The 72,089-nt window shown below is 44.2% G+C and overlaps 3 protein-coding genes across 3 annotated transcripts in view; 2 read left to right on the top strand and 1 right to left on the bottom strand.

The window, feature by feature from the left end:
• The window catches only part of LOC310797200 (hypoxanthine-guanine phosphoribosyltransferase-like), a 9,724-nt gene extending 2,155 nt beyond the window's left edge, over positions 1-7,569 (top strand). The window contains exons 4-9 of the mRNA XM_083659550.1: positions 988-1,053; positions 4,400-4,417; positions 5,555-5,637; positions 5,838-5,884; positions 6,026-6,102; positions 6,282-7,569. Of these exons, the coding sequence (XP_083515676.1) occupies positions 988-1,053; positions 4,400-4,417; positions 5,555-5,637; positions 5,838-5,884; positions 6,026-6,102; positions 6,282-6,329 (339 nt within the window). The 3' untranslated portion in view covers positions 6,330-7,569. The remainder of the gene's footprint in view (positions 1-987; positions 1,054-4,399; positions 4,418-5,554; positions 5,638-5,837; positions 5,885-6,025; positions 6,103-6,281) is intronic.
• Positions 7,570-11,623: 4,054 nt separating this feature from the next.
• Positions 11,624-60,608, top strand: arhgap21b (Rho GTPase activating protein 21b). The gene is made up of 23 exons (XM_083658917.1): positions 11,624-11,774; positions 23,323-23,511; positions 23,716-23,737; positions 31,754-31,846; positions 34,302-34,380; positions 34,467-34,521; positions 40,525-42,235; positions 45,959-46,105; positions 47,114-47,216; positions 47,341-47,386; positions 48,298-48,423; positions 48,524-48,811; positions 50,556-50,620; positions 50,761-50,876; positions 50,986-51,128; positions 52,103-52,261; positions 52,483-52,561; positions 53,000-53,073; positions 53,457-53,546; positions 53,699-53,866; positions 54,117-54,222; positions 57,632-57,663; positions 58,130-60,608. Exons 1-23 carry the CDS (start codon positions 11,700-11,702, stop codon positions 59,687-59,689), a joined length of 5,526 nt encoding a protein of 1,841 aa, XP_083515043.1. The 5' UTR covers positions 11,624-11,699; the 3' UTR covers positions 59,690-60,608.
• Positions 60,609-69,848: 9,240 nt separating this feature from the next.
• The window catches only part of LOC310796555 (A-type potassium channel modulatory protein DPP6-like), a gene marked incomplete at its 5' end in the record, with an annotated part of 77,760 nt that continues 75,519 nt past the window's right edge, over positions 69,849-72,089 (bottom strand). The window contains 3 exons of the mRNA XM_083658760.1: positions 69,849-70,070; positions 71,279-71,352; positions 71,550-71,622. Coding sequence (XP_083514886.1) covers positions 69,921-70,070; positions 71,279-71,352; positions 71,550-71,622 — 297 coding nt within the window. The 3' untranslated portion in view covers positions 69,849-69,920. The remainder of the gene's footprint in view (positions 70,071-71,278; positions 71,353-71,549; positions 71,623-72,089) is intronic.

Below are 72,089 nucleotides of genomic sequence, written 5' to 3'. Positions count from 1 at the left end.
AGACACTGACTGGCACTAGGACCTGGTGAGCGCCGCTGCCCGCCTTAACCCATTGATACCTGATGCAGCATTTGCATGTATATCCCTCATTTGTGTGCGTATCCCTTTAAGAATGCTGCATCAGGTATCAATGGGTTAACACACAGAAAAGCACACAGACACTGACACTAGCATAATAAGTGGCATGTGAAAAAATGTATACTTTATGCTTAAAGTGTAACTTACATTGATATAACTTTTAACCATTTCGAGTAACGCTGTTTCCATATGGATCACCAGCGTTAGTTTGTTGTTTATAACATGGCTGTATTTATCATTTATCGTTCTCTATCTCTGATACACTGAAAATACTGGGAGGCGGGCCATAGCGTCTCTGTCGATGATTTGATTTGACAGTTCTGGGCGTTGGTGTTGGCCAATCCTGGCGTGTTCCACCCCCAAATCGATTGTGTTCTGGTGCAAAGCGAGTGGGTTTCAGGACGAAACAGTCTCGAGCCACTTACGTTATCTTTAGAGCAGCGCAGTAAATACAATATTCCTGGAATGCGAGTTTAACTAAATAGTTACATGTCCTCTGCATGCATTCTACAACAAATAAAGACATTACAATTTGTTTTATTTTGTCTCTTACATACTTATTGGCCAAGTTATGATAGTTTATTCTGCCAGGGTAAAGAAGGGAGTATAGGTGGCCATCTTGCCTGCAGAGTTTTCAAATCAAGTAGAATACCGTTTTGCAAGAAATCTGGGGGGGGGGGGGGGGGGGTCAGTCCCTCTTTAAGATAGCCAAGATGGTCGAGTCTCATGACTGTCAGAAGATGTGAGTTATGTTTTAGATATTGTTATCACAATTTGTGTAACTTGGCCTTTTTTATTAAATGGTGAATGTCTTGATATTTGTTTAATAGGTTATAGCGGGGCAATTTCGAAGACATCTGACCAACAGTAAGAGCTAAGTTATGTCGCTCTCGTTTCTGTTTCTTGTAGAATGACCAGTCGACAGAAGATCTCCACATTCTGGGAGCTGAGGACCTGTCTTTTTTAGCCGGAAAGGTAATTATTATCAACATCACGCAAAGTAGTAAGTAACCTGACGCTGCCTGATGGTTTGTTTTCACATAGCCATCTGGGAACGAGTCGCTCGGGAAACGGTTTCAAAGGGAAGGCACTTTGTTAAGTGCTTTGATTGGTTGGTAGACTAGAGAGGTGGTATTTAAATGCAGTCCATCATATTGTTATGAATGCCACCACAGTGAAATGAACTGGGATGGCAGGTAATGTTTGACGGCGGCCTCAAGAGGGCAGCCTGTCCATCTGCTATCTCCCCCCATCACTGAGGAAACGGGTCAGTGCGTCCGCAAAGGAGATCAAAGATGGCAGTTAACTGACAAACCAACGATGACCAAAAGGCATCAGTTTTCCACACGATGGTTTAAAGCACCCTATAATTTAATGCTATCAGAACCCAAATATAAAATCCTCTCCCAGTGGTGCGCATGTGTATCTGTAGTTTAATTCTAAAAGCCAGCAGACTTAAATACTATAACTATTTACTTTAGTGTTGGCTTCTAATACATATCCTAATTAAATACTTCTAATTTAAATACCAAAACAATTGTTGCAAGGTGTCTTGCCAGCTCCTGCTTTGTCTTTACCAAGCCCTGAAAGACTGTATGCTATTTACTATAGGGTCTTATCAAGACAATATACTGTAGTGTAAGCAATGCATAGTATACCTCTATATTGTCTTCTACCGCAGTTAATAATCACCTTGACCTCTGGAAGTGTCAAAACAAAAGTCTCCGTTTTCAGGAGCTTATACTAAATATGATTATAAATAATATGATATGGTTTATCTGGGCGAGGTCTGACAAAGACAATGGACCAAGCAGCTGGCAAGATACTGTTCAGTGTTGGCTGCTACTGGTAGAAAAACAATGTAGATAAGACGTTGCATTTTGTATCGTTGTTTTGAATGAACACTGGCTCCAAATCGAGCAATACATGAAAGTACTGCCATGGCAGCATGCACAAATATCTCTGCTATCTTTGTTGATTTTGTTGATTCCGTTCCTGTAATATTGATTGAATTGAGGTAGGTATGAACACACACGTGAAGGGCTCGTTTGTGTGCTCACCCACTTATAATGGGCTCATAGTCATAGGTCAACAAGAGTGCTAGTTTTTTATGTAATATAAATCAGCTGATCTGAAACTCACGTCACACACACACACACACACACACACACAGATATAGACTGTGTAGTCAGCAGTGTTGCGAAAGTTACTTTCAAAATGTAATATACTACATATTACTAGTTACTTTCATTTGAAAGTAATACGTTACTTTACAATATTACTTTCTGTGTAGAGTAACTCATTACTTATTGCTACACTACTTTTGCATTACTTTTCACCAAAATGACAGCAGTAGTAGAATGACATCGCCGCCACTGAACCATCCCGAAAAATAATTTCAACTGTCTTGAAGTCAGTGTAAACCGGCCAAAATTCTAAATGTTATCATTTTCCTTTGTTACTGTCATCTATAGTGGTTATTTGCTTAAAAAAGACACAATTTGATTAGGACATGATTGTATCTTTATTTAATTGTGCTTTGATAATAAATAAATAAAAGTAACTCAATTTGTAACTTGTTACTTGACGAAGTAACTGGTATAATATTACTGAAATCCCATTGGTAATAAGTTATATTACTGAGTTACTGCTAAAAGTAATATATTACATGTAATGTGTTACTTTTGTAATGAGTTACCCCCAACACTGGTGGTCAGGTGTGGACTGGCTGCCTGAGACATGGATGAGAGATGAGGTGGTGAGTTTGAATCATTGCCTGTTGCTTTGCTCATGCAGTATTTTAAGGCTGCTTGTGAAATCCCTGAGCTCTCCGCAATAGAGAGGCAAAGTGACCGCCTACTTCCTGCTTCAGCACTGTACCAGAGATTTTGATCCACCATTTATTTTCCCATAGACATTTCGTAAAATGCGTATACAAATAGTTTTACTTGGTCAAACTAAACGGTTCAACTATATTTAGAATCGGGAGAGACCACAAAACATTTCACTCGGACCAAAACTTAAAACAATCTACATTGAAAAAATATTTTCTTTAAGTCCGCAGTTTTTTATTACGCTTTGGTCCGAGTGAAATGTTATGTGGTCTCTCCTGTTTCTAAATATATCTGAACCGTTTGGTTTGAACAAGTAAAACTTATAAGCATTTTACAAAATGTCTATGGGAAAATAAATGGCGGATGAAAATCTCTGGTACAGTGCTGCTGAAGCAGGAAGTAGGCGGTCACTTTGCCTCTCTATTTACAACTCAATTTAGTCACCCCATCCCCGAACTGAATGCTGCTGTGTTTTGCTGGAAGAAGTGATCTAACTGCTATGTGACGCAGAGCACATTGCACAGTTTGTTAGGCCTACGCCCATCCATACAACTTTCTGTAGTTTGTGCCCTTTTTCTGTGTGGACTTTAATATAGAGTTTATTCTTTCATATTTCTGCCAGGCAACTGTTCTCTAATGCAATCTCAGTATGGATAATGAGACAGAGACAAAGCATGAATACACGCTTGGATGAATCCTTTGTTTGAAAAGAAGTGGCAGCTTACGGCTACGTCTATTTGGCCGTTTACGAGTTTGTCGACTTGACCGAGATAAGTTTGTGAAACTTGTCCAATCTAAAAAAAACAAACCAAATTGTCTCCAATTGAGTAGACAAACATTTGCAGAATCTCAGCTATTTCAGTGTGACATGGGGAAAAAAAAGCAATGTGCATAGATTTCCTATCTGGATGAGGTCGGCTTTTTTTTAGGTGCTCAAGGAAATGAGGGCCTGTTTCCTCCACTGTCATTATGTCATGCAATAAAACTTGATTGCTAGAGCATTGTGATTGGCTATGCCATGTAATAAAACTTGATTGCTAGGGCATTGTGATTGGCTATGACGCAGCTGACAGACAAGTCGCAACACTTTGGCCTCCACATGTCTAAATTAAGATGTATAGAGATTGTAATTTCCCCTTTCTGTGGCTTTCTGTTGCTGTGGGACAAAACACTGAGAGAGGAGGAAGCAGCTCTCATAGACGAGTCTTCAAAAATCATTTGTCAAATTGCTTTGAGAGTTATACTGTTTGACTGGATAATGTGTTGCTATATATATATATATATATTTCCAGATCATAAGAATGCACATGTTTGGTGTAGCTATGATGAAAGCGCTGTAGTTGTAGCGTTTGCACACCAGCCTTTGTGAGCGTTATCTCGGAATGTCTGTGTGGTTGATCTGAGATGGCTTGTTGCCCGTTCCTCCGAACCAAATGTAATTGTTTTCTCTCCTCCTCCCTCTCTTCTCTCTCTTTTTCCGACGTAAGAACGTACTGATTGTGGAGGTGAGTCCATGTTTATGCTTCTCTATTTTTTCCTTGACTTCACGAAGCGGGTCCATTGTGTGCCTCCTTGCTCCAGATGTTTATCCAGGTCAAGAGAAGACTTGTTTTTCTTCTTCGTCTCTTTACAGGAAACTTTTTAATTGGCTGCCCTACATCTATCTATATCTTATCTATATCTGGGAAATTCGAGAGCTGTGTTTCCAGGATGACCCAAGAAGCGTTCTTGTTAGGACAATAATTGGGTTCTGCGAGGGGGAACTTTTGGCACCGGGAAGGAACGTCATTTACAAGAAAGGAATGACTTCTTGTCAGACAGTGGGGCGTTACTTGAGTAGACATCCCATGAAAGGGCATATTGATACTGCAATCAGTATAGGCCCTTACCAATAGTGCTTTCAATAACTGCTATTTCAGAGGGATATATTGCAAAGTATAAGAATTCATATATATTTTTTTCACCCTCTCTAAAGGTTATTCTGTGATTCTTTATTCAGTGTTGCATTGTGTTCTTTATATATTGCAACGGTATATGCTCTTACATGAACAACAAAATATATGTTATGTGTAATAGTCTATGGATAAGTTGTGTATTAAGTTAAGTTGTGTTGACGTTTACACATTTTGAACAATGAAAAAGGATGATGGGTAGCTCCGTGTTACGTATTGATGAGGGGCTGAGAAACACACACACACACACACACACACACACACACACACACACACACACACACACACAAACAGACTCAAACACACAATCGATGCAGAATCAGCCAGCAGAAGAACTGAGGCAGCAAAACATAGGGATATGGCTTAAATTCCATCGTTCCTTCTCCCTCTTCCTGAGGCCCATGACACTAATGTCAGTTTGCAGAGTCAGATGGGTTTCTGCATGAAGGACCACACGCTGGTCAGACCTTCCCTTCCACACGCTGGTCAGACCTTCCCTTCCACACGCTGGTCAGAGCCAAGTCATTTCAGAGAAGAGAGTTTGCAGAACTAGAGTACAGTGTGACCAAGTTCTCCCAAAGTTTCACTTTCTCCCAGCCCCCATTTGAGTTTATTTTTAGCTCGTCTTACATTCGGGGTGTGTTTGGCAGTTTCCTCCTGTCTCAACTTCATCTTTCTGTCACCTCGCAGGCTATTGTAGACACGGGGAAGACGATGACGACTCTCCTGAAGCATGTCGGAACCTTCAGGCCCAAAATGATCAAAGTAGCAGGGTGAGTCTCTGCTGAAAAGACTTCCAAACACAAACCAGCTTACTGACCCCCCGCTCCCTGGGACACTCAATTTCCTTCTCACTAGTCTAGACAGACAGAGAGAGACAATGAGGGACACAGGTTTCAGATGCTACTACACCTGTTACCATGACGTCCTGTAACAGGTATGACATGATACCTTCTGCTTTGATCTTTCTCAGGTTGCTGGTGAAGAGAGGGCCGCGCAGCTCAACATGTGTTCCTGACTGTATGTACCTGACCAACCCTGTTCATGGGTTGAATGACTCATTCTTCCATTGCTGTTGAAACAATGGCCGCCGCTCCTCGGTGAGTCAGTGGACTCTGGAACTGCTTCCAACTCACTTTTCCTTCTCGTCTTTGATTTCAGATGTTGGCTTTGAGATACCCAATCGCTTTGTGGTCGGATATGCCTTAGACTACAATGAGTATTTTAGAGACCTCAATGTAAGTCACTTTAATTTTGTCTTGTCTGGTTTCACAATGACAAGACTTTGTTTTGTCTTGTCTTGTCTGACTTCACAATGATTCTGCTTCAGAGGCTCCTGATGTTAGTAAGACTGAATGACTTGGCAGGTATCATAATCACAAAGATACACTGACTTTTTTCTCTTTTTCTTTTGTAGCATATCTGTGTGATCAGCGAAAGCGGGAAGATGAAATATAAGATCTGAATGGAGGACTGCGACAGAGGTTATTGTCTTAGATGACTGAACATTTTCCATGAGAGCGCATTTCCTTCCAACTGCTATCAAGACATTTAATCTCAAGCATCCCTGTTACTTCTTCATGACATTCCTTCTGTGAAACGTCTCTCCTTTAGAATCAGAATCACTTTTATTGCCACAGTATGCAAGATTACATAGGAGGAATGTGTCTTAGTGTCAGTATGCAGCGTAGCCGTCATGTGTCTTAGTGTCATTATGCAGCCGACTAGCCGTCATGTCAATATTCAGATAAAGAAATATGAAAAAGAACAAAAAGACAATCACAACATTGCAAGTGCAGTCCAATATATACAATATATACATGAGTGGAGGAGTGTTCAGTAGGCATAAAATATGAATTTACATGAATTTACAGTCTGAGTTGAATAGGCGTTAAATAGGCAATGAATTCACATGAATTTACAGTCCAAGTTAAATAGGCATTAAATGAAAATTACCGTCTAAGCGGTGCACGATGTAGTTAGCAAGAGTAATCTAATGGTACAGAAGAAGCAGCTGTACTGTAAGTGATGAGTGAAGCGATAACCAGACACTTTAGAGCTGGTTTTTAGCAAAGCATTAATACATATTTGACCATGTTTTAATATTCCAACACTCCATTCTTTATGTTTACAAAGTTGAATTAGCGGAAGGTTCGCTGATAGGGTGGTTTTGTCTTGCTTTAGTAATTTACTGTTTTACGTATTGCTATTACTCTAATGCAAAAGTCATCTCACTTTCACTGCTTATTGTAGCCTACAGTAGAACTTGATAATCATGACCTGTATGAATGTGATTTTGTCAGATTGGTGAATGTTACAATAACAGAGTCAGCTGCTTGTAACACAAAAAGGGACTTGCTTTAGGAAATCATGACTGTGTTTTTGCTATAGAATGATATATCTTCTTCAACTCTACTTTGTCTTTTTGATCTTCCATTACTCAGTTACTTGCTGTCACCTCTTTGCTGCTCAGGGGGAAAACAAGTCAAGTCAAAGCGTTTATTGTCATTGGCACAGTTAAAAAACAAGTTTCCCATGTACAATGAAATGCCTCCTTTGCCAAAAGGGGTTCATAAAAAATGGGAGGAAAGCAGTAAGTAGCCTACACTAACTACCTCTTTTTGATCTTTATTTGGGATGTAGCGGGGTACTTTTGTAATCCATGTATTTTCCTTTTTTAACAAAGTAAAGTATTTGATTTTGAACATGTCTGAGTGAGTCTATTATGCGTGACTTGTCTGCACTATAATACCCAGTGATATCAGAAGCACATTTTCCAATGTTGATCATATTTACTGTAGTTTAAACTGCTATCCTGGTGGAGCTCACATAATAGAGCAACCCAGTGTGTCTCGGCCTATGGTCTCAGCTCATGGTATGAAGGTTGTTTTTGACGCATCCAAACAATAGTTTAGTTTTGATCATGTTATTATATAATCCTTACCTGTTTCATGGTATTACGTTGCTGGGATCTGGTGTATTTGTGATTGTCCTGTACAAAGAGGAAAGTTATCCGAAATCAAAGACTGCTTCATTCATTAATTTCCCCCTCCAAACACCTGATCTGTCTTTTTGTTCGCATCTTTTCAAGTGAGATTGGCCAAAGTGGCATACGGTTGGAAACCCGAAACACTTTAACCCAGTAAACATTCTCTTGTGGGGAGAAAATAGGTTAGCTGCAGATGAACTACAGATGAGATAGTAAATGGAACAAAAGAGCGTCCGTTGTGAGAGCTGGGATCTTTGTGTACACCTGACATATGACTCCTATAGTGTTTGAGCAGGGGGACAAGACGTGCTATAACAACAAAACCGTTTTTCCATAGCCGTGCAGGTCTGTGGGGGATTACAGTGAATTGACATTGGGGACCTTTAACAGAAAGTAGCACTGGATAAAGTCTTGTGACCCAAGAAATCCAACAGTATTTAGTAAGCAATCCTCATATTCCAGGTTAATTTGTGGGGGGTAGTTCACTAGTATGTGTTGCCTCTGAAGAAGTAGCCTACTGAAATTGGTTTAACTCTGAAAGGTTATTGTCAAGGCTTACTTAACTTACTACACCCAATAGCCACTTAGCAGATCCACTGGAAGTAGAACTGGCTGGACAGGACAGCTCTGTGTGAAAGTGCTCCCTCCTCCTAGACTGACCTCTGCGACAAAAGCTGTCAATCCCAGGAACAGGTGGTCCCTTATGTTGGAGGGGAATAAAAGGGACATTTGTCAAGGATCCCTGAGGATCAGAGCACTGAACTTTTCTAGTCTCCAATATTCCAAACTCACATTTTGTGAGTGGGATGGATCAGTGTTGTTTAAAATTGCATTTGAAATCGGTATGGTGATGATGATATAACGGGCCCGGCTGCAGGATGAGACCGATTTGGAACTTGTGCTCTCTCTCTGAACGCCCAGTGGGAATTCACATTCCACATCCACTGCCATCATGCTCTCCAGGCAGGCACATGCCAGCCCTCCTCGACCCCACTCTGAACCACGACATGTGACTCTTGTTGCCTTGTTTTTGTGTATAAGAAACGAAAGCGGACAGACTGACATTTGTAAAACTTTGATTGAATAGTTCAAACTGAGACGATGCACAAGTTCTCGCTGGGATCGTTTATTAATCCCCCCCACACACACGGATTGAGGTGAACTACTCCATTTGAAATAGTAATAAACACCACCTTTGAGCCAGGGCTAGCGGCCAGCTTTTGTAAAGTCGCGTCGGATAGGTCGAAGTAAATACAACGCCTGTTGTGATTGGCCAAGAGTGTCCTGTGGACAGAAGGTGGGCTCGAGCGTCGACGGGAACGCCTGCAAGCAAATTCCAGTTTCCAGCTACAAACGGCACCATGCACGCGCCTCCCCGGAGTGGGTTTGGAATATAAAACCATTGAGAGAAAACATGAAATTATGACAACGTTTGACCATTTTGGAACTTTCGAGCTGGGATTCTATTCGCTTTTATGGACAACTGCTGCCGCTGCACCCTGCCTGTACCGACACTTGTGAACGAGACAGGTAACTTTGTTTAAACTCCAGTCATTAGCTTCGATGCTAACACCAGCTAACAGCAGCCTGTTGCTGCTACTACTGTGTGTGTGTGTGTGTGTGTGGTTGTTGCTCTTTTACTAGAAAGCCTCAAAGCTAGCGTTAACTAGCGTGGGGAATAGCTACAGTGTTATTGTCCACAATGCGTCTACTTTATCGTATTCATATTTTTTAATATCGCCCCGAAAGTATACAAAGGAAAAGGTGGTATACTGCCATACTACTTTTAGACCATTGTCGGTCGGCTGGTTAGTCTCACTGGTCGGCTGAGAACAACAGGTCGACACGCTCTCTTCTTCGTGGTTCGAAAATGCAACGAAAACATATAGTTTCATCACCTCTCGATATCAGCCACGAAGTCGGGGGGTTCATTGATCAGGTACTAATATAATGGGAAAAGTTACTTATAATTTATAACCGCTTTCATAGATTTGATGTGATTTCATTTCCCAGTCCGACGGACTTTTATTATGCCCTGCCTCCTCCCCAGTACTCACTCCACTTGTTGCAGCCAGGCCATTCATTAAACGCTGTTGACCGTTCACGTTGTTGTGTTTAAACTCGATGACAGACATCCGATCTGTCTGCTGCTGCTTGCTTGAATAATCTGGTGGTGATGATGAGGTCTGAGCCCTGTACTACGAAACTAGTTTAACAGATCCGCGATAAGTCCCTTTGATCTGGTTTGACTGAACAGGATCAAAGCTATCTAGTTAACTGATACTACGACGCTGGTTTTTTACTAGGTAAGTGGACCTGGGATCTGCCTGTGCACGCGCACGTTTTTCGCTCGTGCACAGGCGCGCGTCCACGCGAAAGAGGTGCGCCAGCCAATCACATTATGAACAGCTGAGTTTATCCACGCCCACACTCATTTCCACACCCATTTCCTCGTTCAATGAAGCGCAGTGCATGATCAGAGTTTTAGCGGATATTTAATGTATCCGCGATTTAATGTCAGAATGAAAATCCGCGTTGGATAGTCTGCTGAAGGGCTGTCTAAAGCAGCAGCTTGTATTCACATCAGTCATTTGATTTACTTTGATCAGCGATTGATACAGCTGCATTGATACAGGCAGCAGCAACAAATCTAAATGTGTAATCTCAGTCTATACATTTCCACAATCTGTAAGCCTATTTAGACCATAGATTTAGAAACGCATGCTCAATGAATAATGATCTCTATCACTCATGTGTGTGGTTGCACTGATCGAATAATTCATATATAAAATAGCCTAGTATAAAGCCTAATAGCCTACTATAAAAGAGAAAACTGCTCAACTGAATTGAGACGACACCCTCACTCCATTTGAGGGTCCATTCATGATATGCGCTGCGGTGATTAATAGTGATCATATTTCTCCACGCATCGTTGAGCTGTTAAGACATAAAGTGGTAAGTAGGCTTAATTTAATTATGTAGCCTACAGAGCCACAAATGTTTTTCTTGTTATATTCTCAGTTGACTGCAATCTATTTTTCATATGGCGATCTTATATGAACGGTGAGTGACTCCAGAGAGCCGATTATATGGGTCTGTCATGGATTTTGATCTTATCCTCTGAAGCTAACCTGGTCGCGACCAGGTTAGCTTTGCAGCGTCAGTTGCCATGGTGATTGAAAGTTAACTTGCTTTGTAGTACGGCTAAACCAGGTTTAAACTCAAACTTACTCGGATAAGGCATTAAACTAGTTTCGTAGTACAGGCTACTGATGTGGGATACCACCACCTACCACCACACATCATCGCCCTCAGTTTCAGTTTCGCCCACAGCTATTCATGTGCTATTCCTGGATGTTTTTCTCTTACTGCTTTGTAAATTGTAGTCACATTTGTATTTAGTGTTCCATCCATATCACTGATTCTGTTTCACAATATTTATACCAGAAGTTAAGGCACACAAAAACAACCACTGCACAGGTTAGACATGCGACACAAAACTGATGGCTCAAAAAAGTAACAAAGCATTGTCTACTACAATCATTTTTGCACAACACAATTGAGTTAGGTTTGTGTTATTTTGACAGACCCTCAACAGGTGGGACCCACATTTGTTCAGGTTACTCAAAAAGCGGTCATGATTTCAATAATTTATTGAAAATATTAGGCTAAATCATAACATAACGTAATTCTCTCTCTCTCTCTCTCTCTCTCTCTCTCTCAAACAGCTGGACAAAGAACACAAGCAAGAATGGAGTGGTGAAGTGGATAGATAACTTGGAAGTGTTTTCTAGCTAACTTTTCGATGTGGGCGTTCACGGATAACAGCATTTTAAGTCAAGTTGAATGATGGCATCACGTTGGGTTCATTCTTCTGGCGACGATGATGAGAGACAACCAACAAGATCTTCTTTCTGTGAGGTAAACACCACTCAGACCTCAGACTCTGTATCCCAGGCTGCTGTGCTATTTATGAAGTGGCGATTATCCCTAGATTGTGATTTTGGGCCGTCACAACTAGTGTCATGGTTTCACCTCTTCCAGTATGGTGGTGGGGGAAGTTTTGACACTTTGGCCCAGCTGTTAGTGCATGTAACAACCGCCCTCTGTTTGTTTTGCTCTGCTTCTCCCACCAGTGCTTCGCTGTTATTTTGTTTTTGATAATTACAGGTTGGTGTCAAAAGCTTTTTTTTTGTCTTGTAGCAGCTAGAGTTGATCATTGTAGATGAAAAGAGCCAAAGAAAAGTTTGAGTTACTCAACAGTGCTTTAATTGCATTTGACATTTTTATTAAAACTTATCGTTGATGTCAGAAGTGGGAGGAGTCAATGGGATGGATGCCAGGCATTATTCAAACTGCGTCTTTAAGATTTTTACGCTGTAACCCCTGTAATACCAGGCAGGACACCATCTGCTCCTCTGGAGGCTTGGCGTCTGAAAGAAGACCTTTGTGCTAAACTAACTAAACTAGGTAGCCCAATAAAGCCCATACTCCCTTTGAAAGGAAGGTCACCTATTTATAGAATCTGAATCCCCCATTTCTTCACCCTGTTTAATCTAATATTCAGCTCTTCACTGCTTCTGTGTGAGGAGAACCTGAATGAGGGATGTGAAGCTCCTTGTGTTTTCACTGCTGACAGTCTAGACAGGCTGAACAAATATAATTTTAAATCATTGAGCACAACACAGGCAAAACAAGTATCACTTGACATTAAGATAAACTAGAAATATTGTGCGCTAAGCACGCTCATCTCTAGCGTGCCTCGCACACCTGTAGCTCGCGAGCCTGCTCGACTGGCATGCACAAGCAATAGAGCGCCAAAGTGAACGTCACTTCCTGCTTCAGCACTGTACCAGAGATTTTCAGCCGCCATTTATTTTCCAATAGACATTTTGTAAAATGCTTTGGTCGGAGTGAAATGTTCTATGGTCTCTCACGATTCTAAATATATCTGAACCGTTTGGTTTGACCAAGTACAACTATTTTTATAGGCATTTTACGGAATGTCTATGGGAAAATAAATGGCGGATGAAAATCTCTGGTACAGTGCTGAAGCAGGAAGTGACGTTCCACTTTGGCTCTATTGTGAGCACTGCGCCAAAGCCCTCACTTTATTCTAGTAGTGAGATTTGTCAGTGGTAGGCCCATTGTTTTGATAGTTTGTCCAATTAAGTACTGATTATTATATCTCATGGATTGATGGCAATGGGTTTCTTTTCCAGGGCCCTGAGAATGATATTTTGAGATGACTATTTAAGAGCGTAAAACACCTTCTTAAAACAAGCACAATAATATTTGAACACTGCAGTTAACGCTGTGCAAACAACACACACTACTAGAGGTTATTCAGAAGCCATACGCAAGGAAAGTCTATATTGTAATGCATCCCAGTTTAACTCACTGCTACTGCCAAAAACAACTCAAAATCACAGAGGAAGCACGTATCTATGTTGTTATCAAGCTAAACTATGTGGCAATTCCCCATTGGCAATCTTTGCTCATGGAAACGGACATATCTGGAGTCATATTGTGTTTGAACGTCTAGGCCTAATAAATGAGTTCATGTAACTAGGGAAGGGGAATCAAGAACCGCTCCCAAATTGTCCACTCACTCTGAATCGTACTATGCCTCTGAGGTTATCATCTCCTTTTATCAACGCTGGCATGTTTTTATGACGGTTGGTGCGTGCACATTGCAAAAACTCATGGCGTCAAACAGCAGTGACGCTGCTGGAAACTTGCAAGGAGTCATGGCAGAGAGGAAGAAATGGTCCAAAGCTTGGCTTCAGTTCACAAAGAAAGATGACAGTGATACTCGGTGATGCTACTATAGGTGTGTAAATGATCGTCTGAAGTTGGATGCTCTCACAGTACACAAGTGTTTTAAGTTGGATGCTCTCACAGTACATGAGTGTTTTAAGTTGGATGCTCTCACAGTACATGAGTGTTTTAAGTTGGATGCTCTCACAGTACATGAGTGTTTTAAGTTGGATGCTCTCACAGTACATAACACGAGTGTTTTTTGATGTGGAAAAAACACTGCCGGGAGCGCTTTTTGTGAGGAGAAATAAAAAGCGGATCACGGCAATGTCACCTGATGTTAGCTTAGCAGCTGCTAGCTCAGTAATCAGCTGGTTAGCTCTTCTAGCAGAAAAAAAAACAGTGTAACAGCGGCAGCTTCCCGTTACGTTTGAGGAGAAAATGGAGCTGGAGGTTTGGGGAAAACGCTATGATGAACGCAGCTCTAAGGGTGGAAACCCCAGCAATATGTTCCTTTTAATGACGGCAAGCATTTTAAGTGCAGATGTTATGAGGTAGACATTCTACACTGTGATCAGACTCAAGGAGAGATAATAAAACAACTGCATTGATTCTGTAAAGGGAATCGATAAAGAATCAGATTGATAAGTAAAATCGATAATGCGTTGGTATCAACAAAATCTGATCAGTTCCCATCCCTAAATGTCAGACTCCCACAAAGTTCCCAGTATTGCCTCTATCTTTAGTACAGTGTGAGGCCAACATCTGCTTCAACCCCTCTCCTCTTCTAACCAGTTTGTATCCTGCTTCTAATCAGCCTGCCACACAGTCACACAGTCACTAGTTCAGCCTGCCACACAGTCACACAGTCACTAGTTCAGCCTGCCACACAGTCACACAGTCACTAGTTCAGCCTGCCACACAGTCACTAGTTCATGTGCTAATTTTGAGCTGGAAAGCCCCGGGAGTCTCTGCTGCTGCCGGCATTTTGTGGAAATGACACAGAGGATTTGATGACTTAAGAGGTTTTGGGGATTTTTCTCTCAAGTTGGGCTAAGTTGAGTAAAAAAGAAAAGAAAAAAGGAGACAGGTCACTGAAAGATATTGGGGTTGTAGGTTGTATATTGGGTTGTTGGGTGGATATTGGGTGGTAGGGTGGATATTGGGTTGTTGGGTGGATATTGAGTTTTATAGGGTGGATATTGGGTGTGTCTTTGTTTTTATTCAGAAAGCCTGACTCTGATAATGACGTAAGCATATAGTCTTTTCCCTCCCTCAGGGCCACTTCACAAATCACAATCATCATCAACCTTTGGCCGGCTACATCGTCATTTTATATGATGATGATAACTGAAATTGGGGACGGAAAATGATCCATCAATTGAAAATTTAGTTAGAAAACTGATTTGTCATCTGATCCAAGACCGGCTTTTACAAGTTGTTTGATTTTCCTTCCCTTTTACTTTGGAGGGTTTGTCTGCTAGCATCAGCTGAAAATGACATGGAATCCAAACACTGCAGCTCAACACTGAATCCAAATGGCTTCATGTCCCTCTGGCTTGATTCCTCTGTAAAGACTTAGAGTTTGCAACACCCACTGTGTGCCGCTCGCTATTTTCTTGTCTATAATGTTTATATTTTTTATTTTGTTTTTAACACATTGAGTGCCAGCCATTTTTTCAATCCTGTAGGTAAGTTGTGCCAGGTTTTTTTTTGAGGATTCTGGCTCATTTTACAAGAGCCGAGGATTATTTTCTGTTAAGAATTCGTGAACACCAATCATCTAAAAATAACTAATAGAATGTGTGCTTTCTCTGTCTAAAAGAGTTAGTTTGCAGAGTTAGTAGTTATGTAGATATTAGCCGTTGAGTACAGCATGGTTTCAGAGATTTTCAGAGAGTTTGGAGATAAATGGATTTTTAGAACCACCTCACGTGCCTGTGATTATGGGTGCCCTTGTCTCCCACTCTGGGCGCTCTCTCTCTCTCTCTCTCTCTCTCTCTCTCCTCTCTCTCGAGAGAGAGAGAGAGAGGAGAGAGAGAGAGGGAGAGAGCGAGAGGGAGAGTTGCTTCAACTCCTCCCTCCGTGGGCGTTCTTCTTGGCTGCAGCGGCCGTCACAAGCTTGTCACCAGTCTCAGTGCTTTGCTGCTGTCCTGTGGCTGCGCGGCCACTGTTTGAGGAAGTCGGGATGGACTCGCTCGCTTCTTGGAGTTTTGGTTGAGAGAAGCTTTTGCGATTCTGGTCATATTTATGCTGCGTGTTTCAAAGTGTGTTCCACCTGTAATCTATTATGTAAATTTGCAATCCCGCATCGCCAGCAATCAGCGCGAAAACGAAAGCGTTTTCCCCCATCCATTTTCATGAGAATGGCTGGGGTGAGAATGGCGTGACAAGTTAAAAAAATGCTTGCCTTCCTCTAGTCAGGAGAGCACTGTCGCCACTTAGTGGTCGGTAAAATAGATTATACACATTCTCTTGCTCCAATAGTGATCTAGAAGACGTAAAAGTTGTTGATTGATGTCCCACCGTCAAAAAAAAAAAATGTTTATGTAAGACGAGATATCTCGGCTTTGGCACTCAAGCGTTGGATTATGTAAGACGAGATATCTCGGCTCTGGCACTCAACGTGTTAATAGTGAGAAATCATGCCATATGATTAATTCAGACTTTCTGTGTGATAGGTAGGTAGACTTGTGTATTTTTCATTCTTCATATTGCCTGCCTTTCAGCTTGTTTTTGCTAATACAACAGACATAAGAGAGCAGGGTGAGAATTACTTTGGATGATGAAGCATGAGCCATATTCAGGGCTTTTCCTGCATAGAGAATTATGATGCAGCCACCTCCGTCAAATTTGGTGCCACGTCCACCTTTGGACAAATCTCTGACAAGTGTCGCCAGGGAAAACACTCTTTTCTAACCAGCTTTGCACTCTGTGGATTTCTGTCACTTGTAATCAATCATCATTTGAATTACATCAATGTATTGACAATTTAATGTTAAATATTCTTTAATGAAGTTATTTGTTTAAGAAAACAGCCTTCCAAGTACCTTTGCCTAGTCATATCGGTGCACAATCCACATAGAAAACATCTCATTTTCATTCCAGCTAAAAAACAAACCCCACAAAAAACACTATTTTGGCCACCTATCGGTAATTGCAGCATTTCCCCCTGCTAAATCGGTACTGGTGTGAACAATCTGATATGGGTCGGGCTCTAGTACCACCAGGAAAAAGCCTGGACTACTGTCAGGAGCCTGGACTACTGTCAGGAGGATGGACTACTGTCAGGTGCTGAGCTGTAGGCAAACACACCCCCTTTCCACATGCAAGCTCAGTGTTTAACTCACTTAGGCTGCCTGCCACTTACACAGCCCTCTGCACTAGCATCATATGGCTAACTGATGGACATCGGAAGGAAGGGAAATGTGATCTTCAGTTGGATAGAAGATGGCTGTTACTTCCTGTTGCCTTATGGTTGAGGTCTGTGATGTCTCAGGGACATGGATACAGAGATGCAATTCCATTTGTGCTCATTGCACGATGTCTGTGCAGCCCCCTAACCCTTGCTGCTGTAAAGATCCAACAACATGCAGAGAATCTCTGACTGTCTCTGTTTCAACGTCTCGTCCGTCTTTTTTACCTTCTACAACTCTGAGTTATTGGAGATGCAAAAAACAGGAGGCGATATTTTAGAGAGCGAACAACTGTTTTACTTTTGTCAGAACAACTGCTCCCTAAATCCACTCCTTTAGCGGGCCAAGCGGTCCTGACAACAGTTAAACGTCAAGTCAACATACTGTAACTGTAGGATACGATGGGAATGAGAACGCTTTGGGTGTGCAGAAAGACTCAGGCCACAAGACGTATTTAGCCATAGGGCTAGTTATTATTTAGGCCTACCAAAAGAACCAACATTTATGAAACGCATTATGATAAATGAAAAATTTGAAAAATTTATTTATACAGGGGGAGTCTCACTGAGAGCAATGCTCTCTTTTTCAGGAGTGCCCTGTTCACATTCACACACACATTCACACCTGGAAGCTGACCAGTACAACCACAGTCTGATCTGCTGGCCACTGATCAGCTCCACTGGAGCGGTTGGGGTTAAGGGCCTTGCTCAAGGGCACCTCGGTGGTGGTAATGAGGGAGGGGAAAGCGCTGCCTTTTCACTTTCCCCACCCAGATTTATCCTGCCGGTCCCGGGGATTGAACCGACGACCTTCCGGTCACAAGCTCGCTTCTCTAACCATTGGGCCACCACTGCCCACTGTATTATATTTTTGTAAATGATGATATGATATGAAAAAAAAAAGTGTCAGCATTTTAGAATGGCATCTTGCATTCAACAATAACCGGCACGTCGTCCGGCAGGGTGTGTTATAACATTTGTGCGTTACAACTAGATGTGTAGCGCATACTAGCGTAGCGTGCACAAAACGCAGCACATGTGTGTGTGTACTACGTACTGTAGCCTGAGTAATGATACTGTTACCTGCTCCCGCACTACAAGGCTGCAACGCCCAAGGCTCACCACCGGCCCTCTCTATCATTATCTTAGGCCTTTCACAGATAAGTGCTTGCCTTTGGACTGGATGTGGTGTAGAATGTAGCGGCACACAGAGAACGAGGTTTTTTCACAGTACCTGATGCAGCATTTGTGTGTGTATCCCTTTAAGACCGCGAACCGCGGTCTTAAAGGGATACGCACACAAATGAGGGATATACACGCAAATGCTGTATCAGGTATCAATGGGTTAAGCAGGCTGTGTAGTGTACTGTGTACATGTCTGTTTATAGGGCTGATGTCATGTGGTGCGTGTCATGTTATTCTGTGATGTCACTACTAGAGGGTTTTAAACACACACAAATCATCATGAATATTCCTTCACTTTCTTATGCAGTTTGTAGCTAGGCTCCAGATACCTGTGGTATGTGTTTGTGTTTGAGCAGTGTTGTTGTGTTTATGTAGTCATGCAGCAGCCCCTCTGAAAACACGACCACATGTACCCTGTCTTTAGCACGCTGCCTAAGTGCCTATAATACACGGGCACAAACAATACAGTGTTTGTTAAAGCAGAATGTGTTTCCAAGAACATTCCACACTTACCTTACGTTAGCAGTCACAACATGTTTCCTTGCATAACTTTGGAAGTTTTTCAGACCAAATACAGCATGCTGGCTGTAACGCTATGGGGGGTACCACTAGTCTGAGCTTAAAATACAGCATGCTGGCTGTAACGCTATGGAGAGCACTAGTCTGAGCTTAAAAGGCCAAGAATGGGTCTGGCTAGGAGCTATGGCTTGGTGAATGTTGCTGCACTCTGGAATAGGGCTGCTACTAATGATTATTTTCATTATTGATTAGTCTATTGATTTATTTTCCAAAATAATAGATTGATCATTCATTTTGTGTAAAAAAAAGACAAATTCCCGTGAGAAGTTACTAGAGCTCAAAGTGATTCTAAAATGGCGTACTTTAGTAGTCCAGGCATTTACTTTACTTTACTAACGGCACTTTAATTATTTATTGTAAATACCGAACTTTATCTTTTATTTTGGAGGCAAAATCACTAAACCGGAAGTGAAACTGGCTGCTGCTAGCTGCTGCACAGTCAACGGAGATTGAACTAGCCAGGTGATTCATATCATAATTCAATGTTAACAATCATTTTTACATCCAGTTTATTGTTGCTTCCCTCTGCTCTGGAGTGTGGATTACACAGAGCCTTGACAGCGGGCTGGTAATTAATATCAGTAAATTCAAGTAAAAAAAACAGACTTTGCTTATCCCGTGTGAAACACAGACATCGGGGGATCATTTCTAAATCAGATGAGGTCCCCAGATCATATTTATCCCACGCGAATAGCGCTTTAGCTAATGCCTCAATACTGCCGCTCCTCCGTGCTGAACAACATGTGTTGAATATTTCAGGCCACATTCAACAGATCTGCTGGTTGTGATGATCAGTGTTCTGTTCCTGCCCCGGGAGGCTTGGTGGCCCTGTTCACCTCGGTGATATTATCCAGCAGAACAAATGCGTATTGAAAAGCCCTGCTGGCTGCCTCACCCAGGCAGTGCAAATATCACGCTGGCATTCTGGTGAATCATAAATGGCTGAGAGGCATTCACTTGTAAGCTGGGCTTGATAGGTGTGTATTTTTGGGTGGGCGTGTCTTTCATACGCTTTTCTTTACAGACTTATTTTCCATAGACCCTTTTGTCTGGATTACCTACTACAGTGATCTAAGCATGATTGATTTCCCCCTATCAGGTTTACGTTGGGACTCTGTTCTACATTTGGTCCCTTCTCTTTAATAACAGCATTTCATAGTCATATAATAGTGGTCATGCAGTCCTTGATAGGCCTATCTATCAGTGGCTCAGCAAAGTCTGGCCTTTATAAAGCCAGGGAAAGGGAGGGCCGTGGGTGGAATGCCGGTCTGGAATGTATTGGGCCCGGTATGTCAACCCGGCCCGCAGTATTAACTACTATGCATGCAAGTGCAATGATAACCCTGCTTGGCATGTGTCTGTCTGGAGAGGTCCACACCCCCCTTCTGTCGTCCACGTATGAAGATCAGAGGGTTTGCAAATAGCCCCGCGTGGACTGCCTGCTAAATCAGATCCAGTGGACTGGGATTGGCTCGCCCTGGGGACCTGAGGGAAGCCATGCAGGCATCCCAAACATCCACTTGATCTATTGTCATTTCACCACAAGCGCGTCTCCGGTTATGGATTTAAATATTTTTCACTCGGGGCTCAGAGACAGACTCCAGCATGGAGGCTCCGGTGCCGTGAAAGAAGCCAAAGTTGGGTTAGACGGAGTGGAACCTGTTTTGCTAGTTTCATCAAAAGACATTGGTGTCAGCTGCACCTGCAGCTCTTTCCCAGAGAGAGAGAGCTACTACACTGGTCCTTATTCTTTATGCAAATTCAACTCCTCACACCCCCCTCCCCAACAGCTCTAGTTACCACTTTAAATACATCTTCTTATGTTGATGCTGTGAGAACGTTTAGAAATACAGCTGTAAAACCTTCTACAGCGATCATGATAGTGTAACACACCTCTAGCCACACAACATATTTCTAATGAGCCATTGAGTGTGGCACCAACACATAGGCTACTGTAACCGAACATTCTTCTTATGACACAGAGAGGCCATTTACACCTGGCGTTAACATGCATTTTCGGCCATCAGATTGCAATCAGATTGTGCTTGACCACATTCACCTCATTCCATTTACACCTGCTGTTAACATGCGTTTTTTGCCATCAGATTGCAATCAGATTGTGCTTGACCACATTCACCTCATTCCATTTACACCTGCTGTTAACATGCGTTTTTTGCCATCAGATTGCAATCAGATTGTGCTTGACCACATTCACCTCATTCCATTTACACCTGCTGTTAACATGCGTTTTTTTGCCATCAGATTGCAATCAGATTGTGCTTGACCACATTCACTTCATTCCATTTACACCTGCTGTTAACATGCGTTTTTTGCCATCAGATTGCAATCAGATTGTGCTTGACCACATTCACTTCATTCCATTTACACCTGCTGTTAACATGCGTTTTTTGCCATCAGATTGCAATCAGATTGTGCTTGACCACATTCACTTCATTCCATTTACACCTGGCGTTAACATGTGTTTTCGGCCATCTGATTGCAATCTGATTGCAGAAATGGTTGTCCTCTCAATCCGCATAAAGTTGCTGTATCCAGATTGAGAGGACACATTGCATTTACACTTGTGTTCAATGTGTACACAATGCATCCCTGACCACCTCCGGAGGTGGTTTGGCCGATCAGATTGCAATCCTTCTTCAATGCGTTTTGGGGGTGTTTACACCTGTACTTTCAAGTGATAAAACACAATCTGATTGCAATCTGATGACAGAAAACGCATGTTAGCGCCAGGTGTAAATGGCCTCATAGTAAGAGCTATGGGCTGTGGTGGTTATAATGTAACTGAACATTCTTCTTATGACATAGTAAGAGGGAGCTATGGGCTGTGGTGGTTATAAATTAGTGTAAACAAACTGTTGCTTGTGTTTGTTATTAAAATGTGGTTTGACTTTTCTCTACTCCCTCCAGCAGCTGTATGGAGTGGGAGTGCGACCAGAAGTGTTACTTTTTGCTCTTTAGTTTTAACCAGAACTGTTGTTACTCAAATGTGTCACAGCTTGACTTTTTTGTCTTGTATTTCTTATGAAGCTGTGCGTCATAAATTGAATTCTGTGTGTGTTTATCTCAGTTTAGCCCGCTGGTGGTTGTAGCATGCAGGTAACTCATTTGGGATTTTCTGACGTTTGACTCAACACATCTCCCCAGGCAGGCAGGGGGATAGTGCGAACGCAAGCTCATCAAATTCCTCACATTGTGGGTGAAACTCTGGACCGGGGGGAGGGGGAGAGGGGGAGAGGGGGAGGAGAGTTTGCCTGAGGAGAACTCATGTGGAAGTAGAAGACTTATTTGAACAGAGACGTTAGTGAACGTGCTGCTGGACCAGGCAGGGAATACGAGACGGACGGGGGAGAATGAGTAACGGTCGGGGGGACGTAGCGTCGCTGCTGCTGCTGCTGCTGCACACACCGCGCGACAAAGGTGTGAGGCTATAAATAGCCAGTAAACAAGAGGGGTGGGTGTCAGAAGCCCAGAGGTCTGCCATGCTCCACACTCACACTGTGGAAATGAGACACCAGGGCCTGACTGTTAACACTGGACTTATTCATGCTTTTTAACCCATTGATACCTGATGCAGCATTTGTGTGCGTATCCCTTTAAGACCGCGAACCGCGTTAACGCGGTTCGCGGTCTTAAAGGGATACGCACACAAATGAGGGATATACACGCAAATGCTGCATCAGGTATCAATGGGTTAACAAGCCATTCTCTTGTACAGCAGGCGCCACATTTACTGTATGAATGACAGTCAGTGTTAATGGGAATCCTTTTAATAAACGAATAAACTCCGTGTCAATGTCGCTTCGCTGAATAGTACTATCTTGTTGAAACGTGCAAATTAGAGATTGAGTAAGGGTTTTTATTTACATGTGGTGTGTGTACTAACTTTGTGGATCATTGTTTTTGGATTCAGGCCCAGTGACGGTCGCTTTCCAAATTTTCGTAATAGTTTGAGCTTTACTTTCAACATTTCATAGCTACGTTCTTCAGCAAGGAATCAGGATCTATTGGATCCCTTTCTGAATATAAAAGTAAGGATATAGCACTAAATATGAGATCATTGTAGATGTTTATATTGGAGTAGTTTCGGACTGTAATCCCTGTACTTTTTTCAACAAATGGATTGTACCTGTATAATATTGAAGTGTGCCTTGTTACTCGTTCAAAACAGTAATAATGTTTCATGTTTCATGTTGCAAATCTGAGTATATTTAGAAACCATTACTGCCGGCTGCATGTATGTATGTATTGTTTGTGTGTATTGTATTGTATGTAGGTATGTCCACGTATGTCCTGTTTGTTTTGGGGACTACGGATGGAAATTAGCCTCGTGCCATGTGCAACGTGTTCGAGCCTCGTGCTCGAGTCTCGTGCTAAATCCGGCAATTTTTACACTCTGATTATGTTCTTTGTGTCCATTAATTTTGCACTGTCCCGTCTAAATAAACAAATAATCCATAATCCTATATATTAATTTCTACCACTCTCTTCTGTGTCTCCCTCCATCTGTAGAATGACTCTCCAGACTGGGACGAGATGCCTGATTCTCCCACAGCGTTGTACCCGGGGGAGGAGGAGGAGTCATTCTCGTGGCCGGGACCTAAAACGGTGCTTTTGCGCCGCACCTCCCAAGGCTTTGGCTTCACCTTGCGCCACTTCATCGTGTACCCGCCGGAGTCCTCCGTGCACTTCCCCTTCCCGGTAATTCTTTCTCATCATCCGTCATCGCACGAGTAAAACATTTCAGGAAGTAAAATACTCTTTCATTATTTACATGGGCCTCAGTATTGTTTGCCTGACACTTAATATGACAACACTGAGTCAACAAAAGCATGATACCCAAGTGTTAAATTCCATGATCCTGTGCAACAAAGTCACTGGAGCATGTCTGTCTTTTTTTTACAGGAGGAAGACCAGGGCCGCCGAGGTAAGCAGAATAACTCTCTCCATGCCGGGCCTGAGTCAGTGCAGTGCCTCTGACTTATAATAACTCTTAATCTTTAGTTCTTTTGACTTCCTTACGCCTGGAACAATGTCCCTCCTGTGTGTCCAGGACCTTTCAATGTCCCTCCTGTGTGTCCAGGACCTTTTCAATGTCCCTCCTGTGTGTCCAGGACCTTTTCAATGTCCCTCCTGTGTGTCCAGGACCTTTTCAATGTCCCTCCTGTGTGGCCAGGACATTTTCAATGTCCCTCCTGTGTGTCCAGGACCTTTTCAATGTCCCTCCTGTGTGTCCAGGACCTTTCAATGTCCCTCCCGTGTGTCCAGGACCTTTTCAATGTCCCTCCTGTGTGTCCAGGACCTTTTCAATGTCCCTCCTGTGTGTCCAGGACCTTTCAATGTCCCTCCCGTGTGTCCAGGTCAGGACCTTTGTGGAGGCATGAAAGGTTTGGTCAGCGCCACCTGTTTGTGTCCTGCACTGACCTACCTCTTCATATTGTTTCACTTTGTGTTGTTGCTGCTTTTCTCCATGACCATAGAGCGCTTGTTAGAAAGAGACGGTTTCACTTTTTACTGGGTGTGTGTGTGTGTGTGTGTGTGTGTTTGAGCCTCTCCCTTCCATGTTAGCACAAATACACACACGCTGTGGTTTTCTCTCATATAATGGCACAGAAGCTCACAACAACCTTGTGCAATAAATTTGCAGTTTTAATGTTGTTGTTTATCCATAAACTTGAATAGCTTGTAAAACAAGACTTAAAGACTTGTCCCAAATCAGTAGGGTCCCTGTAACAATTTGGCATACTCATCTCATCCACCAAGCAACACATGGGGTTATTTAGATTTGTCATTGTTTGCCTGTTATAGGCCCGGCTGATCACATGGTACCATGGCTGATCACATGGTACCATGGCTGATCACATGGTACCATGGCTGGTCACATGGTACCATGGCTGATCACATGGTACCATGGCTGGTCACATGGTACCATGGCTGATCACATGGTACCATGGCTGATCACATGGTACCATGGCTGATCACATGGTACCATGGCTGATCACATGGTACCATGGCTGATCACATGGTACCATGGCTGATCACATGGTACCATGGCTGGTCACATGGTACCATGGCTGATCACATGGTGGTACCATGGCTGATCACATGGTACCACCATGGTCCATGTTAGCCACCCGAACAACATTGTTGATTACAGCCGATCTGTTTCAAGTAGGCATATCATCTTCAACGGGGTGAAGCGAGGCATCGTTATGTGATTGCTATCATCGCTGTGTTCAAATATAAGCTTTATCGTCAGACGTGCGTTTCCATGACAACCTACGACAACAATGCCCATAAGCATCGCCAACTCCTGAGTCCTGACCAATCACATGATCAGAACAGCTCTTGCGTGCTCACGCTCTTTCCACTGTCATGCTCTCCTCAGCGCCAATGTTTTTTTTCTTTATTAATCATTATTGTTTTATTCATTACTCCTATGCTTGTTTGAATGAGTGGAACTAGATTGATTTTTTAAATCGGTGTAATGAATGACCAAAACACATGCAGAAGCCTAATGATGTCAGGATACCACATGACAAGCCAGCTCTATTCCTCCATCTTTTCCCACCAAATGCACAGGTGGAGGTAGTAGCACTTAATGCATTTTTTTTTGCGTTGTTTGTAAGGAAGTATCCCGAACTGAAGTTCCCAAGTCATGTTCCACAAGATGTAGCCAATAAGTAAGACAAAATTTAACTGCCAAATTATATTATCAGTTTGATGTGAAGTTCTTTCCCACGCCAGGAAGGAATTGGGCACATATTGTGGTGACCCCCTGGCAAGACAACTGTTGCAGTCACCATCTGACATCTACTGACGCGTGTTTCATTTAGATTTGTCAGATAGGAATTCTCTTTAGACTAGCCATGCTCCAGCCTGCCCCTGGCTAATGGGAACACAGAGAGGTGATCTCCCTGCTGCTTGTTTGTGGGCTTAACTCTGTTTGGTCTGAGCTGCCTTTTGTTGACTGTAGGGGGGGATGCTGTCACTGGAACTTCCATTCTCCCACCAGACATTCATTTTCCTGGGAGAGGAAAACTGTCGTACAGGAAAGAGTCACTGGAACTGAAACTCGCTCTGTACATGTTGGTGAAAGTAAATAATTTGTCAGAACAAATAATCTTTTTGTTTTTACTGCGAAGGGGGGGGGGGGGATCCGTAAGTCATTGAAGACGTCATCTCTTGGAAGACTTTGAAGCACATGTGGTCGGTGTAATAAATGACTGTTGCAAGATGTGTAGACACAGACACACATCCTGCAAGCAACAGTCATCTGGTAGACTCTGCACAGTTCACTCGTCCTTCCCAAATGGCGAGCATGGTAGAACGTGCATTTCTCCAACGATTTTGGCCGTGATATTTACTCATTTACTGCCAGAAAGAAAGAAATATGGCCACCACCAGCACATTACACGGCATAGCAAGTAACCTCCATCTATCTTGTCCTCACCCCTGGGCCTACACACAACCTGCTTATTCGCTTAACAGCCGTTAATGCTAACACGCCTGATTCAAATTTTTAAGATTTACAACTTTTCAAAAGTTTCAAAACCTGAATGAAAACACTGCTAGTGATGTATGTAATCCCAACTTTCTTGTCCTAGTCAAAATCCCAATGATCATATATGTTACAATGATCATATATGTTACAATGATCATCTATGTTACAATGATCATCTATGTTACAATGATCCTTGTGAGCACTTTGTATCATTAGTCTTTAGCCAGAAGGTGACTATTGATGAAGGTGCACACACACAAACAATGCAGAAAGCTTTCAACATGCAGTAGTGCTGCTCAGACCTAGTCTCAGAGTCGGGACAGTTATGAAAGTGCACTCTGAAGTATTAAGTAACGGTTTGTGCTCTCGTAGATAACTGAAGCGCGTGTGTGACGTGTGAAACAGACTATGTGAGCTGTTGTGGAGGGTGGAGTGCAGACGCCACCCCTCCATGTGAACGCGGAATGTAAGTCATCACATGCTTATCTGCACACATACTCGCTGACATGTGCTTGAATTAGCTTACAGGCCTATACTGACGCTAATTATTGCTCTCATCCATTACAACCCCCAGTGGAGTTGTGTGTGTGTGTGTGTGTGTGTGTGTGTGCACACACAGTTCCATTTTAAACAAGGATTCTGTCTGATTTCTGCAACAAAAGGCAAAATGCAGGGCACCAAGTACAGAGCTTGCAGTTGTTGGTCGTTGACTAAAGTAAAACTTTGTGTAATAGTACAGAAGAGTCTGTCCCCATTATAGCGGTCATGATTTATGGTTCACCTAAAAACTAAAATGCTGCAAAAATGAAGACAATAAGACATGGACTTTTTGGCCTGGAGCTGCACCGCCTGGAGCTGCACCGCCTGGAGCCGCACCGCCTGGAGCCGCACCACCTGGGCCGGAGTAAGGCAGGCAATATTAAAGAATCCTGATGGTTGCATAATGCTGGACAGAGGGACTTGTTGGCAGCAAGCCAAGGAAGAGTTGAGGACAAAAACAAGCTGAGATGGTCCCGTCCAACCTGGCCTGGCCCTGGACACAGCACAGCAAACTGGCCTGGCCCTGGACACAGCACAGCAAACTGGCCTGGCCCTGGACACAGCACAGCAAACTGGCCTGGCCCTGGACACAGCACAGCAAACTGGCCTGGCCCTGGACACAGCACAGCAAACTGGCCTGGCCCTGGACACGGCACAGCAAACTGGCCTGGCCCTGGACATGGCACAGCAAACTGGCCTGGCCCTGGACACAGCATAACAAACTGGCCTGGCCCTGGACACGGCACAGCAAACTGGCCTGGCCCTGGACACAGCACAGCAAACTGGCCTGGCCCTGGACACGGCACAGCAAACTGGCCTGGCCCTGGACACAGCACAGCAAACTGGCCTGGCCCTGGACAGTGGACACGGCACAGCAAACTGGCCTGGCCCTGGACACGGCACAGCATTGCCATCCATTGTTTTATTGCATTAAGAGTCTGCAGCTTCCTAAGACAACGCTCCTTTATCACAACTCTTGGGTGAAGTTGTCATCTCTACACTTCTTTACATTTCCATCCTAGGGCTCACAATTACCACGTACCTGAACCACAGCTATGATTTGATATATTCTTTGGTGGAAGCGTTCGTTGTGCGCATGAGTTGTTGTTGTTAGGGTCCATTTGTGTGAGTTTGCTGACCTGAGTGACTCCCTCAACTACATGGATGTCTCTCGGTTTACATGTGGGAGTTGTGTTTTTTCCTCACACCTAGGAAGTATTTGTGCTGTGCTAGGCTTGGTGCTGTGTTCTGTGTTGGCTGATGAAGTATTTGATGAAGGCTTGGTACTGTTGGCTGATGCAACTTGAAGATTAGATTTAGTTTGGACCCACAAATCATTCTGTGTTGACAAGAGGCTTTCAGTGAATGAGCACAAACATGAGCCGTTGTAAATGTAGACTTCAGACATCTTTCCCATGATCTTTCTCTTTCTCCCTCTAGTGGCTGGCTGCTACAAAAGCAGGAGATTAAAACAGTGCAATTGAATCCTACCTTTGTTGAAGCTAAACTCACGTGTTATCAGACCTCTTACTGTTCAGAGATTGTCTATTTCCCAGCCAATTAATTTGGACAAGGGTTTCCCTGGCTTTTAAAAAGGGTTATGTGCCAGCAACAATAGTGGGTTGGGTTCTGTACATGAGAATGTGAGAACTCAAGACAGAAGTCACTCACAACCACCTGCAGAGCAGCGCGCTCGGCAAATTGGAGGTACATAAATCGACGATGTTTTGAACTGTCAATCGTCATGATGGCAAAAACTAGGGTGGGGAGAAGGTTGCAAATAGCCACAATTATCATTTAACAAGTGGGAAGAATACAAAACATTTGTCTACACAAGCTGGTAGACATAAACATCAAGTGAGTTGCCTCACAGTGAAATGGGCCGGGGGTCAGGGGTCAGCGAAAAGTTCACAGTACATTTAAATGTTGACGGTGCCTCATGCGATATCAACTCGTGGAACAACAGTGGCATTGTGGCAGTGCACTTCTACAATGTGCCACCAGAGGGAGCATGGCACAATGCTGTGGTTGTATGAGACTCCTGTTGCAGTATTACATAATGGCCAGTGTGTGATTGTGCATGTGTAATGTCATGTGTGTGTGTGTGTGTGTGTGTGTGTGTGTGTGTGTGTGTGTGTGTGTGTGTGTGTGTGTGCTCTCATGCACATGAGTATTGCTTACATTTATTTAGCTGTATAGCCTACTATAGAGGACTGTCGCAAAGGTTTATGGGTAATTGCTGCAAGAGATCCATTGGCCAATGAGTCATTTACAGACACCTGTTACCTGTGTCCATTTTCCCAATCCCCCAAATACAAAATGCTCACAAATAACTGGAAACTGGGACTGGACAAGTCACAGGTCCACACATTAATTCACCCTCCTGCTCATTTACCTGTTTACACACCAGTTTTGACCAGTACTAATTCAACCCTTTTCCTGTCTTGCCTATTCCTGTAGTGGTTTCTGATTCACTGTAATCTGTACACCGTCATACACTAACCTACCAGGATCAGGAGCTTAACTACCATCATACACTAACCTACCAGGTCCAGGACCTTAACTACCATCATACACTAACCTACCAGGTCCAGGACCTTAACTACCATCTTACACTAACCTACCAGGTCCAGGACCTTAACTACCATCATACACTAACCTACCAGGTCCAGGACCGTAACTACCATCATACACTAACCTACCAGGTCCAGGACCTTAACTACCATCATACACTAACCTACCAGGTCCAGGACCTTAACTACCATCATACACTAACCTACCAGGTCCAGGACCTTAACTACCATCATACACTAACCTACCAGGTCCAGGACCTTAACTACCATCATACACTAACCTACCAGGTCCAGGACCTTAACTACCATCATACACTAACCTACCAGGTCCTTAACTACTGGGAAAGGATTTGATCCTTACTCGTGCAAAGCCTTTTCTCCATTTATAAGGAAGGAGTGGGAGGTGTGCAGCTGAGCACACGGACACTCTACCCTCACTTGGTCTTTCTCTCTCTCTCACACACACACGCGTGCGCACTCTCTCACTCCCTCCCTCTCTCACTGCCTCTCTCACTCCCTCTCTCTTTCATTCTTTATTTTCTTCCTTTTTCCTGCAGCCATGCAGCTGCTAGGAGACAGAGCCAGCATGAGCAAACAGGTTTTCCTCTCTCCAGTTTCTATTCATCCACCTCCCCAAATCCACACAATCTCTACCCCCTAACCCCCCCCCCCCCCCCCCCATCCCCCGGTCAATTAACTATCATTTACATTGAAAAAGCTGTTATAATGTGGGCCCACACAGAGCCTGTTCTGCTCTCAACGTGTTCATTCACATGCCTCCAAACCTTGTGACAAACCTCCCCGCTTCTGTCTCACTTTCATACGCCGCACTCCACCTCCTGAACGTCACGAAGCCGTTTACTGCCAGTCTGGCAGCCATTAATAGGCTTTGTTGTTGTTGTGTTGTTGTTGTTGTCTGCCTTCCAGGTTCAGCCTCGGTGAGAGTGAGCTGTTTTTAAATTAACCTCTGTAGCCGTTTTTCTATCGGATTAGGAAATTGACTTGTTGCATTGGGGGTGTTTATTTGCTTGACTTGCTGTTGTGCTTCTGTTGTTGTTGCTGCTGCTGTTGAAATCCCCCCAAAACCCAGAGAAATTCTTACATCTTATTATTAGTCCCACCTGGACTAAGAAGATGAAACTCAGAGACGCATCTAAAACCATACTGTGATGACCGGGACATTAAAGAGACACATCTAAAACCATACTGTGATGACCGGGACATTTATATTCAAGGAGCCTTTCGCCCTGACTGAGAGAAAAAAGGCCCCTGGTCAATGTCAGAAGGATGCAAACTGCTGAATATTCCTTTTTAACCCATTGATACCTGATGCAGCATTTGCGTGTATATCCCTCATTTGCGTGTGTATCCCTTTAAGACCTTTAAGGAGGTCTTAAAGGGATACACACACAAATGCTGCATCAGGTATTAGAGCTGTGCATCTTCACTGATCTCACGATTCGATACGATTCGATTATACAAGTCTACGATTCGATTCGATTCGATTATACGATGCATCTTAAATCGATACATCACTTTTTCCGCAATACATGATTTATTTTTTCTCACTTTCTTTTTTCTCACTGTGTGGCTACTTTTAAAATAAAAGTGCATTTGGAATTGCATTGTATTATGATCCATAATTAAAATAAACAACTGCATGTACTTACATTCTATTTTATTTGATTATTAAAAAAAAAAAACTACCATCATACACTAACCTACCAGGTCCAGGAGCTTAACTACCATCATACACTAACCTACCAGGTCCAGGACCTAAACTACCATCATACACTAACCTACCAGGTCCTTAACTACCATCATACACTAACCTACCAGGACCTTAACTACCGTCATACACTAACCTACCAGGACCTTAACTACCGTCATACACTAACCTACCAGGACCTTAACTACCGTCATACACTAACCTACCAGGTCCTAATACATGATTTATTTTTTCTCACTTTCTTTTTTCTCACTGTGTGGCTACTTTTAAAATAAAAGTGCATTTGGAATTGCATTGTATTATGATCCATAATTAAAATAAACAACTGCATGTACTTACATTCTATTTTAATTGATTATTAAAAAAAAAAAAAAAAAAATTTAATAATCGATTTTTGATATTTGTTAATCGATTCAGAATCGTCCTATTAAGCATCGCGATGCATCTCTGAATCGATTATTTTCGGCAGCTCTATCAGGTATCAATGGGTTAACTATCTGCTTTGACATGTGTTTGTACTGTACTGTCTACTGTAGGCTAGCTGTACTGTCTACTGTAGGCTAGCTAGCTATACTGACTGCTGTCTTTATTTCTTAGGGAGACCGCGGAATAGGCTAGAGCCAATGGACACCATCTTTGTGAAGCAGGTGAAGGAAGGTGGCCCCGCCCACGGAGCTGGACTCTGCACAGGTAACCATCTCCATCAATACTCCAACCGAAGCTTACTGGAGCACAGCGCTCAAGTCACGTGATCACTGGGAAGTAGGGGTGTCACAATATATCGTCCCACGAAATTTCGCGATAGTAAAACGTCACGATATGTATCGTTGAGATGAAATCTCATATCGCCAAAAAAACAAACAAAAAAAAATTCCAAAACTTTTTTTTTTTTTTTCAAAAATAGACTAAGAAACGTCTTTGTTTGTTGAAGTTCAATGTGTGGAAAGTAGTTCAGTTGAACAAGTCTCTGAAGAGACACATGAGAAGTTATACAGGAGAGAAACCATTCAATTGAGTTTCTGGCAAAACTGTTTACTTGACAGGAAAAACTGAAGATGCATAAAAAATAGACTAAGAAAAGTCTTGTTGTTTGAGTTTGAAGAAAAACTGAAGATGCATAATGAGAATTTATACTACTGATAAACATTTTAGTTCAAAGTAGATCTTAGTGACGGTGTAACTCATTCTATTTCAAGATAAGCCTTATCTCCAATCTCATGTTTTTTCTAGTTGTTATTGTACCGTAAATTCCGGACTATAAGGCGCACCGGTCTATAAGCCGCACCTTCAAAGTTGACTATTTTTTTCTTATATAAGCCGCACCGGTCTATAAGCCGCGGGTGTTTTGATGTTTAATTACCATATGTAAGGCTTCGTGCACAGAGGGGATTGTCGGGAAAGAGATGGCTGTTTGGGGAAGCTCCCATTTATTAACATTTCAACAAAACAAAAGTCAGGTCACTAATCCCCAGACAAAATCACACATTGTGAGATGCTTAAAAATCACCATCGGCGGGAGCTTTACTCCAGATGCTGTGCAGCCAAGTGAAATTCGTTCTCTCGTGACCTGTGGTTCTCAACGTGATGGACGATTCACCTTTCTTGTTAACAGTCCTAGTGAGAGGCAGGTCGAACGTCAAAGGCACTTCATCCATATTTATGATCTGCTCCGGTCCGATGGAATATTCCTTGATCTTTCTTTGTGTGAATTCGCCGAAGTTTGTAATTTTCTCCTGGTAGTCGGGAGGGAGTTGCTGACACAGTCGTCCGCGCCCTGACGGACAGTCCCTTTCATCTCGGGTTTGTGCATGATCCTTTGCTGCTGCTGCTGTTGTTGTTCCTGTCTCGCTACTGTCTCAGACATGGCTTTCAGGCTCAATCGCCGCCATCGTCGTAACACAGCCAGTTCTCCATCTTTTGAAGCATGATGTTAGATTACAACGAGCTAGTTGTGTGGCTTAGCCTTCCAAAATGTTGCTGTTAGTTTTTTAGAATGTAATACATAGAATTGGGAATGTTACATTCAATTTCATTCAGACTGTCTTTCAGGCTCAATCGCTGCCTTTTTCCCCCCGGAGCGAGGGAGGAGGGAGGGTGTTTTACCGTAGTGGCTGAGAGAGAGTAGTGGCACAGTGCTCCAATCAGGTCGCGAGGCACATTTTTTGCAACATCATCCAATCAGGGTCTCGCTCTCATAATGTCTGTCTTGCTCTCGTTCTGCCTCATACCAACATCCATAGATTTTGGAGGTTCCCGAGTGGCCGTTTGCTGGAAAAATCCATAGATAAGCCGCACCGTTATATAAGCCGCAGGGGGCAAAAAAGGCCAAAAAACGGGAAAAAAGCCGCGGCTTATAGTCCGGAATTTACGGTAATAACAATTTCCCACAACAGCATGTTTTGTATCTGTGCATTTCAAATAAAATACTACTTTTCCAGTCATATATTGTCATTATTCAAGTTTAAAAAAATATTGTTAAAATCGTATCGTATCGTATCGTTATCGTGAACCCAGTATCGTGATACGTATCGTATCGTGAACTGAGTGTATCGTGACACCCCTACTGGGAAGTCATGCATCTGCAGCAGCCTTACTATAAGTCTAGTCTAAACTTCCTAGGGTGTCCGGGTAGTGTAGCGGTAGATTCCATGCCTACCAACACATCGGTCGCTGGTTCGCACCTCTGTGTTACCTCCGGCTTCGTCGGGTGTCCATACAGGCACGATTGGTTGTGTCTACGGGTGGGAAGCCGCTTCGACCGATAGCCGATAATATCGAATTTGCCGCCATAAGCGATATTTTTTCACAATATCGAATACAGTTTGTAATATTTTGCAGAGTTAGATAGGCAGGGAAAACTCTGTGTTTGTTTACTGAGAGTGACAACAGCAAGTATGGTAGTAGAAAAAGCTTCACTTCTTGACTTGATTACAAGCACAAAAGAGTCCAAGTTTTTTTTAGCGCTGAAATGCCTTGACAGTTATTCCTGCTGTGAAACAAAACATTAGCAAACATTGTAGTTGTAGCGTTGTTGTTGTTGTTGTTCTGTATTTGTTAGGTATTTTCGTGATTTTAATTTAACCTTCATGACTTCTCTCTGTTACTGATGCCCTTTGCTGCTCCTGCTTCTTTTTACTGACCACAGGTGACCGACTAGTGAAGGTGAACGGATTAAGTATCATCGGAAAAACCTATTCTGATGTTATAGCCTTGATCCAAGACAGGTGAGTTGATGTGAACTCTTTTTAAACAAAGTTTGGTCTTTTGGTGCATTGTGTCTGTCTTTAAATACTTTTTGCTCCCTTTACAGTGACGCCTTCCTTGAACTCTGTGTGATGCCAAAAGATGAGGATATACTGCAGCTGGTGAGTTTCTCCTTACAATCATCTGATTGGCTTTCATTCATACTTTGACCCCGCCCCCTCTCCTCCTCCTTTTTCTAATATGAGAAGCTCTGATTGGCACCATGCATGTGATTGACACCATGCATGTGATTGGGTGTCAGAGAGCTGCTCCACTTTAAGCTGTGCTTGTCGGGACAGCGGACAGTTCTCCCATCCCATCAGAGTTGTGTATCTGGGCCTCCTAACCAGGCCAGAACAAGCTGTCCTCCATAGCTGCTGCTGCTGACACCAGTGCAGAGATGACCTCATTGGAGGGCTTGAGCAGGGCCCTCTCTGAAATACATCAGACAAAGTTTTTGGCGTGCTTTCATTATGTACAGTATACACAACCCCCTCCGCACAGTATCAACTGCTCTGGCCTCCCAAAGGAGATGAGGGAAGAGTCTGTGTTTTGTTACTGTGTTTTTGAACTTAGGCCTACATTAAAAGCTGAGTCCTAGAAAAGGTTTAATTTCTGCTTGGTAACCCTGGTTGCTCCTCCACGTGCCCACTATGTACTTTACTTATGCAGGGATCGTTTCCCGACGTGCTCCGTTGCATACGACAGCCTCACAGGTTTGTTAGCTGAGGCAGTCAAAGAGTCAACATGATCTGAAGGCCGTCAAATCGTATTGGCTGTAACACTGAATGGAGAAGAATAGAGGTTATGACTCAAAATGCCATTAGTTTGTCTGCAGTCACACACTCATTAATGTGTGTTATTAGTTTGATGGCTTTCAGCGAGGTATGATAAATCAGTCAACAAGGTGACCCATCTATAACCAACCACATAAATGTCTTGCTAGCTTGGCTAGCCACTATCCACTATCCATCTTCATGATCTGTAGAAATAGCTGGTTGCTTTTTGAGACAGTTGCACAAAACATCCAAAACATTTTAAGGAAACCTTAAGGAGAAGAGTAAAGGGTGTTTTGTGCAATTTTATTTTGTGGAAACCTTAACTCAGGTTTTAAAGAGGACATGAAACATTTGATGACTGTAGATCATTTGCATTTCACCTCAAATGTTTCAAGGAAAATCTGAACTCAAGGTGTTTTGTGCAAGTGGCCCCTGGGGCTATTTGCTTTGCCAGAAACAGTCCCGTGTGGCCCAAACTGACTTGATAGATAATTGAGTTAATCATTTTAGATCATGTGATGCGTGCAGTTTAGTTGGAATTCGAGTGGCAAATCAATATGTCATGTAATTACAACCAATATCCTTCCCCCTCAAGCACCATTCCCCACAATAGATGAGCCAGGAATCATTTATCTATCTTTATGCATGATTAAACTGCATTTCATACATGTTACATTAGGGCTGGGTATTGGCAAGGATCTCACGATACGATACGTATCACGATACTTGGGTCACGATACGATTGTATCACGATATATTGCGATGCGATACATATTGCGATATATTGCGCTATTCTACAGAATTTACTCAAAATTAAATAATAGAGCTAAAGATACAACACACTGTGTACCACCCAGGTAGTGTAATAATATGTACATCACTTTATACTGATAAGTTAGTGGACAAATTTAGTCAAAACTACTGAGTGTTGAGTGTTAAGCTTAATTTATACTTATTAGAAAGTGTCGCTCAGCACATGGTCGCAGACGAAAAAGAAAGTGTCGCTCATGGTGTCGCATTTATACTTCAGTGAACGTTCGCCTCGGTTCAACGGTCACGTGACACTCGAATGCTATTAAATGCTGACAGCCAAGAGAAGAGAGGGAATGGAATGCACAGTGAAACCACGTCGGAGGCAAGATGTAACGTACTTGACTGCAGCCGCATATAAACAACACACAACTCACCTCCTCTCAGCTCTGGGAAATGCACAATGTTCTTTGTGATTTTCATGAAGTCATACATCAAGGACAGGTTGATAAAAATAGCGGAGACACGTTCATTCATTTCAATCGAGTAAAAACCAAAACAAGGAAGTCAAACGCATCCCGTCTATAGCCAATCAGACTTGCGCGATACCATGACGTAGTCAGCGACACTAGACATTTCACCAGGTAGCAGACACTGCTCGCCGACACTTGAAAGTGTCGACTCGAGTCCTCATTTCTGTCGGCGACCGTTTCAAAAGTGTCAGCAGACAAAGCATAAATTGGGCTTTACTGAACGCATCGATATGGGAAATATCGATACAGTATCGATTAGGGGTGGGAATCACCAGATGCAGAGGCATGGCATGGCATGGCCTGCAAAAAAATAAAATAATAATAATATCGCGATACTTGGCGTCCAAGTATCGATACAGTATCGGGAAATAAAATATCGCGATATATTGCCGTATCGATTATATTGCCCAGCCCTATGTTACATTGTATCCAGAGTAAATACATCATGATTAAACTGCATTTCATACATGTTACATTGTATCCAGAGTAAATACATCATGATTAAACTACATTTCGTACATGCTACATTGTATCCAGAGTAAATACATCATGATTAAACTGCATTTCATACATGTTACATTGTATCCAGAGTAAATACATCATGATTAAACTGCATTTCATACATGTTACATTGTATCCAGAGTAAATACATCATGATTAAACTGCATTTCATACATGCTACATTGTATCCAGAGTAAATACATTTTAGATTAGAAGTCTGTACATTTATCACTTATCCCTCTGCCTCCTTTTTACCTTCCCTCCCTTTCCTCCTCTGATATCCAATTGGCTGTCACTGCACTCCTCCCACTCCCCCTGCACCTGACCCCGCCCACTCCCCCCCCCCCCCTCCCCTGTTACTTCATCTCTCCTCTCCTTTCCTGCCTCTCTCTCCCCCCTCCTTTCCCATTTCCAAAGTCGTCGACTGCGTTACACATGTGTTGCGCTAGCTGCCGCTGCCCTCTCTGCTAGTATTAGCATCAGTAATGGGCCAGCCGCCACAAAAACGGCAACTGTTGATGTAGGCGGCGGGCAGACGAGGAGGGGCTGTCGCTAACAACAGCAGGATTAGCAGAGATGCTAACGGGATGGATGACATTACAGTGTAGAGGAGGAGGAGTAGGCGGCACAACACACTGACTGGCTGCCTAGAGACAGGCAGCAGTTGCTTAGCAAAGAGATGGAGGAGAGTGAACACTCCAGGAGCAGGAGCAGAAATGGAGGGAGCAGAGGACATAGTGAGCGAGGAAAAAGGGAGGGAGAGGGAAGAGCATGAAGGATGAGATGAAAAACCCATAGATGAAATCAGCTGACTGCCCTGCCTGTGTTGTGAACAGGTTGATGCTAGTGGAGTGGAGAGGAGAGGAGAGGAGAGGAGAGGAGAGGAGGCAGGAGTGGGAGGGGGGAGCTGTACCATCTGAGCTGAATGTATAATCAGCAGCTGCCTGCTTCTGTCATGTGAGCAGTAGCAGAGGGAGGGAGGGAGAGAGACTGGAGCCACCTTGTTCAGTGAGTGTCATATTCTGGCTTCAGATGGAGAGAACCATGGAGACTTAACAGCAGTGTGAGAGGCAGGCTTACGCTCCTGCCACCTCACCCAGGACTGACTGGCACAACAAGCAGGTGGTAGCGCTAACGTGACGCGCCCCACCACCACATCTCTGTTCTTCTCCTTGGCCGCCCCTCTGCCTCTCTCTGCCTCTGTGCTGCTGCTGCAGCTCGGCTATATTTTTAGCATGTGGAGCCCAGGCGGCACCGCTGTGCCCGTTTCACTCTCTCTCCTCTTTCAATCTCTTCTCTTTTTCACAATGTGTGCTGCTGGCCTCTCCCCTCCTCTCTTCTGCCCTTCCTCCCCTGCTGTCTTGACGCTCTCCTTTCCACATGCTGTAACAGCAGCCTTTTTCTCTGGAAGCCTCTAACCTGGTAAGCAAGCGGCAGGCTTGGTAGCCACTTTCTTCTTCACATGCTGTGCTTGGTAGCCACTTTCTTCTTCACATGCTGTGCTTGGTAGCCACTTCATCCTTACATGCTGTGCTTGGTAGCCACTTCATCCTTACATGCTGTGCTTGGTAGCCACTTTCATCTTCACATGCTGTGCTTGGTAGCCACTTCACCTTGACATGTAGGCTGTGCTTGGTAGCCACTTCATCCTTACATGCTGTGCTTGGTAGCCACTTCACCTTGACATGTAGGCTGTGCTTGCCATCTCATTCTGCATCTGTCATGCATGTTGCCATGTTGTCTTTTGATCCGATGTAGTCTGCTGGTTTTAAATCAGGGCTTGGCTAACTAGCGGTGTCAAAGCCAGTGTTGATTCTTTAATCCAGCTGTGTGCTATAGCCTATATATTATGTAGCCTGTGCCTGCAGTACCTGTTTGATTAGGCACTGGAGCTGCTGGCATCCAGTGGGCATCTCAGCTGGGCCTCGCCCCTTTTTCCTCCTCCATGCCAGATGTCATGTGATAAAGGCCAGTGACCTTTGAACTCTGCAGCACAGTCACTCATGCTTACAAAGGGAGGGGCCGAGGCTGCCTGGCTGGCACTGATTGCTGTGGCACACACACACAGCTTTATGTAAGATTGTCATTTGACACCAGGTAGCACGGTCAAAGTCCACTTACCTTGACTGACTTCTCTCGTTTATGTTTGCCTGTAAGGTGCAAGCAATGCAGTTAGAATCTCTTATTTTATATTCATTTAAAGGGTGTATAGTACTATCTGTAGTAACATAGTATAGACTGCTAAACCTTGGAGGATATAATCACGGAGCATAAATATAGCACAGTCGCTATGAGGGATGGCCGCCCTCCTGTCTGTCTGTCAGTCTGTCGATCTAAGGTGGGTAAACGGAGACGTTGTCTGTCAACCTGTCCACATTTCTATCCAGTCAGTCATGCATTTATTTTATGACAAGCTGTGTGTTCAGCGTGTCAAATGTTAGCCAAGACATGGGCTACATTGTGTCCACCTGTACAGTCTTACAACCATGCTATCGTAATGTTTGTGTGGTAGCTGTCTCGAATGTTAGCCAGTTGATTAGTTACATTAGATGTTAGCCTTATTTAACCCAGTGGTGCTCAACCAGTACATCAGGATCTACTGGTAGATCTCGGGGTGCAGCTTACCGGGAGATCACAAAATAATTATTCGGATAATGAGTGTAACTTTGTAGTGTCAGTGTCTCACATTGAAGCAGTCAGCCCGTGGCTCCGTGTGCATGTTTATTTGATCACATACTGTAGGCGACTGCCTGTCAAAACATTCATGGGAACCAGCTGACATCCATGATGGCGGAGATACTTGTTTTGAGCTATGCGTGCACGTGATGGCTGCAGGCCCTGACACACTTTTCCCGCGTCCGTTTGGAGCATATTATGCATACTAGTGATTTGGATAGAACGCCCACGAGCGACACTCCAAACGGACAGATCTTGTGCTGTTGAAAAATGTAAAGGTACTAGATCTGAAGTGTAAAAAATGTTGGGGACCTTATTTAACCTATCGGCAGTTATCTGATCTTGTCTATTTGTTTTTCCTATGGTGTGTTTGTAGTAGTGGTAGGTCCATTCAGTCCATGAAATAATGTTTTCTCTTAATATTGAAAATCACAGTTTTGCAAACGGCAAAATGTTTTTTTGTTCCTTTTTTATATTTTCAATATCAATATTATTTATATTAATTATTGATTGATTCAGTATAATTTTGGACTGTGTCACTTGTTTGAAGCTCCTTCATGAAGCTCCTTCAGTTGCTATAGTAGGCAGTCTTCTGTCATGTTGTGTCATCATGGCACAGTGAGCATTTCCATGAGAAGTCTAAATCAGGAGCAGATGAACACCACACACTGACACTCCTGAGCTGCTAACGCCTCCACTCACTCATGGTGAAACATGCACTGCCCACACACACACACACACGCACACGCACACGCACACACACGCACACGCACACAGTTAGCATTTGTCATCTCGTAGCACGGCGTTAAATATGACACACACTGACAAATGCAGCTTGTACTACTACGCCTTAATGTAGCACTGCTCTCTCCCTCTGTCCCCTTAGGCCTACTCCCAGGATGCCTACCTCCGTGGCCACAGCTCCTACAGTGGAAACGCCCGTCACATTCCTAACCCACCCCCTATATGCTACCCCCGAGTAGACTGTAAGCCTGCGGGCATGGCCCAGGCAACAACGGACACGTCGCCCCCTGCAGGGCCGGTCTGCCGGGGGCCAGCGGCACCTCCTGACCTCGGGTACCGCAAGGAGATCACCGTGCCCCCGTCCCCGCATCCCCAGGCGTACCCCAAGAGCCAGACGGCGGTGTGCGTGCGCAACGACAGCGTGAGGACTGTGGTGGTTCCGCCCGATACCGCCCATATGGGGCGCATGGGCCCAGCGCATAGAATAGATTACATGGACCCTGTCTTTGTCAGGGGGAGGCCTAGCTCGGTAGCCCAATATCCTGTCCCACGGAAGGCTGACGTCTACCCGGCCGCTCCTCCGGGCATGGTACCTTATGGAGCGCCGACACCCCACTACCCGGGCAACCATCAGAACATCGACTGGCGCACCTACCAGACCTACAGGGAGTACATCGACAACAAAGGAATCCATTCCCACGGTAGCCGGACTATCCAGGAAAGGCTGGACAGCCTGCGGGCTTCCAGTCAGAACACCTTCAGCACCACCGCCCACCACATTCCCCCCCGGGGAGGCTGGGACTCGAAGGGGATCCGACGCCGGAGCACCTCCCACGACCGCTCCTACCACGTCGGACCTCCACCACCCCACTTTCAGGTGGCCCCGCGCAGCGCGTCCCAGGACCGCGTGAGCGGGTCGGACAGGACGGGCCATGCCAGGAACTGGCCCCCGCGCAGCGTGTCTCAAGAGGGCTTTGGGGCGCACAAAGCCCGCGCACGCTCCACAGACTATGTTGACCCCGCAGAACTGGTACGACCCACAGACAGGAGGTCAGGCGGCTACGGGAGGGCAGACCAAGGTACTACTAGGCCCAGCAGACAGTGTATCCCTAGGCAGGCCGTGCTCTACAGGCCTTCCGCTGCGTACGGCAGCGGCATGAGGGGGCTACCTAACCCTGCTCTCTACACTAAAGGACCAGAGGCTCTCCAGTCCCTCTACACTAAAGGACCAGAGGCTCTCCAGTCCCTCTACACTAAAGGACCAGAGTCTGTCCAGTCCTTCTACACTAAAGGACCAGAGTCTGTCCAGTCCCGCTCCTCGCCCCGCCTCTCAGACAGACCCTCTCATTTGGGGAAGAGCGTGAGCGCTGAGCCTTCCCTCGCTGACCAAAGAGCTGTGGTCAAAGGTCACCATGCCGGCCACACTACCCAACAAGGCCAGAACAGAGGGCGCGCTGAAACCATACAGCTCGCCGAGGCAGGCAGAGAGGCGGCGGCATTGGCCGGGCAAAGGTCCTCTTCCTACTCCTCCGCCCCGCAACAGAGACCCCAGAGGCCCGGTATCCTCAAACCCCCCCAGCTAGAACCTCAGAGCCAGGTGAATGGACGGAGCCCGACGCAGGCCGGCGTGGTTCTGAGGGAGAAGCCTCCGTCTGGGAAGAACCCCAGCCCCCTGCGCCACCCCTCCTACATCCTGGCCGTGAACGACGACGGAGCAGACTCCACGGGGGACGTGGCAGCGTGCTGGCTGCCCAACGATGCACGCCGGGAGATGCACATGCGCCGCCTTGGAGAACATCAGACCTCCTGCTCCAGCAACCTGGATGAGTCTCTGGACTCCATTCCATTCATTGGTAAGAGAGCAGTCGGTAGTAGTAAGCCCTGCCCGCCCTGGGTTGTCATGACAACTGGAGCCAGAGCCGATAGCCAGTTAGCAGGCCTCCACTGTACATGGTGATAGAAATCGGTTCAGACCTGACCATAGAGCCTATAGATTTAATTAACAGACCACTCTCGTTTATGATTTCCATCTGAAATGCATTTAGATTTAGCATGTGCACAATGCTGAGAGGATGTTTTACAAGTAAATCAATCTTCCTGGTTAGATGTTATTAATTAGCTTTGGTGGTAATCAGACAGGGTTTCTTGGATGTTGGTTTTATCTGTGGAGTGAGGGATAGCTTAAACCCCTCGGAATGGAATTTTCTTTGTTCGGTTTTTAGCATGTACTGGCCTGTAGTCCTGTGACATCACTGGCCAGTAGTCCTGTGACATCACTGGCCAGTAGTCCCATGACATCACTGGCCAGTAGTCCCGTGACATCACTGGCCAGTAGTCCCGTGACATCACTGACCTGTAGTCCTGTGACATCACTGGCCAGTAGTCCTGTGACATCACTGGCCAGTAGTCCTGTGACATCACTGGCCAGTAGTCCCGTGACATCACTGGCCAGTAGTCCCGTGACATCACTGGCCAGTAGTCCTGTGACATCACTGGCCAGTAGTCCCGTGACATCACTGGCCAGTAGTCCCGTGACATCACTGGCCAGTAGTCCTGTGACATCACTGGCCAGTAGTCCCGTGACATCACTGGCCAGTAGTCCCGTGACATCTTGCAGTGTTCCAAAATGTTCCAGATCCCAAAAATAGTCAGATTACTGAAATTACACTTTTAGCCTCTTTGGACCAGGCTTTTGTAGTGGCACAAAAAACAGTTTAAACTGTGGTGGAATTGAATTATTATAATTATATATTATAATTAATATTATAATTATCATCATTGTAGTGGTAATTTTCAAAATTACCACTTATATCACTACGAAGCCTTAGTATAAATTGATTAAATATTTATTGGTGTGTGTACTATTTATAGAATGATTTTGTTAGGATGCGACATTGGTGTGTGTGTGTGTGTACTATTTATAGAATGATCTTGTGTGACAGTCATTCACTGTCATGGTTTCAGTTGTATAGTTTTAGTTTGTATTAGTGGTTCTTCTTTGCCTGGATTACCAGTGAACTGGTCAGTCAGTCTCTGAGGCTAATTGTGAGTGAATCTAGACGGATTTGCTTATAAATAGGAAAAGCTGAAGTCAACATTTGGTTGAAGATCCAAAGCTCAGTAAAGTAGATCAGCCATCTCTGATCTACTTACTCTTTTTTGGAAGGACATAGCGGAACATGTTCTCCTCTGCAGGTAGACGGTGTGGAGGAACTAGGTCACAGGCAGCGACAGCACGCCAAACTTTCACTTTGGCCCATGGGAGAGAAGTTTGTTTCAGAGTTACATTTGGGTCTGTTCCTCTGTTTTGAAGTAGCTGCTGCTGCTGCAACCTTCCTTGATGTTGTGTGTGGGGTGTAACATGCCAACTACTGTACCTAACCTAGCATGTTGCGCACTAGATTTAACTTCAAATGTGTTTCTTGTTCACACATCAAAGGGAAATATTCACAGACCTGCTTGTCTTTATTAAAGGTTTAGAGACCTATGTGTTTATATATAGTTAGTAGTTAGTAGTAGTTAGTAGTTGTATTGTTGGCCAGTGGCTTGTTTTAGTTGGAGACCTCTGAGGAGAAAAGGCTTGTGAGGTTGGATGTATGTATTCAGGTTTGAGGCTGGATGTATGTATTCAGGTTTGAGGCTGGATGTATGTATTCAGGTTTGAGGCTGGATGTATGTATTCAGGTTTAGGGCTGGATGTATGTATTCAGGTTTGGGGCCAGTTGCGGATGTGTGCAAACGTGTGGATGATGTAAGCTGACGCCTGTCAGAATTCATCTGATCAGTTGTTTAAATATTTTTGAAGTTCTGCTTAATGCAGGTTTTTTTAATACTATGAAAGTAGGCATTTGGCCCTCAGTGCTCAATTCAATTCCAACGACTTGATTTCTGGAACAAGTGACAATTTCCAGTTAGAGTGCTCCCCTGTCCCAGAACATGTAGAAGCCCAGACACAGACAGACACCTCTCATGTCCTGGAGTGTCAGATGACCTGACCCAATGCCTGTCGTGGTCCAGGCCACTTAGGTTGTGGTGAGGCCAGGTGGTGCAGACAAAGCCGGGCAGTGACAGTGATGATGCGGCAACGCCACCATTCTGGGCTCGGTGCCGAGGTCCAGGGGAACAGAGCCCTGATTGAGCGGGCTTCTGGGCCCCCATCAATGACCCGTTTGAAAGGCCACTGGTCCACTTGGCCCTCGTCATGTGAGGTCAGCCTGCGTTCCCATGGCCCCACTCTGGTCAGTGTTTTTTAGCCCAGCCTACAGACAGGTCGCTTTCTTTTCTCTTCAGATGGTGATGATAGCTGCTACTTTGAAACTCGTGTAGCTGGAATATATCTGGCCTTTGCTTGCAGTATGGAATAACATCTTAAGAGCTCAGAAGATCTGGCCTCATGGCTACACCAACTAATTTCAAAGACTAAATCTTATGTTCAGTGAACATATTATTTTGTTTTTGTCGGAACCTCTTTCAGAAGCTTTATGTGAGAGTAGTTGGCCTACATCCTTTTTGGAGTAATGTCAGAGGTTGTACAGACAGAGCGAGAATGGACGTGCCTGGTGTAGCTGAACCTGGGACAAGAGAGTGAGCCTGTGGTGGCCTCTTCACTATGCTTCTGGTGGGCAGGTTGGGCCTGGGGCAGAAGAACCCCTTGGTGTGGCTGGACCAGGTTGCCTGGTGTAAGGCCTGTCAGGATTGTGAACGTCGGTACCTGCACCTGGAGGAACCTGGTATGTTGTTCCATTCCTTTGGCTTTGAGGTGTGTACGCCTCATATGCAGTGCACGGTTTACCTTTGGCATTTTGTGCTATATGGACGTTGTTATAGATCGTCAATGTGCTTCCATGTGTGTAACATAAACTAGAAGGGTTTAGTGATCTGGTACTTTGGAGAGAGTAAATAAAGATGAGTTACTTTTTGTTGTTACGGCTGAGTGATGATGGGTGGAATGTGAATAGGCTAACCTGCTAGCTAACCTTCTTCATTGAGAAACACTCAGGTTTTTTGCTTTGCCCCGTTTGAGAGTTGGGCACAGGCTGGAACAGGAACAGGAACTAGGGCACTCGCCTTTTAAATTTAGCTCCAGAAGCCCCTCGGCTGCAGAGAGCAGCTTTGTGCTCAGGCTTTTTTCAGGCGTGGACTGCCGAGAGTGGGCGGGACTTGAGAGTTAAGAAGAACTTCCTCCTCTCTCAAAAACATGTCAAAAGATGATTCATCAACCTGATACCTGATGCAGCATTTGCGTGTACATCCCTCATTTGTGTGTGTATATCCCTTGAAGACCGCGTGACGCGGTTCGCGGTCTTAAAGGCATACACACACAAATGCTGCATCAGGTATCAATGGGTTAAGAAGGACTGTTAGTTTTCCTAAATGCTACTACAGCTGACAGTAACCCAAGTTGTTGATATGCAAATAAATTGTAATAAAATCTATTTGTTACAATCTAGCAAAACAGGCCTAATCAATATGGTATATGGATGGATCAGGCCTAATCAATATGGTATATGGATGGATCATGTGAGGAAAGCTGCATATAAGCTCTCTCTCTCTGTGTGTGCTGTTGTGATTGACAGATGAGCCAGCCAGCCCCAGCGTGGACCGCCAGGCCACTCCTATTCCCGCCTCCGCTGTCATATGTGTTGCTCCATCCATAACTACAGTTCCCCCCAGTCCAGCCTCCCCGTGCCCTCCCATTCGTCGTCAGCTGTCACATGACCAAGGTAACGGTTGGGTGTCTCTCATGATCCCAGGGTGATGCAGAAAGGGTCCAGTGGAGCCTTGCTTATCAGGAATCCCTTTGGAAAGGAAAACTGTACAAACAAGTGAAATATTTGGTGACTGAAACACACAACTTATCAAATGTGCATCATGCATAGACTGATTTCTATTGAAATTGCTTAACTTGCATTGATCAATAAAGAAATGTAACAGAATATGCAGTCCTGTTTGGTAGAGCAGCTAGTTCCAAACGTCTGTAGTCATGATTAATGCTGATCATTCCTGTGTTGATTGACCCAAAATGTGTCCTGAGAACCTATATTGGTTCATTAGGGTCTCCCAGAGTCCTTCCTCAAAGTAGGGATTATATATTATATATTTTATATTATTATATTTATTATTTCACTATGGTTTCATTTGAAGATGGGACAGTTAGGCAATGTCCTAGGAATGAGTGTTCTGAGACTTCACTTTCCACACTGCCATCTCCCCCAGCTGATGAATGCTGTTCGGTTCTTTACCAAACGATATCCAACAGCAAAGTCTTTTCAGATTAATATCTTATCAAGTAGGGGTCTGTCCCCTAATGTAATGTGCACCATCTTCACTTTTTTTTTCAAATTTGTACTCGAGAAAATGAAATGCTATAAAACAAAGATAAATATATTGGCATTCTAATAAAATAAAATGCATAAAGGATTACAAAACTTGAAGAACATCAAAATGTCAAAGTAGTTGCCACAAAATAATTTATGTCGGAGGACGTATATTGAAAAAAGCGCTGTGGTCTAAAAGGTTTGCGCTTAAGGGACCGACTCCCACCTTCACATGCTCACTGCACATCACTGCATTACTGAAACATCTCGTCTTCTCTGCTCTACTTAAGACTTGTTGAGCCCAGAGTTGAAGACCTAAGCCATCCCTGAGCCACATTATCCCTCCGTCCATGACTTGCATTATGATCATCATTGATAAACCTTTCATACTGTGTCTGTTTTCCACTCGTTAAGAGTCACTCAGAAATGCTTTGCTGGAGTCTGACAACGCCGGCAAAGCAGAGCGCTCCAAATCGTACGACGAGGGTCTGGACAACTACCGGGAGGAGGGGAGAGGGTGAGTGCATGCCAAGATCACGTCATAGCTCTCGTTTCTATTCATCTGCTCATGGATCTATCTGACCTCATCTCTCATCTTAATATCTGCCCCCCCCCCACCCCCTCTTCCTCCTCGTCATCAGGCGGTCTTCCAGTAAGCACATGCCTGGTCTGAGGGGCCTCAGAAAGGTGAGTCACTACAAAATGTTAATTACATGCTGGATCTGCTGTTATTGAACACAGAGGGAGCAGTTTATCTTTGTTTAGATTTACATTTTTAAGGAACTAGAATGAAATGAGCCACAGTCCTATTTGCAGTTAATGCAGTTACAGTAATTGCTTTGAAACACCCTACATGTGGTTTTATAATCCTCTTGACATTAGAGACCGACCGATACTGGATTTTGGAGGCCGATGCCGATAACGATATTAGGAAGTAAAAAAATTCCGATATCAATATATCGGCCAATATTCTTATATTATATAATACACCATTATATTACACAATTCTTTTGCAATGATCCCTCAAATATCAAACACTTGACAAAGATATGACTTGACATGACTTGAGATATGTAATGTAGGCGGGATATTTTACAGCTTATCAATAAACTTTATTGTCCAAAATGACATCAATGCAATGAAACTGTAAACCGAACTGGGAATTTAATAATTATAAATAACTAGAAATACAAAAACACAAATAGGACAAATATAAAATATAATTTCAAATATACACAACATGCTGTCTATAACTTAAAAAATACAAAATAAAAAAATATCGGCATATCGGCCAACATATCGGCCGATACCGATATATCGGTTATCGGCCGATGATATCGGTGGACCGATATATCAGTCGGGCTCTACTTGACATGGTGTGTTTTATACGGTTTCCATGTGTTTCTTGGCTCTGTTTGAGTTCACCACCCATAATGAACTGACCTGTTGACATGATTTTGCAGTGTTAGGTAGACAGACTTTGAAGCTCCCTTAGTAGTTCAGTGGCGTCCTTCCTTAGGATGCGTTTTTACTCTTGTGAATACAGTATAATAGCTTATCCTGCGCTCATTGGTTGTTTCGTGTATTCACATTTGCAGGCTGTGGATGGCCATAGATCTTCTGACGATTCTGGATCTAGAAGGGGTTCCTCTTCAGTTATCTTCGCTGATTCTTCCAAAGAAGGCTGGCTCACCTTTCGACAGCTTAGCACGGATAAAAATAAGGCATGTTCATTCCACGCACGCTTTCACTTAACGGTCATAAATATCACTCAGATGTTTTGAGTTGAAGGTGTTAAACCTCTTTCATCCTGTATTTCTGTAGCGCGTGCGGTCATGGAAGCAGATGTACGCCGTTTTGCGAGGCCCCTCCCTCACCCTCTTCAAAGACAAGAAGGACGGGGTGTCCCACGTGTCCTCGCACTCTGACGAGGACCCCCAGTCCATCAGTGTCAAGGCCTGTCTGATCGACATCTCCTACAGCGACACAAAACGCAAGCACGTGCTGCGGCTGACCACCTCGGACTGCGAGTACTTGTTCCAGGCAGAAGGGAGGGATGACATGCTGTCCTGGATCAAAGTCATTCAGGAGAACAGCAAGCTGGATGAGGAGGTGCGTTCTTCTAGCAAGACTGCTGTCCCATACTTGGCCACTTGTCTAGCCAAAGCATGCCTCTCACTCTTTGTGATCACTACCAGGTGTTGGATTAGGACTAATACCCCGTTCAAGACAATTCGGACCACCTGAAATAATTGGTTCCGAGCTGTAAAAAGTGAATTTTAACGGTCGTCCAGGCCGGAATTACAGCTCGGAAATTCGGGTGTCATCCAGAGCTCCGCTTTGTCCGAGTTGACGTCACAGCCACATCAAAATGGTGACTTGTATCGTTAATCGTAATCGCAGAATTATTATAAAGACGTTTGTTAACGTTGTAACACAAAATTTGATGTCTCAATTATGTAATATTAACGTTAATATGCGTTTGTGTCATCTATGTTTCACTCTGATTAGAGCAATATGTGAAATTCAGCATTGCGGTTAGCATTGTTAGCTACAATGCTACATTACACTTGCTATAGCAACCTATAGCCTGTGTTTGGTCCCCCCCCGAGTGGGAAGTGCAGCATGAGTGCAAATATGTCCGGGGCGGAGGTTCCGTGTTGAAACTTAGGGTGGTCCGAGTTGTCATGAATGTGGTATAAGCCCCTCGAGGAAATACACAAAAATACTGCTGTTCATTTAACATTGGGGTCGTTCCACTCCCATTTAACATATATTGTGATATTTGTTGCAGTGAAGAATAATCTTAACATCTCGAGTGACTGCCAAGCCACTGTTGGTATATACCATATTTACCTTTGAACAAATCTTTGAAATCCCACTAAGGAATTAAGGGAGAAAAATATCTTGGAATGTTGAAATGCAGTTTTCCCAATTGCGACGGTGTTTTTCTTCTGATTTAACCTTGTGTGTCGTTACAACATTAGATTTTCTCATGTTTGGAGTTTTTGGGCTAGATAAACATACAAAGTAGTGGCTTGTCTTCTCTGGGCACAATAGTAAAGGTAGTAGTGATTGATGTCCTCCCTGTGGCTTCAGAAGACAGCTGGCTCAGGAAATGAGTCAACAGTGGCGTGGTTTGTTCAGCTGTTTGTTGCTGCCTGTCTGCAGTTTGCCTTCAGGATTTTGTCTGCTCTCAATCCCAAAGAACGAGCCTCACAATTCAAACCAACTGCTGACTTCCTAACTGCCACATAAATATAGCTTTCATATAATTATTGGCTTAGCAGTTATATCTGATGATATTTGATGAAATTAAACACATCAGAAACACATCTATAAGGGTATATAACATTCATCAACAGCACCTCCCAAAAGAAGGAAGGGTTTTTTCCAAAATGTTTTATACTGTCCTACCTTTGTGTCTACTTTGCAATTGCATAGAAATCACATTTTCACACACACACACACACACACACACACACACACACACAGGCATATGTGTGTGTTCAGTTATGTTATGTTTATAGCCCCTTATCACAAGCATGTCTCAAAGGGCTTCACATAGCATCATCACAGTCATATACTACATCATATATCTACACACAACATAGGTGACATACAGCACATATTAAACATTGTACTAGATTACATTACGATACTACACAAACACAGCATCTCTTTGGACTGTGGGAGGAAACCCACAGAAACCTCGGGGGGGAACATGCAAACTCCACACAGACCTGGGTGGAGATTCGATTCGAACCCGCGACCTTCTTGCTGTGAGGTGACACTGCTAACCACTGAGCCACCGTGGCCCATGAGATGATGATGGCTTTATCATGTGTTGTTTCAGAATGCTGCTGTAACAAGCCAGGATCTGATCAGTAGAAAGATCAAAGAATACAACACCATGATGAGGTATGTACCACTCACCGTTGCCCCCTGGGGGTCAACTACATTACTGCAGCACTATATCTACCCATTTGAATTGTATGTCAGATTTAATCTTCGTTAGTCGTGGATTTATATTTATTTTTCAATTTGTTTGTCTGCTCCAGTGCACCCAGCAGCCGGTCTGAACCTTCCCCCAAAACCTCCCGCCAGTCTCTCAGTATCAAGCAGGCCTTCCTGGGAGGTTCACCCAGAACAGGAGATGAGCGTAGGGCCGTGAAAGGTAAAGGCACTGGTAGAATAGTTAGAGATGTAGAGCTATCTCAATGTGTGGTTTGGAGAGTCTGTCAGAGCTCAGACGACTGTTTTTAATTTGTGTGCTGCTATACTAGATGACTCCAGCCCACCACGGGACAGAGCAGCTTGGAAAAGAGGAATTCCAGGAATCATGAGGAAGCCCTTTGAGAAGAAGCCTCCTGCTGGGGTCACATTCGGGGTGCGGCTGGACGACTGTCCACCTGCACAGTGCAATAGGGTAAGGCTGAATGTCTGTCCACCTGCACAGAGCAATAGGGTAAGGCTGAATGTCTGTCCACCTGCACAGAGCAATAGGGTAAGGCTGAATGTCTGTCCACCTGCACAGAGCAATCGGGTAAGGCTGAATGTCTGTCCACCTGCACAGAGCAATCGGGTAAGGCTGAATGTCTGTCCACCTGCACAGAGCAATAGGGTAAGGCTGAATGTCTGTCCACCTGCACAGTGCAATCGTGTAAGGCTGAATGTCTGTCTGTTAGGGATGGGACAATATATGGAAATGCAATATATTAGAATATAAGAATGTGACAATGTGTGTTATGGGGCAGAAAAATTAATGGGAATATTAGCTCAGTTTTATTCTGCTGTAATAATCACAAACAAGATGGCTTGCCCATCATAATTTCAGAAGCGCTCCCTCCAAATTATATTATTTGCACTTTTGTAAGACATTTTTAAATTTGTATTTACATGCTAGCAAGCCAGTGTGGTCACTAGAAAGATTTGTGGCTAAAAAATAAACATAGTTCAGCACTTTGTTGTCATTGAACTTGTATCCGTTATATCGTATCGTGGTTGTACTGAATCGTTAACCCATGTCCTGTATCAAATCCTATGTCAGTCAGTGCTCATTCAAACGGTATTTAGGTTTGTATGTGGGATCCCATTTGACATGATCAGCTTTCTATGGTTTCTCCTTGTCACTAATGCTTCCCTGATGTGTGTCACTAATGCTGCCCTGATGTGTGTCACTAATGCTTCCCTGATGTGTGTCACTAATGCTGCCCTGATGTGTGTCACTAATGCTTCCCTGATGTGTGTCACTAATGCTGCCCTGATGTGTGTCACTAATGCTGCCCTGATGTGTGTCACTAATGCTTCCCTGATGTGTGTCACTAATGCTGCCCTGATGTGTGTCACTAATGCTTTCCTGATGTGTGTCACTAATCCTTTCCTGATGTGTGTGCTGTACAGTTTGTTCCTCTGATCGTGGAGGTGTGCTGTAACGTGGTGGAGGAGAGAGGCCTGGAGTACACGGGGATCTACAGGGTCCCCGGGAACAACGCCGCCATCTCCAGCATGCAGGAGGAGCTGAACAGCAAGGGGATGAATGACATCGACATCCAGGAAGATGTGAGTGACACGCACGCGCGCACACACACACACACACACACACACACACACACACACACACGCACACACACACACACACACACACACACACACACACACACGCACACACACACACACACACACACACACAGGTCATCCACTCAGCACTGTCACAGTAACTGCTTTGTAATCATCACTGTTTTAACATCATGTTGTCCTACTTCTCTTCTGTATCACTGCAGAAATGGCGGGATCTCAATGTCATCAGTAGTCTGCTGAAATCCTTTTTCCGGAAACTTCCAGAACCTCTTTTTACAAATGGTGAGACCCAGAGCCGTGTATATAAAAGAGTCACGACATCTCCATTCACTCCAATGGACCAGTTTTTTTTTTACTCTCAAGAGTTCCCGGAAGTAAGGTTCTGGATTAAGCAGCACTGTCGAGTTGCAGCAAAATGGACAGTTTGTGTTGTACTCAGTTTATTTTTTATTTATTTTTATCAGATTGTTCATTATCAGCTTTATTTTAGCATTCAAAAGTAGCGCGAGACCCTTTCCTGGCTGTTCATTGGTTAATGAGTCACGCATTTTCGTCATCCGCTGACATCACTCCCTCCCTCTCTCTAAATTGCTCTGGTGAGACCTTGTGAATTCACTGAAAATGATGACAAACAAGGCCACCTACCCAGGCTTTCCGTGTTCTTCGTGGTTGTATTCATCTTGAGTACTTGTGTGATGAATCATTTCCTGGTTTCAACAGAAAAGTATGGAGATTTCATTGAAGCCAGCAGGACGGAAGACTCAGTGGAGCGATTAAAGGAGCTCAAGAGACTGGTGAGTGACCTCTCATATTGGCTACAGATGTTTCTCAAGATTATATAGAGGTAGATTCCCTGCCTACCAACATGAGGGTTGCAGGTTCGAACCCCCGTGTTACCTCCGGCTTGGTCGGGCGTCCATACAGGCACAATTGGCCATGTCTGTGGGTGGGAAGCCGGATTAAGGATATGTGTCCTCCTGGCCACTGCACTAGTGCCTCCTCTGGTCTATCGGGAGGAAGCATGTGCTAGTCTACAACTCCCCCCCAGATCAACTGGGGTAGCCTAGGGAATTGGCCAAGTTCAGTGGGGTCGATGAGGGGATTTGTTTAAGTAGCAGTAAATGCAATACTGTATATCATGAACCCTAATATTCTGTCACGTGTTGTTTTTTTGCAGATCCTTGAATTGCCTTATTATCACTACGAAACCCTGAAATTCCTTTCTGCTCACCTCAAGAAGGTTTCTGAAAACTGTGAGAAGAACAAGGTATGACGAGTTCACAGGATCTCCATCACCGCTCCTACCCTCTCTCTGTCCCTGTCTGCTGCCTCTCAGATCCCACGCTCAGCGTGTCAATCCAGTGTCTCCTTGGGGGTTTATTCATGTAAATCTAATTTCGGTTAACCTCATCTTCTCAGATGGAGCCTCGAAACCTGGCCATCGTGTTCGGTCCCACCCTGGTCCGAACCTCTGAGGACAACATGACCAACATGGTCAACCACATGCCGGACCAGTGCAAGATAGTCGAGAACCTCATGCAGCAATACGACTGGTTCTTCACGGAGGAGGGTGATGAGGACCCTGTCGTATGTGGCAATTCACTTTCTCCCCTCCCACTATTTTTCTTCATTATTGTTTTTCTCTCATGCATAAATAAAGCCAAACTTGAGCTGCTAATTTAATACACATGCAAATACAAATGTGGGATTTCTTTCTGGTTGACAAAGTGAATTTGAGGTTGCATCCTCGTCGTTTCCTTATCTTCTCCCCTGCACTCTTCCCTCTCCTCTCCCTCTTCTCACCTGACCGTGTTGTTCTCTCCACCTGTGGCTCCAGACTTCAGCTGAGCAGGAGAGCACAGTGCAGTCTCAGCCTGTGCCCAACATCGACCACCTGCTTTCCAACATCGGACGCACCACCTCCTCGCCAGGTGAAGTCTCAGGTAACACTCAGCAGGAGTTCTCTCTCAGGAGCAGCACTCCTGCATTACCACAGCAAATATATTACCATAGCAATGATATTAGCCAAGGCAATACATCTCAAGTGAAATAGACTTGTAGCATGGAAGAAGAATGTTAGATTAAGTTAAGATTTTGTTGTTGTTAAAGCCCCAATATGTAACTATTTTACCTTAATATAACTGCTTCTAAATCATTTTGATGGTACACTGACTTCTAATATGCAGGAGCATGCCTCTGTCCTTCCACTCTGACAAACTAACAGGTCACTTTTATAGACCGTATTCGCTAACCCCGGACAGCGCCATATTGTTGACATACCGTCCTGCAGCTGACAACTATAGTAACGGCCTTATTGTCGTTTCTGTTCCATTACAAAATAGCGATAGTGATGACAGCAATAAAAACCCCAGAGTAGTTGTTTGTATGCTGCCGTTAATGCCTGTAATAATAAACAAAAGAAAAAACGAGGTGAACAGACTTTGCTGTGAGGAGCTGTCAGAAAGTTTCACCTGTCTCTCCTAACTATCCACACATCTCCTGTGCTGCTGACATATCCTCTGTGTCGCTCCCTTCACGTCTGTGGATGGTAGAGATAGAAACAAACCACGGGGACTTTATTGCTGTCATTACTACAGCCGTGTGTAACGCAGGTCACCATCCGAACACAATTGGAACGATACAGGTAACGCTAACGGCGGCTAGCTTCCTATAAAATCTGCTCTTACATAGGCTGTCAGTTAAAGCGGCTGCGCTATGTCAACAACATGGCGACAGTGGGCGTGCCCGTACGTGAGTGACGTCAATCGAATAAGGTCTATTGTGAAGAACGTATAGGAAGTGAAATGTGTTCGCTCTTGAGTGTATCGCTCTGATTAAGCAAGAATGATTAGCTGCGCGTATTCTTTAATAAAACAAGTTGACACGCCTACATTTGGGGATATTTGGAGCTTTTCCTGTGCCGGCGAATCGATATCTGAACGTACAAACAGGAAAGTCAGTAGCATCGTTAGCAGCTGTAATTAGCACTTGTAGAGGCCACTGTTGCTGCTCAGCACAAAGTTACATGTTGGGGCTTTAACGTTAAAGACAAAGGACATCATGTTTGTTTTCCATGATCAGTTTCAAATGCTTTGAGGCTAAGCAAGTCTACCAGATATTATTTGTGCTTCTGTTAAAGCAAGCTTTTTCAATCATTTTTCAATGAATACATTTTGGGGCTTGGCCATTGGAAAATTGCTGAAAAACACTTTGCAATATGTCAAGCTTTTTTTTCTTCCTTATCTTTTCTTTTTTTTTATTTTCTTTTTTATATATAAGTTGTTTTGTGTTGATCTTTTTTGCCCAAAGACACAAAATTGTCCTCAAGTTAGTTTTTCCGTTCACTTCTTCTTTGCTTTGTAATCTTTATTTCCCCTCTGGCTCAAGTCATTTTTCCCTGTGCTTTACCTATGTTGAGATGACGACTCCTTTTCTTTCAGTTCTTTTCTTCCCCTCTTCCTCGTCTCACATAAACCCGGCATGTTCTTTCCCAAAGAGAAAAAAACAGAATAATAATAACAAACCAAAAGAAAACAAGTGGAAGTTTTTAACCCTTCTGACCTCTGACCTCTGCCCTTCTGTGTGTAGTGTGTTGTTTCTCTCCCTTGTCCCTGTCCAGCACTCACACATTACCCACTGTTGACACAGGCCAAGTGGGCGGCGTCTATCACTCGGTGATGTCACTGATGGACTCTGTTTTGTCAGTGGTGGACAGCTGGGACTGTAGGAAGAAGGACGAGTGTTGTGCCCAGTGTAGCTGCCTAGTCTGCAGAAGCCCGCAGCTCTTGTAAATTGGGGGCGCGCGAAAGGAGGAAAAAAAGATAAAAAAGAAAGAAAGAGAAGTCGATGTTTGTCATTTTTCCTGTGGTGTTTGCACGTCTCTTCATATTTAAACGAATACCCCTGAACTGAGGGGATACAGAGCAATGCTGCTGTACCTTCTCTGAAAAGACCTTCTGCTGTCTCTTGTTGTCTCTTAAGCTGATCGCAAGGACAAGTAGCATGGTACGCTCCACCTCAGGTTCTCTCCCGGTCATGTGGCATCTGATCTGTCATGGTGTATGAGGGGTGGGGTGGGGTGGGGTGGGGATGTCGTAGTGGCAGGACTGAGCTGGCTGTTCTCCAGTACACATATTTACACAGATATAAACAACCACACAACCACACCCATTACTATTTAGAAGCACATGCACAAGCCATTAGCTCAACACTAGAGGGGGCTCTAAGCACATACATACAGTAGCTTTCCTAGAGAGCATTTGTTGCCATCAGCAGCCACAGGTCGTCTGTTTTTAGCTGCCTCCTTTTGTGTCCATCTGTTTGCTTTGCCGTTTGTCGTGTCTCCATTCAGCATTTAAAACATCACAGCATCAAAACAGCTTAGCTCCTCCTCCCGCTGTTTCATAACACAAAACAGCTTAGCTCCTCCTCCCGCTGTTTCATAACACACACCAGCTTAGCTCCTCCCCCCACTGTTTCATAACACACACCTCCTCACATCAGTCATTCACACCTCACTCACCCTGCCTCCCTATCCAAAACGCACACACACATATTCAAACGAAATTAGTCTACTAGCAGTCTAGTCTACTCGTACTTCTTTAGCTGCAGTATGTGTGTGTTATCTCCTTTTGGACGTTGAGATAGGGACATTTTGTGAAGTCTTTGCTTTGCCTTTTTCTGTTGGTACGCATTTTTCGATAGTTTTTTGTTGTAAATGAGATTTAGTAATAATAATGTTAAAGAGCACCACAGCTGTATTCCTACAGCTTGGAGTAACCAGCACCACACGTCGCACACTCAGCCCATCTGTTCAGCTCAGGCCCCCTTTAGTGGGTTAGTTAGAGGAAAGCCATCAGCCCCGCCCTCTCCTATGTGATGTCTTCTTTACGTTGGGAAAGAATGCCTGCAGCTGGTTGGTGGCTCCGTGTGATGATGCTCTGTGACTGGCGTGTTTGTCCGTGATGTGCCGTCGCTCCATCCAAACATGAGCATGAACCGCTTTGTGTCTTGGTTGACTACCGGGTTTCACATCTTCCTCCATTCCTTCACTTCTTCACCTCTGGCCTCGTCTGCCCGCTTCTCTCCACGTCTCCGTACACACTGCCTCCTGTGGTTACTCATGTACACTGCCTCCTGTGGTTACTCCTCTTGTCTCTCTCTACCAGCTGAAAGTGTCAACTGCTTTCATTCAGCTGCTCTCATTCTACTCATTGTCTGTCAGTGTCACTCAACGAGCATTCCATCTGCCTTTCCTCTACCTGCTCTCTTTCTCTTAATTGATGACTGTTTACAGCAAGTCACTGAGCTGGTAGACTATTATTATTAACGAGCTTTTTGTCTTTCATACAGATTCAGCATGTAGTGACTCCTCCAAATCAAAGGTAACTCTCCTCATTCTGTTCTTCTCTCCTCTCTGACTGAATAATTTTTTTTGGTCTTGCATTTGTGCGTGTATGCTAGCGCTGTCAAGGAATATTCTATATTCGAATATCTATTCGAATATAAAAATGTAAATAGTTGAATATGAAAATTAATAATCTAATTTATTATTATTATTATTTTATTTTATTATTGTATTATTATTACTGTATTAGTACTGACTGAATAAATATGGGAAAAAAACATGTTTATGTTGAAAGAATATATGTTCAAATAAATATACCAAGAAGTTATATAAGCTCTCTGGTTGTATTGGTTTGCCTTGCCACGCACGCAAAAAAAAGTATTTGAATATATTCAAACAAATATGTTTTGTTTAGAGGGAATATTCAAATATGATTTTGGGGCAGTTTTGGCAGCCCTCGTGTGTGCTGAATGTATCATGCTGTTGTGTTTGTGTGTCAGCAGGGCTTGTGGGGGTCTGGGAAGGACCAGTGTAGCAAAGAGATGCTGCGCTCCTCCTTCTTCGTCAGCCGCAAGCGTAAGAAGCCCAAGGACAAGGCTCATCCCAGCAGCTCGGATGACGACCTGGACGCTGTGTTCCCAAAGAAGGAGCCCCCGGAGGAGAGCCACCAGCAGCCTCCCTGGTCCCCAGACAGCCAGACCGAGGAGGAGAGGGAGCCCGACGAGACCAATGACAAGGAGACGCACAGGAACAGCTCCGAGGAACAGCTCGACAAAACCACGGGCAAAGAGTCTCTCTCTGACAGCCTGTCGCAGTCCTCTCCCCCATTGCCTCCCAAACACACTGCCCCCACTCTCCACACTGCCTCCCCCTACACCTCGCCCTCGCACTCCCCAAGCCTCAATTACCGCATGCCAACGATGTCGGACCAGCCCTCCAACTACGACGACACGGTGTCGGACCTCGGCACCATGAACAGCACCAGCTCCCAGGCGTCGGTGCCCAGAGTGAGGCGAGGCAGGGCGGCGGCGCTGGGACCAGAAGCCGGGCCCAGCGGGCTGGGAGCGGAGGTTTGCTCCATCACGTCGGACTACTCCACCACCTCCTCCATGACTTTCCTGACCGGAGCCGAGCTGAGCACGCTCAGTCCGGAGGTGCAGTCTGTGGCCGAGAGCAGGGGCGGGGACGACGCGGACGACGAGCGCAGCGAGCTCATCAGTGAAGGGAGGCCGATGGAGACGGACAGCGAGAGCGACCTGTCGGTGTTTGTCGGCGGGGGGAAAGAGGCGGGAGCCTCGGAGCAGTGCTGCCAGCCGGACCTGCAGGAGGCGCTGCGCCCCCTCCCCTCCTACAGACTCATTGAGTGCGACACCCTCTCCAGGAAGAAATCGGCGCGGCGCAAGACGGACAGCGAGTCCTCGCTGGAAGGAGCGCGCAGCGACAAAGATTCCAACAGGCTGTCGTGTGCGTTGGGGTCGGTGCGCTCCACGGGGAGCCTCAGCTCCTCGTCGCGCAGCGAGTCGGAGAAGGCGGAGCCGGCGTGGAGGCTGAAGATCACAGACCGGCTGAAGTTCCGTCTGCGGACGTCGGTGGACGACATGTTTGGCGTGGGCACCCAGAGGAGCCGCTCCCCAGAGGGCCGCAGCAAGAAGAAGAAGGATATCCGCCGCCGCCACACGATGGGCGGGCAGAGGGACTTTGCTGAGCTGTCGGTTCTGGGAGACTGGCCGCAGCAGCGGACGGAGCTGTCAGCCGTGGACCGGCTGAGGCCCAAGTGCAGCTCTCAGGACTTCTCCATCGGGGACTGGATCGCCCGCGAGCGTCACCGCACCAGCAACCCCGAGGTCAGCCTGGACTTCTCCGAGCACCAGGGGGCGCTGTGCGGCGCGGACCGCCAGAACCTCGGGGCGTGTTCCTCTCCGGAGCTCCTCCCACAACGTCCACCTGAGCTGTTGAACGGGGACGTCCCCCAGAGTAAAAACCTGAGCCTTTCGGCCACCGCCCACCCACATAAACTCTCCGGTGCCCAGGTGGTCCACTCGCGCTTCTATCAGTACCTGTGAGAACTTGTATCAGTACCTGTGAGGAGTGTTGAAAGAGTGAGTGTGGCTGTTTTGGGCTTCTCTGTCTGTGATGTGTACTTATTATGTCAGATGTCTGTCCTAGATGTGACCAATGTTAGTGAATGAGCATGTTGTACAGAAACTGTTAGCTGATGTCTGGAGTGTGTCTGTGAACAGAAACTGTTAGCTGATGTCTGGAGTGTGTCTGTGAACATGAACTGTTAGCTGATGTCTGGAGTGTGTCTGTGAACAGAAACTGTTAGCTGATGTCTGGAGTGTGTCTGTGAACAGAAACTGTTAGCTGATGTCTGGAGTGTGTCTGTGAACATGAACTGTTAGCTGATGTCTGGAGTGTGTCTGTGAACAGTAACTGTTAGCTGATGTCTGGAGTGTGTCTGTGAACAGAAACTGTTAGCTGATGTCTGGAGTGTGTCTGTGAACAGTAACTGTTAGCTGATGTCTGGAGTGTGTCTGTGAACAGAAACTGTTAGCTGATGTCTGGAGTGCGTCTGTGTCTGTGAACAGTGGGTGTGCTTATGAAGTGAGGATTACTGTACACAGGGATTGTTGATCTCGCTCACGTGTAAGGCATGGAACAAAACTTCATTTTTATCATTTTCTTTCTTTTCTTTGTAGTTTTCATGACAAATGACTTTGGGTTGTTGGCTTAAGCAGGAGTTAAATCCTCGCTGCTAATTCAAATCCCTGTTATGCTGAAGATTGAGAGGACCTATTGCTCGTGGTACAATGAGCCAGTGAAGTATGTGCAAAGAGAGTGTGAACAATGACCCTCAAGTTAAGACTGTGTAAAAGGTTAGCGAAGTGGCTTTAAGGATAAACTGACTTTTAGAATGAATAGGAAGTACCGTAGTAAAAAAAAAAAAAAGAGGACGACAGATTTTTAGTTTTGCAGAGGAAATATTTTTGTGTAAAGAAAGTTGAGATGTTTAAGGTCAGCGAGTCTTTCAGTAACCAAATGAAGAATGTACAGAGATGCTTTGCTGTAATACCGACTAAAAGCTTTAGTTGCTTGTTTGTTTCATTCTAAAGTGTACAGATCCCCTATTTTTCTCTGTACTTGAATTGTGTTTTTTGGTACAGCCTGTGTTTGGACTGCCTACAAACTCTGTGCTGTCAAGGGGCCTTTCCTAAAGGTACATTGTGTGACAAGGAGACACTGGACTTATGCAAAATGAAAATACTGTTTACTCATCCCGTTTGAAGTGGTCTAAAGAGCGGTGAACAACGTCCCTCTGATGCAACATGTTGTGCTGTGTGTTCGTTGCTGTGCTCGTGGTTTCATACATCTTGTCAGTGACGGGCAAAGATTGCAAAAACAACAACAAAAAAAGAGAGAAAGAAGAGAAAGCTAAAGAGGAAGAAGATATGACTAATCAAATCAGAAATCATATTTCTTCTCATTTGGAAGTGCCTCACAATGAAATGTAATGGGTGCCATATCGTCTTTGTTGAGATACATGAAGATGTTACTGTGAATGACATTTTTATTATCGTTGACTCACACAGTCGTTCTACAGGTTGATCTAACAAATGCCGAGCTTCCATTCCTTAGGCATTCCACTCTGGTCTTAATTATGTTTTATACTTTTGTTTTTGTTTAGTTTTTTTTTTTCTTTTTCCTTTTGGATTTTAACAGAACTTGAATTTTAAATATTCCCTGTAAAATAAGTAACTTAAATGTGTATATAATTGCCATGTTTTAGCTGCTTTTCTTTTTTTCATTTCCATCAGATTGCGGGGGTTTAGTACAGTATTGTGAGATGTGGCTGTGGGGCCTGCGTGTGGGTGTTGTGGGCGGTTAGGTACTAGTTGTCTATGGAGAGGTCCCTGCATGTGAAAACACTTTCATTGAGTTGGACCATTTGTACCAATGCTGTGTGCCCTCCAAGACAGAAGGGGGCGCACACGCACACTCCTAAAACACTGGAAATAAATCTTGTCAATGGCAAAGGTTTGGGTTTGTTTTTTGTACTTGCATTACCAAAGCATCTATATAGTGTTGCAAACATCAGAGGAATAACCTGCGTGTTACAATGCATAGTCTGATCTTAGATGTTTGATATGGTTGATATGAGAACTAGATATGGTCTTAGGTTTCAGATATGGTAATAGGATACGGCATAGTCTTTCCCTGTTTTAAAGGAAATGAATGGAATTTTGAAATGGACAATGTGTCTGAACCCTGTAAGTTCCTTAATGGCACTGTAGTTATTGTACCGTACGCAATATTTTTCCGGATGATGGCAAAGGCTGGAGGCATCCTCTCTGCCTGTGATTGGCCTAGCGTCAAACATTCATCCAATCACATTCGCTTGGCTATCCTGCGTCTCTTTCTACAGTCTGTGGTCAGACAGACAGCAGTTTCGCTTACTAGCATGCATGAAAGACGCCACTGTGTGTTTATGTTTTTGATATAGTCTGGTCTCTGGTTTATAATGCTGCCGCTACTCTTGGCAGTGCACATACATGTAGCCTACAGACAAATAAAAAAGAAAAGATAAAAGATTAATGAGAATTGATCAAGGGTTATATAAAAACAGTGTCAATGCCCATTTACTCATTCTAACCTGCTGTTTGCCCAGCCCTTCATTGGGAAATGCAGCTTTATGGAGTGGGATCACATGGAGATGGTCTTCAGAAACTTTGATGAGATTGACAGTAAGTAAACATTGTTTCAGATACATGGTGTAGTTGTGGAAAAATTGTGTGTGAGTTTGGAAGAGGAGTGCACCACTAGGTGGAGACATGCATCCATAGCAGTGTTGATTTCGTAGACGAAAACTGAGGAATGTTAGTCGACTACTTATTTTCACTGGTGAAAACTAGACTAAAAATGTTAGGGAGGGACGAATTGGGAAGAGATCCAATCAGAAGAGAATAAGAAGTTAAACATCTGTGTCTGTATTGCACATTCAAACCTTAAAACAATTCCAGAATAACAGATTAATATATCTTTACAATAAGTTTGGAAATTCTATTAAATAGTTACGGTTTTCTTTGACTAAGATGGGATGAAAATACTTAGACAGTTGACAAAAACTTGACTAAATAAAATCAGGATGAGGTTGACTAAATATGATAAGAGTTTAAGAAAAAGTCGATTATAGCTCACTCAGATGAACATGTGAATGTTGTGTGATATGCAAAGGTTGTTGGTTCAATCCCAGCCTCAGGCAGTTTCTTAAAAAGTACTCACATTATAAACTGCATCAGTGATCCTTCTTTATCATCATCAGTAGTTTGAACACTGATAGAAATAAGCTGATGAAGGAGACTAGTCAGTCCCTGACTCTAGCTCAACTCACTGGTACAAATCTCACCTGTCTCACTCTTTATGCTCTGTGTTATTGTCATTGTATCCAGTGTGTAGAAATCAGGAGATTAACTCCCAACAACTCATAGCTCAGTCGGCTTGGCGGCTGCGTACTGACTCTGTCTGACAGGTAAACTGTTGGTTCGATTCCCGATGGAGGAGACATATTACAGCACTGCCCTGAATTTAACCTTACTAGTGTAGCGCCTCCTACAGGCAGATACACAGAGCGACACAGCGCCTCCTACAGATCCACAGAAATGGACACTGGACACACTGCAAAGAGATCCAGACATGTCATATACTGAGTCTAGAGCAGTTTAAAAAAAAAAAAAAAAATTTACACCTAGCGGCAGCCAGAGCAAGAACCTTTTATGATTGAAATGTCATATTTATGCCTAGTGGATGAAATTCAACTGCTAAAAGGGGTTTTAAGGGGGTATTTAAGTTAATAAGAAACAACATTACTGGGTCCAAGAAATTTCCAGTAGACTATTGTGTCACCTAGTCTAAAGCCTAAAGAGTAAATGTGGGTGACACCAGAGGTTTAGCGCAGGTTTAAGCAACCATCACCACCACCACCCCCAAAGCTGAATCTAACTGACTGTACCTGAATGCAACGTGGGTCTCCTCTGGGTGAGAGACATTACAGAGAATGTGAGAGAGAGGGAAAAAAGTGTTGGCATTGCCGGAGTTAATGGGGGGGCCAGGGGGGCCAGGGGGGCCAGGTTCCCCCAGTAGTAAAAAAATAAAAAATGCTCACCATTTTAAATCTCCATATGACTGTCTGGCTGAATATGATCATACAATGTATATCCACTTTGACAAGCATCACAGGTATCTAAAGCTGTGACAGGGGGGCCTCTGACAGGGCCTTGCTGCAGCCGCTCCCTCCCTCTGGAATGCCCTCCCCAGTCACATCTGACAGGCCAAAACTCATTGTCTTTCATACTCATTATGTCATCTTTCCAAAAAAGCTGCGGATCTTAAACTTTAAGCAACCACCACCACCACCCCCAAAGCTGAATCTAACTGACTGTACCTGAATGCCACATGGGTCTCCTCTGGGTGAGAGACATTACAGAGAATGTGAGAGAGAGGGAAAAAAGTGTTGGCATTGCCGGAGTTAATGGGGGGGGCAGGGGGGCCAGGTTCCCCCAGTAGTAAAAAATAAAAAAACAAATAAAACAAATAAAATAAAAAATTCTCACAATTTTAAATCTCCATCTGACTGTCTGGCTGAATATGATCATATAATTTATATCCACTTTGACAAGCATCACAGGTATCTCTTTGCTAAAGCTGTGACAGGGGGGCCTCTGACAGGGCCTTGCTGCAGCCGCCCCCTCCCTCTGGAATGCCCTCCCCAGTCACATCTGACAGGCCAAAACTCATTGTCTTTCATACTCATTATGTCATCTTTCCAAAAAAGCTGTGGATCTTTTACATTTAATAAGTTGATTGACATTATGACAAGCTCCATGTAGTGGTGGTGGAGCAGGAATTAAACGAGCCATCTGTATGCTTCCACGTCTCTATGTGGTCGACATATCCATCGCACCACCAGCACCACCAGCTCCCCTTCGTACTCAAAGCTCTTCGCTGAGAGCTGTTATCTTTTTCGTCTGTCACTGTTCAAAACTGACTGAGCCTTGAACCCACAACCTCAAAAGTTACTGAGGTTTGAAACCACAAGCTAAACACTGCTGGGCAGTAATGAAACTCTCTGAGCCACTGGGTCAGACTTCTTAAGATGGGTTTCTCAGAGCATTTCATTCTTTCCTCTGGCTGTTGCTGTTTAAAACTGACTGAGACTCACCCCAAGACCGCAAAAGTGACCATGGAACGTGCATGCAAGGGGTGAAAATAAATATATTGTAGGCGGAGTTCCCAGCATGCTCTGGGGTAGATGTGTTTGCTTTGGGAGGTTAGTTAAAGGACTTCCTGTTCTATATGTGTGATGTTAGTTATCTGCAATGTTATGTGTCGACTAATAGTGCTGTTCTACATGTTAATTACATTGCTTCACAATGTTGAAATGTTGGCACCATGGGTGACTCTGGTGAGCAGTTCAGTGACCCCTCTGAGATGCTGCATGTGGGTAAGTGTGTTCTAATACAATAAACAGTATTTTCTATAGTAGGCGCAGGATCTGCTAATAAAACGCAGGTCGTCTCTCTGCCTGTGCTTGTTGCAATATTTCCTTTTGATAGACCCTTCTCACGGGGGCCATTTTGTGTCGAGAAGCCAGGGTAAACACAGGTGCAAGCAAAACACTAATGAGGGTTTCCAACTTCCATGATTGGGATTTGGAAACCCTCATTAGTGTTTTGCTTGCACCTGTGTTTACCCTGGCTTCTCGACACAAAATGGCCCCCGTGAGAAGGGTCTATTGAGTGGGCAAGACTCATGTCTGAGTGGGCAATGCCCACCCCTGCCTATAGCTGAAATGGGCCTGGATTCCATTCATGATGAGATTACCTTATCCAGCGCAGCTGTTGTGGATTACCACTTTAAGACACTTAATTAGCACCACCTGGGTGTGATTGTTCAGGTGTGGCTGGTTTGACTGAGGCTAAGGGCTCTTAGACACTTAATAAAAACCTTTTTCTGGTGGAAAACATAAGAAGTTACCCTGTTCTGGTAGTCAAACCAGCTGGCCTAATGGACACAAGGTGTCTGATTTTGGATCAGAAGACTGAGGCTTTGCACAGTCAACATAGAGTCTTACATTATCATACATGATCTAAAATAAATAAAATAAAGTCATCTAATCGCTGGATGGAATCCTGAGACTGAATTAGCGAGGTAACCTTGCATGCATGTTCCAGTAGGAACCTTTGTCAGAAGTATATATATTACTTCCAAGAGATTATTTTCATTCAAGTCAATAACTGAGGGGTTAAGACAGAGGACTCTGAAGCAGGCGTGCCGAGATCAAACCCTGCTTGGGGATGTCTTTTTTCTCTCTGAACATGGCCCTTGGGGGAATGTCATAGACCCTTTCCACGGGGGCCATTTTGTGTCAAAAAGGCAGAATAAACACAGGTGCAAGCAAAACACTAATGAGGGGTTCCAAATTCCAATCATGGAAGTTTTAAACCCTCATTAGTGTTCTGCTTGCACCTGTGTTTACCCTGCCTTTTTTACACAAAATGGCCCCCAAGAGAGGGGTCTATGGGCAGGGGTGGGTAATGCTCACTCAGACATGAGTCTTTGCAACCCCAATCAAAAGTTGGGAAGATACTGCAACAAGCACAGCCGGAGAGATTATCTCCATTTTATTAGCAGATCCTGCGCCGTGTACAACACAAGACTACTGGAAATACTGTTTATTGTTGCATTAGAGCACACACAGCATCTCAGAGGGGTCACTGAACTGCTTACCAGAGTCACCCATGGTGCCAACATTTCAACATTGTGAAGCAATGTAATTAACATGTAGAACAGCACTATTAGTCGACACATAACATTGCAGATAACTAACATCACACATATAGAACAGGAAGTCCTTTAACTAACCTCCCAAAGCAAACACATCTACCCCAGAGCATGCTGGGAACTCTGCCTACAATATATTTATTTATTTTCACCCAAAACCAATGGAGAAATTCAATATGTTGCAGGAGGGGGCAGCTGCAGCAAGGCCCTGTCAGAGGCCCCCCTGTCACAGCTTTAGCAAAGAGATACCTGTGATGCTTGTCAAAGTGGATATAAATTGTATGATCATATTCAGCCAGACAGTCAGATGGAGATTTAAAATGGTGAGCATTTTTTTTTTTTTAACTACTGGGGGAACCTGGCACCCCTAGCCCCCCATTAACTCCGGCAATGCCAACACTTTTTTCCCTCTCTCTCACATTCTCTGTAATGTCTCTCACCCAGAGGAGACCCACGTTGCATTCAGGTACAGTCAGTTAGATTCAGCTTTAGGGGTGATTGCTTAAACCTGAGCTAAACCTCTGGTGTCATTCCACATTTACTCTTTAGGCTTTAAGCAAGATGCCACAATAGTCTACTGGAAATTTCTTGGACCCAGTAATGTTGTTTCTTATTAACTTTTATGATTGAAATGTCATATTTATGCCTAGTGGATATAATTCAACTTGGTTGCTAAAAGGGGTTTTAAGGGGTATTTAAGTTCATAAGAAACAACATTACTGGGTCCAAGAAATTTCCAGTAGACTATTGTGGCACCTTGTCTAAAGCCTAAAGAGTAAATGTGGAGTGACACCAGAGGTTTAGCGCAGGTTTAAGCAACCACCACCACCACCCCCAAAGCTGAATCTAACTGACTGTACCTGAATGCAACGTGGGTCTCCTCTGGTTGAGAGACATTACAGAGAATGTGAGAGAGAGGGGAAAAAGTGTTTGCATTGCCGGAGTTAATGGGGGGCCAGGGGTGCCAGGTTCCCCCAGTAGTAAAAAAATAAAAAATAAATGGACCTCTGACAGGGCCTTGCTGCAGCCGCCCCCTCCCTCTGGAATGCCCTCCCCAGTCACATCTGACAGGCCAAAACTCATTGTCTTTCATACTCATTATGTCATCTTTCCAAAGAAGCTGTGGATCTTTTACATTTAATAAGTTGAATGACATTATGACAAGCTCCTTCACACTCACAGCTCTTCTCCGGGCGCTCTTGTCTCTTCCCTCTGCCTGTCACCATTCAAAACTGACTGAGGCTCGAACCCACGACCACAAAAGTGGCTGAGGTCTCAATATTGCCGAACAGCAACCTACTCTCTGTGCCACCAAGTCAGACTGATTGAATGAGGTTTTCTCAGGGCTTTAAATGACTCTTTCCTCTGGCTGTCGACATTCAAAACTGACTGAGGATCGAACCCACAACCTCAAAAGTCACTGAGGCTCAAACCCACAAGCTCCAAACTGCTAGACAGCAATCCAACTCTATGAGCTAGTGGGTCATAGTGATTAAGACTAGAAGATTAAAGTATAGTCTTTATGCATCTTAAAATCTTAAGTTGAATAGTATTTGAATTATATTAATATGACGTGAGTTTCTATTCGCCTTGCACAGAAAACCTTTTACTTTTATACTTGAGTACATTTCAGAGCCTGTACTTTTTTAATTTTACTTGAGTAATTAAGTTGAATCAGTACTTCTGCTTTACCAGTCTTTTTTTTGACACAAATAACTGTACTTCTACTTAATCAGAGCAACAATGTGATTACATTTGGAATGACAAGAAAAAATTACACGTCTGTGCAATAGGTTAAGTAGGCCTAAATAACTCAGATATAGGGTTTGCTATTGTAACGAATGAAGTATCTCATGCTTGTTGATTTAATGATTGTTTTGCACCTGCTGCTCACGTTTGAGATACTTCTGGCTGCCTGGAAAGAAGGTGGGAGCAGCCGAGTATAGTCAGCCAATCGGAGGCAGAGAGGGGCGGGTCATGCCTTCGCCTAGCCTTCGCCATCATGGGGAAAAAAATATTGCGTACCGTACACAAGAGGGCACACTGGCTTTAATAAAATGGATAATGAAAAGATTGGAGCAAGAGGTTGAGGTAGTGAACATAGGTTTGAATGTGTTGGAAAATATGATAAAGCAAGCAAAACATCTCGGGATACATTTCAAAATGCTTTATGTACAAGTTGCACAGACAACATAAATACTTAAAACAATGTAAGATTTATACATTTTGTACATCAGCTGACTAGAAACCTTCACTGACAATACCAACATAACTGACGTGGGGACAGTCAAGCCATTTAACACACAATTGAAAAACTAATTCACAAAATAATTAAACGAAATTCAACATAGTTAACTCACGAATATGCAAGTTTGGAAAGAAATTCTCAAGAGTCTTGACGGCAACCAAAATATTCTTGAGGCTTTTCTTCATCGGCACAATGTCATCCTTCAAGCACGCACACAAGCTCATAATACAATTTTCATTCCAAATTTTTGAGATAAAATGTCTCATAACTTTGTGTTTGGAAAATTCCCTTGTGAATAACTGACTATCCACTGAGGAGGTGAGGAAAATCAAATCATGATCTGGCTTTGACTCATCAAATAAATGCTTGTAGAGCTCATGTAAGCCCTGTCCATGTTTCTAATCATTTTCAGTGTCACGTGGGTTGCTAACATGAATATTTTACCCACAGTAAGGCACAGTGACTAAAAGAACATCAAAAGTTCAATTCCAAAGTGTGAGGAGAAAATATTTCATAATGGTTTTTTTTACATGTATATTTTTTTCTTTCTGTTTTCGAACAACACAAATTAACATTGTGCCCTCATTTTGGAAGGCAACTAAGGATTGATGTAGCCACACCTCCATTCATAAACAGTATTACTGTAAGACATACTGAACATCAGAGGACTTCAGAGAAACGAGTAGCGGAATCATAACCATGGACACAATAAACAGAAGGTTGGTGGTTGGTAAGTTATCAGAAACTGACGGCCTCTCAAAACGTCACTCTAAACATAATGAACTGGATGACAAACTTCACATGGCGATATTTTGTGCTGCAAAGCGCTCTATCGATTGTGCGTAGTTGGGAACGGAGACGCATGTGTTGATCCTCTGTTCGTCCACCAGAGGGAGTAGCAGAGGTGGCTCCTTCAACACCAAGTTCATTTTAGTCCCAATGATGGGGAAAGATATGACTCCTCGTTCACATCTGAGATTTATTTACTGTCAGCAATGTGACAAAAAGAACCCTCCTAACTGGTCCCCTTGGTCAGCCAGCGGGCGAGGAGAGGAATGTAGGGTGAGGCCCTTTGTACATGCAGGTACTGCACTCCGGAGCAGAGCTGAAATCATATATGGCGGCAGGTTGGAGATGGGTGGAGAAAGATCTGTTGCATATTGTGCTGTAGGTAGCTGGCCGACCCGGGGGGGCTGCTGAGAAGAAGCTTAACCCTCATCCTCGTCGTCGTCGACTGGCTGCTCTACGATCAGGATCTCCGGCAGCCGGAAACACTCCTCGAAGAAGTTGACCAGGGATCGGCTCAGGTGCTGCCGTGTGCCGTCGCTTTGTAGGAAGTGTCCCTCGTCTGGGTAGATCTACAGACACACAGACGTATCGCCAAATATGACATGAGACGCTTTGTAATATTGTAATACCAATTATAAACTTCCCAGTTAAAGGAATAGTTTACTACAAACAAACAAAAATCTGTCATCTACTCACGCTCATTCCAAATGAAACACAGGTGAAATTTGTTTGTCCACATAACACATAGGGAGGTTGCACAACTTTGTAGCAGCCTTCTGCAAAACAATGGGGACCTTCGAGTTCCAAAGCAAGACAGCCAAACAATCACACTGTGAATACAAACAATCACACTGTGAATACAAAGACCTATACACCATTATTTGTTGCATAGTCTCGGCTCCCAGACGTTTGGTGAGCTGCGCCACCAAACGTCTGGGAATTTCATTGTCAGAAACTGTGTCTCCGAGCCCGGCGAGAACCGCCGGCAGCAGACACGCCTACATTTATTATTAGAATTTTATTTGGTAGCGGCAATGCCATTTACATGTATCATAGTCCTAACACAGAGCATGAAGCTGATATGCTCCAAACAAAATTTATAGCTGTGGTTTATTTTACAATAATTTTTCCTACCCGGAAGTGGTCCGCTTGCTACTGTGAAGTCATCAGCAGGCTCTGTAACGTAGCCTCGGGAGTCGGTTTATCGCTGGGGGAAAGACCTCTAGCCGCCGGGGCCGGATGAAACACGTCCTATTAACAGGTTATGTTTGTTTCTAAGTGATTAATATGTTTCTCCGCAAAGGCGACAATGTTTTGCGAGACACCGGTTCTGCATGAGAACTGCCTCCAGAAAGCAGGCCCGCCCACAACACTCATGATTGGTTCTCCGATGCAAGGCTTCCAACAGCGCCACCTAACGTTATGCAAAGATTTAAATAGTAATATTCTCAGTCTTACAGGAGTGAAATGGATTAAGACTGAGGGCTGAGTCTATTTGTTGCAAATCAATCAGCTGTAGTTCAGATTGTCACTACATGATGGTGTATAGGTCTTTTTGGAACTCTGAGGAACTGGTCCCCCCACTGACTGAAACAGTTGTTTTAGAGAAGGCTGCATGAAGTTGTGCTGGCAACCTCCCTGTGTGTTATATGGACAAACCTCTCCTGGGTTTTTCAACTGGAATGATGGGGAGAAGATGATGAATGAATTTTCATTTTTGGGTGAACTATTCCTTTAAAAGGTATCATTTTCAGGGTTCTTTACAGCCGAAGCTCACCTGTAGACTATAATTTGCCTTCTCTCCGATTAAATGATTGATAAATTTGGCCGTGTGCTGGAAGTGAACCTTTTCTGTAGGGAGAGAAGATACAGAAGCAGTTTAAGGAGAGAAGATACAGAAGCAGTTTAAGGAGAGAAAATACAGAAGCAGTTTAAGGAGAGAAGATACAGAAGCAGTTTAAGGAGAGAAGATACATTAGCTGCAGTTTAAGTTAGTATTTCACCCACTGCAGTGGTGAGAAATGATGAATGAGACATTATAGAATTACCGTCAGCAGTTGGGTGAATTATCAAGTACTGCTTATCCAGAAGCTGGCCCGCTCTGTGTGCTAAATTTGCCATCTGAAGAGAAAGAGAAAGAGCAAGAAGACCAGCTATTAAAAAAAAACACAGATGATGTTGAGTGCGTCTTTATCCAGGAGTAGAAATCTTGCGCACGCTCGATTCCAAGGCTCGCCCGCTTCGCCCGCCCTATAGCTCGCCCGCTGCGCGGCCTCGCATACACAGCTCGGCTGCTGCGTGGCATCACCCTGCTCTATTGGCACACGCAGCACACAATTGCCCAACGTCGCATCACTGGTGACATCACAATTGCTCGAGTGACCATGACTGAGTGTTCGAGTGATGTCACTCAGCGCACAATTGCTCAACTTCAGCCTCGCCCGCAGCTCAGCTGCTGCGTGGCCTCACCTTGCTCTATTGGCATGTGCAGCGCACAATTGCTCAACTTTGCGTCATCAAGTGCTCGAGTGACATCGCTGAAGACGGTTTTAACTTGACAACAAAAACATTCTAAATTGAACCCCCGC

This window comes from Poromitra crassiceps (genome assembly GCF_964638095.1).
Source record: "Poromitra crassiceps genome assembly, chromosome: 23".
Lineage (NCBI taxonomy): Eukaryota > Metazoa > Chordata > Actinopteri > Beryciformes > Melamphaidae > Poromitra > Poromitra crassiceps.
The sequence above is the reverse complement of the archived record's forward strand: the minus strand, read 5'-3'. Positions and strand labels throughout refer to the sequence as shown.

Bases quoted from the DNA above. Each gene is read 5' to 3' on its own strand.
- arhgap21b (XM_083658917.1), top strand. From the start codon at position 11,700: ATGATGGCATCACGTTGGGTTCATTCTTCTGGCGACGATGATGAGAGA. The intron at 53,867-54,116 runs GTATGTGGCAAT...CTGTGGCTCCAG, and splicing joins AGGGTGATGAGGACCCTGTC to ACTTCAGCTGAGCAGGAGAG. The intron at 57,664-58,129 runs GTAACTCTCCTC...GTGTGTCAGCAG, and splicing joins GTGACTCCTCCAAATCAAAG to GGCTTGTGGGGGTCTGGGAA.